We start from the raw sequence: 69790 nt of genomic DNA, 5'->3' as shown, positions 1-69790 counted from the left end.
TCTATATAAGGCCTGGATTAAGTATTTTAATTATTTTATAAAGAGAAGGCGTGTAGGGATATATAGATTATTACTATTTAATGGCTATAATAGTTATCTTATTAGAGAAGTACTTAAATATATAAAGAATAATAATATTATTCTATTCTATTTACTCTCACACTCTTTATATCTATATTAATTATTAAATATAGATATCTTTTAATTATTTAAATATTAATATATCGAGGTAATTAATATTATAATACGCTAAGCTAGCGGTAATTATTTAAAACTCGATTTTTTAGCTAATTTTCAAGTAATTTATAATCGAACCTTTATTAGATTAACTATTATATCTAAATAACGAGAAATAGACCTTTTTCTCTATAATTCTACTATTATTTTAAATTATTTAACTAAATTTTAATAAAGAAACTCTTCGCTAAGGGATGAGACTTTAGAGTAAGAGATATCTAATCTTAAAAACTAATTAATACTATATACTTATTATCAAATTATATAATATAAAAAGGAACTATAAGATATATATTTAATTAATTAATCGCTTAATAGATATATTCGTGAGATAGAAGCGAAGATACTTTTAAATCTTCTCGCTAAGCGAGAATTAAATATTATTTAATAGACTATAATAGCTTAAGTAGCTCGTAAAGTAGAGCTTAATACGATGGTTTAGAAGGGAGGTATTATCTACTCTTATCAGGCTCGATTTAAAATTATTATATATAAGAAAACTAAGATAAAAAAGGCTTTAAAGGCTTTAGAGTAAGTAAATATTAAAGAGTCTCGAGTATATAATATACTTAGAAATAAGAAGATTAAGTAATTTAAGGCTACTATAATAAGAACTAGATAATTAATTAAGATTAAAAGAATTAGAGAGGCTAAAATAGATAATAATAGTTTATAGTATATATATATATAAGTGAATAGATAAAAAAGTTGAAAAAATTCGTATTGAAGTGGTCTTAGCGTTGAGATAGCCTATACTAAGTATAGTATATTCCCATACGATTAGAGGGTTACTCGAGGGGTTTCTTAAAGATTAACTCGAGAAATTAATCGAAAAAAAAATAAAAATAAAAAAATCGCGGGAAAATCCGCGGAAAGTCCTGTAATTTTTTAATTTTTTTTTTTTTACGAAGAATTTTATAAAATATTTAATCGTAGTATTAGTTATTATCCGTTATAAGTACTTAAAAGAGTACCCGAGAGAGTACCCGAGAGAGTACCTCGGAGAGTATTCGAAAGAATATTCGAAAGAATACCTCGAAGAGTATTCGTAAGAGTACTTCGGAGAGTAACCTCTAAAGAGTATCTTAAAAGATATCTCTCGAAGAGTTAAGAATATTCTAAAAAGAATATTTTAAAGAGAGTTACTACGGTATTTCATTTAAGATGAAATCTTTTTTTTTTTTTTTTATACTACGAGTAAAGGTCTATAAATTAAATTCATAATTATTTCTTTTAATTAGAGCTGTCGAGAGAACTTTAATAAGCGATATTTAAATTCTTTATCTCTAAATATTTATAGAACTTAATTTAATAATTCTTTTTTTATCTAAAAGCCTAGATTTCGTTCTATAATTTAAAAAAAAAATCTTAAAAATTTAATAGAAAATAAAAAAGTTATTCTATATATTAATAATATATATCTATTATTTTTTAATTAGAGCTATCTGGCTATCGAGCGAACTTTAATAAGCGATATTTAAATTTCTTACGCTTTAATAATTATAAGACTAAATTTAAAATGCCTTTTTTTCTCTAAAAGCTCAGATTTCGTTCTATAATTAAAAAAAAAATCTTAAAAATTTAATAGAAAATAAAAAAGTTATTTTATATATTAGGGGCTATTAAAGTTACTTCTACTATTACGAATAGTAACTATCTGATATTATAAGTAGTTACTAGTTTCTTAATAGCACCTTACTATTAGATAGTAACTATTTAAATCTGATTCGTAATTATAAATATCTATTAACCGTTTTGATGCATAGGGCCTTATATGGGGCCTTGACGACGGAGAAATCTTCTCCGCATAAATGCTATAAAAAAGCCTGATCCCGGGGGTAACACCCCTATTTGGACCTAAATAGGGCCCCCGTAGGGCCCCCGTAGGGACGTCGCAGGGCCCCCGTGGGGGCTGCTGCTAACACATGCGCATGCCTATATCTATGCACTATAGCCACTGCCTCTTCCCATAGTCATTATTGCTGTCGCTATTTCTCATCATCGTTATTATATCTACCCTAAAGACGTCTCGCAAGAAAGCTCTTTCTGGCCATGTCGATAGAGAGAAAGGACTTAACAGAAGGAAGGACTTGACGATAGCGCGATATATGTATATGACTACGTTAGAGCGTATTTTATAAGACTTAATAGTAACTATTAAGTGAAGTAGCAGATTCGAATCTACTACTATAAAATTATTTGCTATCTACTATTCGTAGAGCTAACGAGTAATAAATAGAATTAAATAGTTATAGTAGTTACTATTTATAATAATAGAAGTAACTTTAATAGCCTCTATTAATAACGTATATCTATTATTTTTTAATAGTTACGAATACTAATTTATTTACTCGCGATAACTTAGTCGATCTAATTAAAAAGCGTAGATCTATTAAATTTATAATTAACTATATATATAAATTTAAGATTTTTAAGCTTAGCTCTATCTTATTCTTTTATATATATTAATTAAAATTTAAATTTAAATATAATTATTATAACTACTATAGCTATTACTATTATTTATTTTAATAGTCTATTACTATAATCTATTTTAATAATTAATTCTATAGTATTATAATAGTCGTCTATAGATCTAATATAGTAGATATCTCTATTAAAGACTTATATATAATCTATTTTTATTCTAACGAGATATATATCTAAATAGTATATAATATTTTATTTAAACTATATAATTACTAGTCGAAAAGATATAATATATTCTATAAAATATTTTATATTAAGTAATATTATATCGTACTCGAATATAATATAAATAGAGTTAAATATTATATTATTTTTCTAATATAAATTCGATATCTTAATAATATATACTACGATATAATATATCTATAGTATTATATTATAATATAATATATATATAAATTATTTCAATTAGAATTTCTATATTTAGAAGTATAAGTAGCTATTCTAGTTATTATTCTAGTTAACGACTATATTTATTCGATAAATTCGATATAATAGCTATTACTATTATAACTATTACTATTATAACTATTTATTATAGCTACTTCTATTATAGTTACTTTTATTATAGTCGTCTCTATTATAACTATCTCTATTATAGCTATTACTATTATAATTACTATTATTATAACTATTACTATTATAGCTACTATATAATAGTAAACTATTTTAATAATATAATAGCTATAATAGTAATAGTTATAGTTATTAATAATATCTAAGTATATAATTACTACTATAATAAGACTTATTACTAGATATAATATTCTTAATAATATCTAAGAAAGAAGAATTCTATATATAGAAATAGTTTTTATATATTAATAACTAGGCTAAATAAGTACTAGTAGTAAGTAAGTATTAAGTTACTAATATTAGTAAAAACCGCTAGTATTATCTCGCGTAACGTCTTATAAAAACTATACGTATAAATAAGTTTTAAATAATAATTAGCTGAGTTTTAAGATTTAGTCGTATGTAGATAGCGGTTTACTATATAATTTAGCTTTAGAAAAACTCTCTTTATATAAGATAGAAGATCTAAAATCTAAGTATAAGAAAACGCTAAAAAATAAGATATAGATAAGTAGGAAAAGTCTAAAAAACCTCTTCTTATAATGAGAGGAATAAGAATAAAGAGTAAGAAATAAAGGGGATATCGTTTATTTAAGACTCTTCTAATATAGTAATCTCGGCTATTCTATTATAAGTATATATTATATCTCTCTTACTAGTCGAAAAGATATAATATGATATAGAATATTGACCTACCATATTATACTCTGATATAATATGAGTTATTAAGATTTATATGATTTCATATCTGATATAATATAGAATCTTAATGGGATATACCACGGTATAATATATCTGTAATATCATATCATGATATAGTATATGTATAGGATATCCCGGTTGGGATTTCTATATTTAGAAGTATAAAGTAGCTATTCTAATCATCATTCTAATCAACGGCTACCCTCATTCGATAAATTCGATAAATCCGACACAATGACTGGCACTACTATGGCTGGCACTACCATGGCTGGCACTACTATGGCTGGCACTACCATGGCTGGCACTACCATGGCTGGCACTACCATGGCTGGCACTACCATGGCTGGCACTATCATGGCTAGTACTACCATGGCTGGCACTACCATAACTGACACTATCATGACTGACACTATCATAGCTACCATATGATAGTAGGCTATTTGAATAATAAATAGTGATAGCCATAATAGTGGTAGCTGTTAAAATATCAGGTATATGATGAGAACGGACGAATTGATTCTTCAAAACCTCTTCGGGGCCAGGTTCTAAATACAGTACAAAATTAGGTAACTAAAGAATACGGTGGCTGGAATACGTGGGGGTTACATTTCGACAGTAGCTATAATAGTAATAGTTATAATAGTAAGTAATAGTTATAATAGTAATAGTTATAATAGTATCAGCTATAGTAGTATTAGCTATTATATTATATTTATTAAATAAAAGTAGCCGTTGATCAGAATGATGATTAGAATAGCTACTTTATACTTCTAAATATAGAAATCTTAACGGGATATCTTATATATATATTATTTCATAATATAATATCACAGATATATTATACCGTAGTATATCCCGTTAAGATCTCGAACTCATATTAGAAAAATGGAATAATATCCGACTCTATTTATACTATATTCGGGTACGATATAATATCACTTAATATAAAATATCTTATAGAATATATTATATCTTTTCGATTAATAATCTCTCTCTTATTAATTTTTAATTAAGCTATAGCGACTAGTGCTATCTCGCGTAATATTCTATAAAAACTATATATATAAATAAATTCTAAATAATAATTAGCTAGATTTTAAGATCTAGTTATATATAGATAGTAATTTATTATATAGCTTAGCCTTAGAAAAACTCTTAAAATAGATTTATATCTAATAAGAATCTATTAGCTCTAAGCTAAATAAGAATACTAAAAACGATATAATACGGCGAGAATATAGATCGAATATATTTTAATATATAAGCGATATAAGTTAGACTTCTAACGGCTAAGTAGTTAAATCTTATTATCGATTAAATCGATATTTCTCGCGAAGATAGTAATTTCTTTATAAAAAGAGTATTCTAAGTAGTAACTCGGGTAATTAAGTATATATAGAGTGCTATATAATATAGTAATAACGTATTATCTTATAAAGGCTTTACTCGAATTAAATAGCGATAATAACTTATTAATAGAGAAGCGAGTAAATAAGTTTCATAGCGAATAAATAGAATAGGCGTTATTATTTACAGCGGTAATAAATAGCGTAATCCCTCTTCTAAATAAATTCGTCTTCGAGAATAATAGCGATAGCTTTATATAGTAACTATATAGCGTAATTAAATATCTTATTATATACTATTATTCGAAGTCGCTATCTTCGAATTCGTATTTAGCGAAATAATATTAACGAAGATTTCGTTAATATAGCTAATAATAGAATATAATAAACTATATACGTTATATATATATAGATAATAATAGCCTTAAAGAATTATATAATTTATTATAATTAAATTAATTATAGTAGAATAATTAAGAGTTTTAAGTATTTTAATAAGAAGATATAAAAGTAATATTATAATATATCTAGGATAAAGTCTAACTTAGACGTAAATTATATAATAAGTAAGCTTCTAATTAAGTCGACGAAGATCGCTATCTTAGAACTCGATTTTCTAAGTAATTATCGAATATTTACTATATATAGATATCGTCTTAATAAAGCTAAATTCTACTATAAACGAAGATCTTATAAAAATAATATATCGATTAAAAGGTATAAATAGTTAATAGGTTAGAAATATAGTAGCGATAGTTTAATAAGACTTCTTAAAGAGGTAAAATAACTATTTTATAGATAAAGAAATATATAATTTAATTATAGACCTCGAAGTATTAAAGTAGCTTCTTAAGTTTCTTAATTTTCTTATTATCGCTAGCGAGGCGGTTAATAAAGCTATTAAATAGCTTATTAAGATATTTAATATCGAATATCTTATAGTAGATTTATTTAATATACTTTAGATTTATCGCTCTAAAATAAAAAAGAAGAGAAATTATTATAGGATTATTATCTTAATATAAGAAGAAGCGATATAGTACTACTTTCGTCTTAGACGATATTAATATTCTCTATTATAATAAGATTAAAGTTAATTATAAGATCTAAAGAGATATAAGCGATAACTAAGAAGATAAGGCGAATAGAAACGATTAATAGATCGGTGATATAGACTAGTATATAATAGAGGTAATCGATTAGCGATAGTTATAAATCTCGTTAACCTTATTCTATATATATATAAGTTCGTCTTAATTTTAAAGTATACTATTTTCGTCGACTTACTCTTATTCGAGTTTTTAACGAACTAATTATAATTAAGCGATATAGAGATTAAAGATCGAGTTTAATAGAGTAGATAATTTTATTAGAGAATCTAACTAGCGAATAGAAGATATAGCGAGAATAGAAGAAGGTAAGAATCTATTAGAGAGCCCTTCTATAGATTTAATAGGCGGTTTTTATAGAGATAATAATCTAATAATAGTCTAATATATAGCTATGGCCTTTGCTGTAGACTTATAAAAACGCTTAGAGGCTATTAATAGTGGCTGAATAGTAATAATGTAAGTAGAAGAATAATATGTTTTTTAAATGAAAAATTGCTTTTATCTAATATTAGGAAATGGGAAAAGTCTAAAAAATCTCTTCTTATAATGAGAGGAATAAGAATAAAGAGTAAGAAATGAAGGGGACACCGCTTATTTAAGGCTTTTCCAATATAGTAATCTCGGCTATCCTACCATAAGTATGTGCTATACCTCTCCCTCACTAGCCCCCAATCAAGCTGTGGCGAAAAAAGATGAGGCTATTCGCATGCTATCAAAACATTACTTCTTCAAATCCTTCTCCGCAATACTCTCCATAACTGCAATTGTTCCCTTTGCTGCAGTGGGCGTAGATCCGGTCATGCTAGGCGTATTTCTAGTAGCAATAGAAGAGATGTGATTGATCGATATCTTGTCTCCTTGGATCCATGAGATCTCGATAATCTTCCGTCAGAAAGGTCATGCCCTCTCTCATGGCCAAATCCCTGGACAGCTACATCAAGAATGCACCGTTCACTTCATGTATCTATCCTTGGCCTATAGCCTTTCGCTCCTCCGTATCACGAATATAGCCGAGCGGAGAGGCGAGCTAAGAGGCGAGAAAATGAGTATACTGGGAGGCGAAAAGTGGAGCGAGAAAATGAGTATACTGGGAGGCGAAAGGTGGAGCGAGAAAATGAGTATACTAGGAGGCGAAAGATAAATCAAGATTGCTGAGCGAGAAAGTAGGCTCTCTGAGAGTCGATATAATACGCGGATGTGAAATTATAGAGAGTTGGCTCGTATTGATAGGGCTACTATCTTAAATAACTTGGTAGAGTGAGGGTAGTAGGTGTGGGACTCGGTAATCTAGGCCGTAGTTTGTGGTGGGGGGGGGAAGGAGCGTAGTGGTATTCTTAGGCTGTTATTGCTGAATTAATTGTATTGACTGTTGTTGAGGCTGACGTGAAGAGTCGTCGCTTGGGGTGGGGGGAGGGTAAACTAAAGTAGTATCCTCGACAATTGGAGTAGGGGGAGGGTGGACTGGAGTGATATTCTCTAATTGATAAGGCGGTTGCGGGGGGAGAGGAATAGTGTTCTTCGGTCGATAAGGCTGATAAGGCTGCTAAGGAGGGTAATGCTTTGGTGAAGAACGATTCTCGTCGTTTAGTAGTCATAGGATTTCTTCTTAGATCATATTCGCCAATAATTTGGCTATTAAAACCCCTCGTTCTTTCTTAATATAGACTCCATTAGTTTATAGACAATCTTATAAGTTATAGAGATCCTTTTTAGAAAGGGTCTTAAAGTCCTTCTTAGCGAATTGTTAAAATTTCTCAGTAAAGATATCGGAGAGGGACTTTCATTTGTTTTTATTATAGTCTTATATTCTTTAATAAATAAATTATTTAATTCTCTCATCGATATTTATTAATTTAACTCCTTTAGATAGTATATTCTTTAGTTAATATAGAGTTATAGTATTAGATAATTCGACTAAAGAGTTAGATTTCTTATTCTTAAAGTTTATTTTAAGTATATATTATGTGTTAATATAATGTAAAGCTTAATAATATTTAATATTTTCTAGATATTTTCTCTACTAAATAGGAGTCGTAGAAATTATAGAAATTATAATTCTATTTAATTAATAATACTCGAGAGCTAAATCGATTAAGTAACTATAGAATCGTATAAAGCTATCGCGACGATATCGAGGCGAACTTTCTTTAAGAGTATAGTCTTACTAATCTATATACTATTATTAAAGTATATTAATTAGTATTAGTAAATATCTAGATATATAGTTACTACTATAATAAGACTTAATATTAGATATAATATTCTTAATAATATCTAAGAAAGAAGAATTCTATATATAGAAACGATCTTTATATATTAATAACTAGGCCGAATAAATACTAGTAATAAGCGAGTATTAAGTTATCGATACTGGCAAAAATCGAAAAAGATAAGACTATTTACATGCTATCAAAATATTACTTCTTCGAATTCTTCTCCGCAATACTCTCTATAACTGCAATTGCTTTCTTTGCTGCAGTGGGCGTAGATCCGATAATTTTTTTTTTTTTTTTTTTTTTTTTTTTTAGACTTTCACATATCTGACATTTTAATAGCTATTACTACTATTATCGATAACTTAACACTTACTTATTACTAGTACTTATTCGATCTAGTTATTAATTATTAGATCTAATACTATTATAGACCTTAACGCTACTTACGCTAAGGCGCCGATATCGCATATATTACGTTAGGGTTTCTTTTAGAGTTTAATTTTAATAATATACTTTATATATTTAAAAGCTTAGCGAATATAGATTTACTTTATATATCTCGAAGTTTTAATATTTTTTAGAGATTAATTCTATTATTAAATATATTATTAAACTTTATAACGACTTTATATTTTTTATAGCTTATATTTACTAGCTAATCGTTAATAGACTACGCCTTTATAATTCTAATCTCTCTATCTTTTAAAGAAAAAAATTTATTATTATTATAATATCGAGTTTATCTCTAAATTATATAATAAATAATAAAGATAATATCGATAGTCGCTATAGCGTCGATAATTAATTTAAAAGTTTTTTATTAATAAAAAATCTTATTATAAAATAACGTCTTATAATTATTAGAGTTAAAAACTATTATCTAAAATAAGAATAAGAGTTAACTACGTTAGAGATCTATAATTATAAGCTTTATAATATTAGCTTATCGTCTATAGCTAGCGAAAGTTTATTTATATTAATTACTATTACGTCTTTAATAAATATATTAATTAAAATAAAAATACTTTATTTTAAAAGAATATATTTTTATAAGAATATTAGTAAGAGAAAGTATCTACGCTAATTCCGCGAAGTTAAAATTAAGTTTTTTATAAATTCTAAATATTTTATTATTAATTAAGTTAAAATTATTTATTATATATAATTCTTAAAAGACGATCTTAATATCTAATAATATAAATACTATTAAATCTATAATTTAGAGAGTATAATTTTTAAATTCTTTAAGTAATTTTTATTTAATTTAATTACGAACCTAGTAAATTGTTATCTTCTTATTTATAAAAAATAAAAAAAGATTAAATATCGCTTTAATTAGAAAATATCTATTTTTAAAACCTATCTAAAGAAGCTAGAGATCTATTTATCTTTATTTTCTAAGAAGTATTAAATTAATTTCTTCTTAGTTAAACTTAAATTAAAGTTTAAGAATAAGATTTTAAATATTAATAATATACTAAGATAACGAAAAAAAAATCTTATCTAGACTATTATATAGAAAAGATTTTAGAACATATACGCTTTAGCGACGATTTCTATTTAAAGTCTTTAGAGGGGTTTACTAAGAATAAGCTCTTAAAAAAATAAATTTCGAAGTTTAAATTAACTTCGAATAGCGATATTAAAGTAATATATATTTAAGAGAATAATATAAAATATAAAGTCGAATCCTTTAATTTTAATTATAAGAAGAATAATTATTTTTATTATAATAAATAGAGTTATTAAATATCTAAATATCTAGATCTCGATAAATCGCTTATTACTAATATTAATATAGTATTAATAAAAAAAGATTAAATCTTATAATCGCCTTAGAAGCGAGATAAAAATAATAATTAATAGAGATAATTTCTTCTATTTTTATAAAGGAATAGATAAAGCTTTAGAGTAAATAGAGATAACTCGTTACTCTACTTAATACTAAGGCGTATATTAATTTAATTTTATAAAAGTTCGTAATTTAATAAGACTTGAAATTTTATAACGCTATTTTATTATAATTAAAAGCGCTAAGCGATTAAAATATATACTATTATAAAGTATATTAATTAAATTACTAATTAATAGATAGCTAAAATTAAAATAAAGAGTATAATATACTCTTCTATATTATTAATTAAAAAGGCTTTAATATTGTATTAGATATATCTAGACTAAATTAATTATAAGTATTATTAAATCTAATAGTAGAGTAATAGCAATTTAAGATTAATACTAATAAATTATAGATTAAAAAACTAATTAAATTTATTTAAACTATCGAAGAGAAGCTAAATATATTCGCGATTATATATATTATAATAGCGCGAAATAAATTAAAAAATAGACGTAATCTAAAGCTTTCTTAGAAGTTATTAAAATTTAATAATATTTTTTCTAATAAAAAAGTAGAGATCTTATCTACGCTTAAATAGAGAGATTATATTATTAAAATTAAGAGTAATAAAAAATCGCTATATAGTCTCTTATATAATCTATCTTAAATAAAATTAACGAAATTATAGCGCTATCTAAAAAACTTCCTTTAGAAAAGCTAGATTTATTATTTAACTTTCTTAATCGAAGTATTAATTCTTTTTATTCTTAAAAAGAATAGAAGACTTCGTTTTTATATTAATTATTAAGGCTTAAATATAATAACTATTAAAAATCGATACTCGCTATCTCTAATTATTAAGACTCTAAATTACTTATATAAATTTAAAATCTTTATAAAGCTAGATCTTAAAAATACTTATTATTAAATTCGAATTAAAGAAGGCGATAAGTAGAAAATAGCGTTCCGTAGTTATTATAATTACTTCAAATATTTAGTTATATCTTTTAAACTCGCTAATACTCTAATAACTTTTTAAGTATATATTAATAAAATTCTTATAAGTCTAATAGATATAACGTATATAGTATATTTAAATAATATTCTAATTTATAGTATTAATCTAGCGGAGTATTAACGATATATTAAGTAAGTGCTTAAGCGTTTATACTAGTTTTAACTATACGCTAATCTTAAGAAGTATTAATTCTATATTAAATAGATTAAGTTTCTAAAGTTTATTATATTTATTAAAGATATCGCGATAGATTAAAAATATATCGTTATTATTAAAAAGTTATTAAAATATATAAGTCTTTTTAAGCTTTACTAATTTCTATTAGCGATTTATTTATAGCTATTTTAATATAATAATATTACTTATTAACTTACTTAAAGAAAGTAAGAATAATAAGAAATCTAAATCGCTAGAATAAATAGATAGCGCTAAGCTAGCGTTTTAGTAGCTTCGAAGCACTTTTATAATTACGCTATTTCTATATTACTACGATTTAAATTTAAAGCTATATTTTAAAATTAATACTTTTAACTTTAATATAAGAATTATATTTTTATAATTAAATAAGAATAACTATTAACGATTAGTAATATTCTAATTTAGAAAAATAATTTTTATAGAGTAAAACTATAAGATTTATAATTAAGAGCTACTCGTTATTATAATATTTATAAAATAATAATATTATTATCTAGAAGATAATACGTTTTATATTAAGATTCTAATAAATTATAATAATCTTAAAAGCTTTATAAAGTAGAAGAAATTAAACTTTAGATAAGCTCGTTAGGTACTAAAGTTAGCTATTTATAACTTTAAGATTTTTTATTAGATAGATAAATTAAATTTTATTAACTCGTTATTATAGCGCTTTAATTATAAAAAAACTTCGCTATTAAATATTAAACTACTACTAATACTATAGAATAAATTTATACTTTAAATTAATAATAAGTAATTATAAAGAAATAAGAAGATTATAGCGGCGATAGCGTCTATATTTCGTATTATTAATATATAGATAATTATTTCTAAAAGAAAGTCTAAGATCGTATAAGAGATTATTTATAACGTATTTTAAAGACTAATAAAAATATTAATTCGAGATTTATAAGTTTATAATAATTAGATAAACTCTTTTTAAATTAATATTAATAAATTAATAATTAAGCGTTATATACGTAATTAAATATAGATCTTAGATTTTAAAAGACTATTAAAATATAATAATTATCTTTATATTTCTAAAAATAAGATCTTAAGAAAAGAGCTTATTAGTAAATATTATAATAATTTATTATTTAGATACTTTAACGCTACGAAGACGTATAAACTACTTATTTATAAATATTATTAAAATGAAAGCTTAAAGTAAATTATCGACTATATTAAGATATATAATATTTATTAACGAATTAAAACTTCGCGATATTATTTCTATAGCGAATTAAGTTCGCTTCCCATCGTTATTAAGCTATAAAAGAAAATTTCTATAAACTTTATTATCGACTTATTAGCGAGTAAATATAAGAGTATTATTTACGATACTATTCTAATTATAGTAAATCGATTTATAAAAATAATAAGATATATTTCTATATCTATTATAATCGATATCGCTTAGCTAATAAAAGTATTTTATTTCGAAATAATATATCGCTATAGTATATTAAACGATATTATTAATAATAGAGACTCTATATTTATTAATAGCTTTTAATTTATTATTTACTTTTATTTCAAAATTAAGTAATATCTAAATATCGTCTTTTATTTATAAATTAATAAATAGACTAAGTATTAAAATTAGATATTAGAATACTTTTTACGCGTATTTATTAATAATAAATAAAATATTTAGATAAAATAATTATTAATAATAGAGTTCGCTTATATAAATAGTTAATATTTCTTTATTAAAACGATATCGTTTTTTCTAATATATAGATATTATTCTAAAATTCGTTAAAAGATTAAAAACGACTTCGTTAAGAGAGAGATATTCGCTATAAATAATAGAGTAAAGAAGTTATAAGTATTAAGAAATAAGATAATAGAGCGTCTTCGTAGCGTAGTTATAACTGAATTTAAGTATTATAATAAAATATATTAACTTTAAAGCTATAAGATAGATGATTTAATAATATTAGCGATTAAGAATTTAAAGTAAAAACGTTTAAATAAGAAGTTATCTTATAAATTTATAAAATTATTTTAAATTATAAATAAAGTAGAGATATAGATATATTATTTACTTTTACTCTCGATATATAAAATCTATAATATCTTTTATATATCGTTATTTAAGTTTTATTATCTTCGCGATTACGATAATATAGCGAAAGCCTTTATATAAACTCTTAATCTTATTAATAATAATAAACTTTAAAAGATTAAAGAAATTATTAATAAAGTTAAATATAAGAAAGATATCTAGTATAAAATTAAATAAATTAATTAAGATAAAGAGTATAATTAATAATTATTAGATAATAAACTTATTAATACTAGCGAGCTAATTTAAGTTTATAAATAGATAAATAATAAGTAAAAGTATTAAGTAATAAATAATAAGTCTCTTATTATTAAAAAGCTTAATTAATTATATAAATTAATAATAAATAAGCGAAGATAATGAAATAAGATATAATTATTAATTAGATTAGATATATTTCTAGATAATACTTATACTACGCGCGTACTTCTTTATACTTACTATTATTAAGATATAAATTAATAAAATAATTATATTATTTAACTATCTACTAAGCTCTACTATAAAGAAATTTTATTATATTAAAATATATACTATTAATATAGATATATTTTTATCTAGAGTAGTTATTAAAGAATTATTTAAGAACTTTATATTAGCGCTATTATTAAAAAAAGATTATTATTTAAATATTCTTTATTATCTTAGCGTTAGATCTTAAATTAAATTTATTAATTTAATTCTCTAATAAGAAGATAATTAAAGTATAATCTTCGAGTTAATATTTATTAACGTTTATTATATATTAATAAAGGCTCTTAAACTTCTTTTTTAATAACTTATTTATTTTCTCTAACTTCGCTATACGCTTATTTATTATTATAAATTAATCTTAAAAATCTATAATTATAATAGAGATAGTCGAAGTTATCGCTATTATATATTTCTATAATTTATATTATTAAATAATCTTCTTATTAAGCTTAATCTATCGATAAGATAATTTTTAAGATTATTTAACGCGGCGATAACGCCGTATTAATTTCCTTATCTATATTTAAAGATATAGAGAGATTTTAATATAGTAACTAATATCGCGTCTTTTAATCTTATAATTATTATAAAAAAGAGATTTATTTTAAATATATAAATCGTTATTTTAATAAAAGTAAGTTCTATATAATAAATTAGATATTAGAATATATTAATAAATATATATATAAAGCGATAATAATAGAAATAGTTAAGAGTTAGTAGTCGCGTCTATAAGACGACTATATACTTACTATTAAAGTTATTATTATTATTAAAAAAGAGTATTATAAAATTATTAGTTTATATATTAATATAATTAATAATAATAAGATATTTACGATAAAGAGAAGTAGATTATTAATATAATAAGATATATTATACTTATATTAATATTAATATTAACGTTATAGCATTAGAGTAAGTACTTATAAAAGAAATATTAGAAGTTATAAAGAATAAAAATAAATAATTTAAAAGAAGTTTTTATATTCTTTATTATAGCGCTATTATTAGTAGATAATACTTAATAATATAGATAATAGCGATATAATAATATTTCGCTATTATCTATAAAGCCGTATTATCTAATTATTATTATTATTTTTATTATTATTATTAATTAATAATTAAAAGCGTTATCGCGAATACGTCGCTCTATTAATTACTCTCTTTAAATTCTTATAATAAAGGTTATTACTATATTGCTTCGCTATAGACGTAATATATTATAAAAACGACGTTATCTATAGAAAAACTCTTCTCTCTCTATTTACTTACTAAGTTTTTAAGATTTTATTATAAGTTCTTAAATTTAATATTATTCGCTATAAAAACTATTAACTAACGCTATAAAAATATTAATATTAAATATATTAACTTACTATAGATTATTATTAATTAATATTATAAAAGCGATATTATTCTTAAAAATAGTATTAATATTATTATATAATATATTAATAACGCGTCTACGACGCGTAATAATTAATTCTATCGTCTTATTAAAACGATATCGTAATAGATTAACTCTTTTCTCTTATTTTCCTATTAAAGTTTAAAGGTTTTTTAATAAGTGTTTTATTTTTATTTAGACGTCTAGAGATTAGAGTCTAGAAGAGAAGATAATTATTAAATCTAATATTATTATAAACCTTAACGTTACTTATATTAAAGCGTCGATATTATATATATTATATTAAAGCTCCTTTTAGAGTTTAATTTTAATAGTATATCTCGTATATTTAGAGATTTAACGAATATAGATTTACTTCGTATATCTCGAAGTTTTAGTATTTCTTAGAGATTAGTTCTACTATCAAATATACTATTAAACCCTATAACGATTCTACGTCTTTGATAGTCTATATCCGCTAGCTAACCGCTAGTAAACTATATTCTTACATTAATATATAAAGATTATTTCTATATATAGAATTCTTCTTTCTTAAATATTATTAAGAATATTATATCTAGTAATAAGTAAGTATTAAGTTATCGATAATAGTAGTAATAGCTATTAAAATGTTAGATATATAATATATAGATCGAACGAATCAATTTTCTAAAACCTCTTCGAGGCTAGATTCTAAATATAGTATAAAATTAGACGACTAAAAAATACGGTGGCTAAGATACGCGAGAGTTATATTTCGATAGTAGTTATAATAGTAGTAGATATAATAGTAATAGATATAATAGTAATAGTTATAATAGTAATAGCTATAATAGTAATAGTTATAATAGTAATAGCTATAATAGTAATAGTTATAATAGTAGTAGCTATTATATCGAATTTATCGAGTCGTTAATTAGAATAATAACGAGAATACTTCTAAATATAGAAATCTCAATCGAGATATTTCATATATATATTATTTTATAATATAATATTATAGATATATTATATCGTAGTATATCTCGCTAAGATCTCGAATTTATATTAGAAAAATGAAATAATATCTAACTCTATTTATATTATACCCGAATACGATATAATATTACTTAATATGAAATATTTCATAGAATATATTATATCTTTTCGGCTAGTACTTTTTATTAAGTATATCGATAATATATATAATAAGCCTATTATTAAATAATATTTAAATTCTTATTATCTATCTTTTTACTAAATCTTATAAATCGATAAGAAGATAAAATAGAGAATAGATTCTTAATAATAAGAGTATAAAAGATATAGGATAAATTTATAATAAAGCTCTTAGATTAGATTATTATAAAGATGTTAAAGATAAATACATATATTAGATTTTCTTTAATTCTATCGAAGGATTATAATAAGAAGACTAAATAAGAGACTAGAGAAGAATTTAAAGAATCTTACTAGCACGTAGATAAGATATAACTATATCTCTAGAATCTTTATAATAGATAGAGTATAGTTAAGATTATTTAATATCTATTACTATATCTCGATAAATCGTCTCCGATCGAGACCTATACGGATTATAGATGTTTAAAGATATAGAATAAGTAATAAATATATATCTTCGATTTATTAGTTATAGAGGCTATAACTATTAAAGAGAGAAAAGTACTATTATAAGCGTATTCTTAATATATTACTTAGCTCTATAGCTAGCGAACCTTAATAGAAAGTATCTTCTATTATATTATATCTTCTTTTTACATATATAATTCGATAGTCTTATTATTCTTAATCTATCTTACTTATATTAATATCGTATCTATACTAGTTCTTATATAGTTAATAAAGATAAAAAACTCTTTTCTACTTCGCTATATAAAGACTTCTTTAAATATATATTCTATAAAAAAAATTAGATTATAATTATATAAGAGTTATTAAAAATTTATTAAATAGATATAGATTATAAATATAATAAATTTATAAACTATATAACTTTCTACTTAATAAATATTATATTAAAGTAAGTAATATTTATTAAATATTAGTTATTAATATAGTTTTAATTAATAGTCGAAAAGATATAATATTTAATATAAGATTTAAGTAATTTTCGAGATTTTATCTTAAAAGATATAGAATATTTCTAATTTTATTCGATTTTTTATATATAAATTATCGTATTTTAAAATCTTTATATATAAAATAAACTAGTCTCGATATATAACTTTAAGAATTATAAGATTCTATAAATAGATTCTAGAGATATAAATTTTTAAAGAAAAGAGGTAAAAACTTAAAAATTCTAAGTTTAAAATATCTCATATCTTTTCGATCAGTAGTTTTAATATTTTTTTAAGAAACTATAATAAATTACTATAGATCTTTTGTTAAGGAATCATTATGGTTTGACTCATATATGTGTGTGTGGTGTAAAAGATGTTGATTATTCTATGTGCCTGCAGGGCAGATATGTGCGGTGCCAAGCCTACGCTAGTGGCCCTATGAGTATCCCTGAGGCATCTCATGACAATTGCCCACAAAAAACAGAGAAATGCCATGTCCTCATGGCAAGAAGTATGCATGCATGGCTCTTTTCGAAAAACCGGAAAGAATTGGAGACACCCGGCTAATTAGTGGTGTGCATCCCACGAGTTCTCCTGCCGCAGTGAAACCTTTAAATAATGAAATGGATGTTGAAGCAAGACATCAGACGGTTTCAATTCGTCCAAATATGCATCGTCCGATCTTCCTCCTGAAGAGACCCTTGCCTGCAGAGGTCCAATTGCCATAGCCATAGTGATTTGGCTGTGACCGTCGTAGTAGGTCCTTCTCTTCTATGCTCAACTCAGTGATTGTGTGCCACAATGATGTAGTGGGGATGATAGGCCAAGCTGCAGTGGTGTTCTCCGCTTGCTGAGTGATGGTTTGGTGTGGAACCGTGGAGAGCATATGACGTGGGATCTTGGAGAGCTGAGCCGTGTTCTTGGTGCTGGGGGCCTTGCTGTCGCTTGATTTCTCCGCAGTGCTCTCCGCATTTGCCTGTAGTGGATCCTCCTCTTTCTGAGTATCGGGCTGGTGTGAGATCGTGGAGAGCAGGTCTGTTGTATCACTGCTGCTGCTGACTGTCTCCGCACTTTTCTCCGCAATATCCTCCTCTTGTGAAGTATCAGACTGAGCGACTGAGGGAGTGGCTTGCTGAGTGACTTGGTGAGCTGGCTGAGTGGCTGGCTGAGTAGGCCTAGATCGAGCTTCCAATGCTTCCAGTCTTGTACTCATGATTCTTATCATTTCCATCATTTGTGTCATTTGTTCCTGAAGCGAGGCGAGTGGGGTAGGGTGAGGCATGATGATATCGATAGGCCTATCGAAAGGATCGATTTGGACGGGGTGTCAAAAGGTACTCGATGACGCGAGTGTATTGGAGGTCCGGCTTGGAGCGTTGCACTATTAGGTGTTTGATGCAGGCTTTGCGTAAACGTGTGGTGTAGACGTGGCTCGTAGAGACGTCTACTACATCATAGGATCAAGTGGAATTAGATCTTAAGGTGTTGCTACCAATTGTTAAGGAATCATTATGGTTTGACTCATATATGTGTGTGGTTGTAAAAGATGTTGATTATTCTATGTGCCTGCAGGGCAGATATGTGCGGTGCCAAGCCTACGCTAGTGGCCCTATGAGTATCCCTGAGGCATCTCATGACATCTTTAATATTATATCGTCTTAACGAAATCTATTCGAATACTATTTTATATAAATTCTATATTCTAAGCTATAAGCATATTAATGTTCTAGTATAACGTATTTCCAAGTAGTACTATATCCACACTACATTTTAAAACCTCGGCTTTTTACTAAGGTATGTCTTAAGATATCTTAAAGCTATCTATAGAGCTATTAGCGTAGATATTACTTATAATATATTCGCTTATACGCGTAAATAATAGAAATATTTACTTATTTAAAAATTGAAAAGTTAATGAAAAAATTTAATAACTAAGAAGTTTACTTTAGCTAACGTTCTTATTAGATAAACTTAAGTATCTCATTAATATAAATAGATCGCTTCGTAAAGATATTACTCGTATTCACTAGGATTTATAATCTACTAGAAGTTTAAAATTTATAATCTTTAAAATCTAATTATTATAATCTATTATTTTATAATAACATAATTTAAAATTAGAAAAAAAATTAAAAGAATATAAAATATAATTATTATAATTTTAATTTGTTTATAATTAAGCTTAGATTAATAAAGTTATATAGTAATATATTAAGATATAATTATCGAAGTTTATTACGCTATTATATAAATTAATTATTATTATTTCGATCTTAAAAAACTCTATAAATATTAAAATTGCATTTTCTATTCTCTTAGATTTTTTTTCGATTTTTTATTATAACGTTGTGGAATGATAAATTATAAAAGTTAAGTTTTAGAGATTGCAAGTCCTAGTAGATTGCAAATCCTAGTGAATACGAGTATCCTCGAAGAGAATAATTCGTCGGGTTGTCTCAGCTGACAAGGTGGAGAGACTGCTTGGCGTGGGGGGATATTCCTGTCAGTGCTGCCCTGCGGGCACATGGAATTATCAGTGTAGGCTTTACACCGTATTAGGTTTATGGGTTACACTATATCGATTTTGTGATAAGCGGAGCTGAGATGTAAGATAAGATGATGCTGAATAGTAAGCGTCTGGTAGTAAAGGGATTTAATAGCAATAGCGGGACTGGGTGGACATTGCAAGGTATCTAGAGTGGACTAAGAATGGAACGGTAGAGGCTTAGTACGTGGAATTTATCTGCTGCATACGATGTGACAGTGAAGTCCGTCGATCGTTTATTCTTGCGTATTTTGGAATGAAACATTCATCGTATTATTTGATATGTCATGCAGCTGCACATCTTTGATCCATCCATCTATCTAAACGCTTAAAGAGGGGATATATATAGCTCTAACATGGACGGTCGTGGGATGAATGAGTGCAGAGATTTCAGAAATCGATCGCTGGAACAGAAAACCCCGGCCTGCAACTTTGTGTCGTCTGAATGGTGTCTGATCTGCTCCAACAGTTATAAATTCCTAGGGGCGCGCTCTGAAGGAAGTAAGTCTCGTTGTCAGAGACACCGTCATGACACAGAAAGGTAGTCCCATTCATCATGCACACCTTCAATTGCTGAGTCAAAAGGAAGGACGGGGCTGGTTCACCCCTCGGTTAACAACAGATTAACAGCCACGCCACACTTCCCACCCTCCTCCGTCCAGGATTCCGCTCCGTCAACGGTCTCGAGGAACACGTCGAAGCTATCCTGCCACTCTTCTCTGATCACCATACTCTTATCCGCATCGTCGTCAGGCTTGCAATCAAAGGTGGCCGTGATGCCAAAGATGCGATCTTTGTCGCCTTTGTAGCCAGAGACCCCAATCACAGAGCTGAAGAAAGTATCTATGGTCGTGCAGGAACGCAATCGGTGTATCGCAGATTGTTGTGGGTACGGAACAAGTGCGATACGTAGCGTGGTGTGGGCTTGTTTGTAAGGCGAAAGTGTGTGCGCATCGAGAGTAGGAGACTTGTGTTTTGAGACTTGAGGGACATTTTTCGGATTGGCTGAATTGGTGGAGAAAGTGCGCTGGGAAATGGCCTTCGTAGGCTTCGCTCGCTTATGGGGGACAGAGTGTTCGCTATCGCTGGAGAAAACCGCCTTGTGCTTCCCACGCTTGCTCCCTTCCAACTCCGTAGTCACTCCTTGGCCACCAACGCTCCTGCGCTTTATCTGTTTGGGTCGCTGGAAGACATCTTGCTCTTTCGGTAGCCGAAGACTTTTCTTGACTGCGTTGATGAGCTTGCTGGGTGGCTGTGTAATGGCTACGCTGGAGTCCAGCGGCTTACGACCAGTCGGATCAGGCGCTGCATTGTCTCCTTCGATCGACGATCTTTGCGAGTGGAGTTGTTCTGCCATCTGGTAAGGGTCCTCGTCGAGTTCTTCCTCATCGTCGTTTAACCCGAAGTTAGGACGACGGCGACGCCGCACTGGGCCAGATTTACGGCGACTAGCTGGGCTGTAGTCGTCGTCTCTCTCGTCATCCTCCTTCAACGCCCAGCCTTTGGGAAGAGAGGGGCGTTTTCCTGGGGTAGCTGTCACGCTTTTCGGGCCCCGAGAGACCTGCTTGGAGAACGCAAGCGGCGTTTCGGAGAATCCTGTTTGCGGGCCCATCCAGGGACGATAGGGAGTAGCACCGCCTCTGAAAACTTTGACAATGAATCTTTCACCATTTATGTCAATACTGGCGAAGGTATGGGCAGCATCCCATAATCGATACACCACTTCGACCTTTTCAGCGTACTGTTGACCTTCGATTAACGGTAGTTCTACCATTCTCCGAACACCAAGTTTTTGCTTTGTGACAAAGGGCGGTAGCGTCCCTTGGTAGAAATCTTTGGCTTCTGCTAGCCATTCGATAGTATGATCATCTGGTAAGCTGGTCGTCATCGTGACGTGATCTGGGTCATCCATGACTGGACTCTGTGCTTCGTCAACCGCCTCTTCTGCTTTGCGTCCAGCACTCGTGGGCAGATGTGTTGCATCGTCGTCAGAAGAAGACGAGCTCTGCTCGTCGGTCACAAATGGCTCCTGATTTTGCACTGGCTTGGTGTTACTTTCGTGCAGTCCGACCGAGCGTTCTTTGGGAGAACCTTTCGTAAGCTTTGCTGGTGTATCTCTCGGTCCAAAAGTTCTCTTGATTGAGCCCTGTCTGGATTCACTCGCCGTGGTAGCATTAGACTGTTCCTCGTTCGTGATTAGATTGGTGTTCGGGGGCGCAATGTTGAAAGCCTGATAAATCTTGCTTGCATCCGGCACAGGATTAGGCTTTTGTGACTGTGCGCGTCTTACCTCTGTCGACATTCCCGCTTGATGAACTGCTCTCGGAGTTTGGGTACCGGCCCTTGAGTTTGCGATAAATGTGGTGTTGCGACCGTTAGACCCCAGGTCGTGCCTCTTGCCTTCGACACGCCGTTCATGCGTAGGTTCATCAGGCGAGATGGTCGTAAACGGAGTCGATGGACCGGTCTCGTTTACGGTTGAATAACTTACTGATCCAATTTCTCGTTGCTTCGATGACCGTGACTCCGCTTCTGGGGCGGGAAGATCCCCGCTCAGTGTCAGGCTGTGCACCACTGGCGGCCTGTCGAGGTTATGTTTCGGCGGCTCTGTATACTGTTTCTTCGCTCTTATGGGCGCCCCATTTGAGAACTGGATGGGCAAACGTGTGAGGCCCGGATGCGGTCTCTTTGCAGTGGGGTTGGTTCCAGCACTCGTAGGCTCACTATTTATGGGACTCCACTGAGCTTTCTCCATCACCGGTGCTAATTATCGCAAATGATTTTGACAGGGAATGACTTCACGAGGTCAGAAGGGTAAGCCAGTCTTCCCAGCGAACAAACCAACGTTCAGAAAAAGTCTTGAACGAGTATTGAAGGCCAGATGTCAGGTAAGAAAGTGATAGATCGGCCTTGCGCGTTTCCGGCTTGGCGCCCTAAGCGCGCCCAAAATAGAAGGTGCTAGGACTGAAGTTCCCACAGCAACAGCAACAATAGCAGAGACCTATTCTACTCCTACCATTGGGTGACGGGGCTTTGAATATAAGATGAAGAGCTCGTTGCAATTGCAGGAAAGATGAAGGCGTCGGGCTCATCGTACATGTTAAGCTTCAAATACTCTAAGCTTATCAGATAAGTGTCACATTCCGAAGACCTGAACCTCATCACCCTGCCGTTGGAGTACATACAGACCCTCATCAAATACTTGGCGAGGATCTCTTTCCTGGCCTTATGCTTCTTACCTAGTATGAAGATATACATTGCTGAACCATCTCCTATGTAGCCTTCACTCGCCCATTCGTGGCTAACATCTAGACTCCAACCCTTCACCACCCTCCTGAGACGTCTCGAATACTATATCAGCAACGACTACCTGGGCCATCATTTCCGTCTACACTACATTCACCCTCACCCTCGATGTCCGCTCCTCTACCTCTCCCCACTTTCCTACGCCGACATCTTTCGTCTCCCTCGAGTCATCTCCTGCCTACTTCAGACCTGTCTTTCTACATCTAAGCTGCCCACGCCGCCGTCCCTGGGTCCATACTATGCCGTCTTGCATAAGCGATGAAAGAGCCGATGATTAAGACAGCATTGCTTGAGGTATTGGCGGCGGGGTAAATGGATACGGAGGTTGTGGCGAGACAGGGCAAAGAAAGGAGATGTATGCGTGCATGCACCTGCTACGGCTGTCATTAATCCGTATCGATCTTGTCTCATGTTAGCGCATGGGTATGAGCGAGGAAACAGGGATGGCTAGTGGGAAGATAGGATATGGACATCGAAGCTCTGGCGGACTACGCTACGGCACGGAGAAGGTTTGATGTGTCACACGGAACAAGACATGACCAGCCGATTGGTCAGTGTACACTCAAGCGAGTCCAGCGGGGAGTCACTCTCTCGTCGAGGGGTCGTCAAGGCCAAGCGCTTCTGCTCTTGCTCAACCCCACGACATCGGTTTTTTTGTTTTGCGCTGCATCTATGCTACTTACTCGACAGCGGTATCAATGACAATAGCACCTTATTGTGAGCATCTAACTAGAACCCGAACGTTACACAAAGCATAGCAGTCTCTGCACAGGGTCCCATTGCCTCTAACCACTACCCCGGGAGCGAATCTGTACCTATTCAATTCCCAGTGGATGTAAAGGCGAAAGCCGTGCTTCTAAATGGGAGTGAGAGCTGCTGACATTTTGAGGCACAATTTATTAACGTATGTCATATCACCAATGTGATAAGCAGACGCAGTAGTGAATTAGGTCGCTCAAACCCGCAGATTGAAATGTTCTCTTAATTCCATCAAAGAGGTTTGTCAAAATTCTTCTTAAGCGCGGCCGTTAATCATTCACGGAATGAGATGACATGCAACGGCTTTGCCGATTATGCCACCGCCACTTCGGTGATACCAACAGCCCAGGCTTGATTTCTTGCCTGCCGACAATTAATGCTTCTTCGGTCATGACAGAGGATTCTTTTGAGCATCGTCAAAAAACCTTCGACATGAATACCAATCATGTTGTCAGACGTCCGCCAAGTGCGGAGCAGTAGCTACAGTACCAGACAGCGAACGGATTGGCCCTTGAGGTCGGTGCCGACGGAGGGCTGTACCGACGTTGGCCGCTCCGAAACTACTTCACCACCTGGATCCATCCACCTGTCGAGATTGGCCCTTGCACAGTGGCGCTAGGTCCGTGTTTCGGCTGCCCAATGGCTGCTTTAACCAGGACGTCCTGACCCTGATATCCAGCTCGACACTCTACCCGCCAGATCGTTACCCTGAAATACTGGCTTTGCACCGTCTGTTTTAGAGTAACAATCATTTGACCTGGGGTTTTGCTTTCGGATCGACCATGGCGAGGAACAAGGTGGCCATAATCCCGGATTGAGCTCTGGGGGAAAGAAGGCGCTGCCGATCGCAATGGAACATTTAAAACCTTAGCCGGTGAGGGATGTCGGGTGGTGACCCCCGGGTACGGAGATCCAAAGGGACGAGCCAGGATGTTATGGATCCCTATGGAAATATCAGACGGATACCTTGACAGCGCAATATTGATGCTTTGGCCAGACTACCGTCGTAGATGATAATCTGGCGCTGGATCCTGGCATCGATCAAGTCAGCATATGCTCTTTACGCGTGACAACAAAAACAACAATAACAACAACCGAACGAGTTATAGTTCATTATCGCAGTGGTCTCAAAATCCACTCAAAGCCACCGTATACTTTGAGGCAAATCGACCGCCACGTACCTTATCTACCTCATCAATACTCCATCACATCGACTCCAACATTCTCGATTTATCCAGCAAGTGGAGAAACATGAGATATCGTTCGCTGTAGTAGCGGATTAGAATGTTCAATGCGATTTTCAAGCCCTTTGGCAGCAAGAACGAACGACCGTTAACGAAAAGATTTCACTCTTCTTCTGGCGCTGATCTAGGGGTATATACCGCACCGCAGGAGCAATGAGTTCACAAGTCAATGCATTACGCCTAAAGACGTCGGTCACAAGTTGGGAATATGCAACTCAATAATACCCTTGTACAATAAGTAATCCACACGGCCTCACCCTACTGTGAAAATGCATCATTACCTCCTCCGATCACCTTCCCGTTCCCACCCCACTATCCGACCAACGATTCAACCCTTCGCTCTTCCTTCCAACCTACGACATTGTACGCAATGCCCCTCTCTTCCAGCCTCGTGATGCGGAGTTCCGTATCTGTTTCCGAAACCGCCGTAGCCATGCCGCCAAACTCTGCCTCGCCTTCCGCACGTATCCGGTTCCTCAAAACAGTCCCGAGTGTTCGGTACTCTACTATACTCGGTCACTTGACAAGCTACGACCGATCTCACGCGACGGACGCGGATGTTCGATCCCCGGCTCTGGCGTTTGGTCGGATGGTCCTTCGAGATCTCTGGCTACCTGGTGCAGGCCTGTGTTGTACGTACGGACGGACGGACGGCAAGCAAGCACTCGCGAGCGCCCCGCCCTGCTTTTCTACACACACACACAGACACAATATCTACTACTATACCTACCATACGACCTCCCTCTCCATCTCCATCTCATCCATCCATCCATCCATACAACCATCCCTCTCGAGTCATCATCCCCGTAGCACCAATCCCATCACAGAGTCATGTCCGTGCCTGCCCACGTACATAATACCAAAAACCGCGCCATCCTGCCGGCTCAACGGCCGCACTCCGGCATCGATACTTGAGTCCGAGGCGTAGGGGCGTAGGTAGGTAGGTAGGTTTATTCAAAAAAGCGCTGGGTTGGTGTAGGGGGTTAGTTGTACGGAGGCACGGTTTCGGGAATTCGTACGCCCCGGCTACGTGGGGAGATCGCATGGTTTGGGTGTCGAGGTGGGCTTCTGAGGGCTGTGGTCGCTGCTGTTGTGGCTGTGCTTTTTGCTGTGCTTTTGTTTTGTTTTGTTTTGTTTTGTTCGTTTGGTAGGGTGTGTATGCGGGTGGGGTTGGGGGAGGGCGGTGGTTTGGGGGGGGGTTTGATGTGGTGGTGGTGGTGGTGGTGGTGGTGTTTGGTAGCGGGGAGGTTTGCGATAGGGTGGGAGTTGTACGAATAAGATTGAACAGAATAGGAATAGAGATAGGGATAGGAAAAATGACTGATAGTCTGTGCGTCTCGTTGACAAGGTTAAGAGCTCATTGGTAGAATTTACGGGTATGATTTGCAGAGGTGTATCTACCTACCTACCTGTCTTCCTTCGCACTCCAAACGGACAACGACATTCTGGGTCACTATGACCTTGACTGCCTGCTTCGCGCTCTACTCCATGCATGCCGTTCGATTCGATCGTAAAATGTTTCCGTTTCAGAGACGGATTGGATGTTACTTACCCACTAACATCTCTCCCAATGTATTCTTCATCTGATCTTTTCGGGCTTCGTGCATACGATCTTCGATACCGTCTGTACGTATATGCGAAGAAGATGCATGGCAATGATATGGAAAGGGTTCGTGCTCTGCGTACTACAGACGGACCGATTCGAGTGTTTCATGAATGTGAAATGGTTAGCGACTCAAACGTCTCAAATTTCGCTATCTAGACCCTTTGGGCCTCGTGCGTAAGATTTTGAATGCGCCTGTTGACATGTCACCCACGGCCGTACGGAATCAATGGATGCGCGAAGAATACAGCCTGGTCACTCTTATCAACCTCCACCTTTCCACATCCCCATCCCCACCCCCACCCTCACCCAGTCTGCTCCACCCAAATGCACCTACGGCACAATGCAAACGGGCAGCACATCCAACACGACCCCCACACACCCGCTCGCCACCACCGGCCCAATGAACAAATCGTCCGTCACCGCAAAGCCGGGACACAGCTGCAGGACCGAATTCACCCCGTCGGAGCACGTGAGGGCGCCGGTCGCTACGCTGCAGACGACTGGGGTGTCGCTGGCTTCGACTTCGGCGGGGGGGTCGAAGAGGAGGAGTTGGAGGCCCGTTCTGGTGAGTGGGACGGGGTGGGTTAGTCGGTGGGGGTTGTGAGGAAGGAGAGGGAGGGGAGGGGAGGAGGTTTTGGGGAGATGGGGGCTTGGAATGAGTATGGGCGGGAGGATTTCAGTTTGGGACTGAGGATGGGAGTCTTACTGGCCTGGAATGCGGAATGCGATTTGACCGACCGAGTCGATCATTAGGAAGCCGGTTGATGTGAGAGAGAGGACACCGGCGGCGGAAGGGTCGGTGAGGCCGTTGAAGCCCACTAGCTCGCCGTCTCCGTCGTCGATCTGATCGTAAGTGCCTTCGAGCTGGGCACCGTTCAGAACCACCGGGCTCGCTAGTTTCAAGATGAACTTGAGGGTTTCGGAGTCAGCACGTCGCTTCTTGGACGCAGGTTGGAATCTTGAAACAAAAAAAGATAACTCACAGTCGGCAGCGCATTCGCGCACTCCGTGACGGTAGACGAAGCAGTAACAGTGACCGTGGAAATAGTAGTAGTGACGGTGGATGCGGTAATGGTAGTTTTGACAATGATTGTAGGGGCTGGACCTACGACTGTGGAGGTTGTTTTGACCGTTGTGGTAGAAGGGCTGATGGAGAGGCAAGAACAGGCAGAGGAAATCTCGGACGAGGCGAAGGCGGACACGTAGGAGGGAATGGGCTGGTTGTTAATGTTGCGTTCAGCGAGTTTTGGGGAGATAGCACGTTTGGCGGGAGCGGAGGTGATGCTGTAGATGACTGTTGGGGTGGTGGTGGTGGTAGCTGTAACGGAGCTGCGCGATGGTGTGTGAGTTTAGCAATTCGGATTTTCAGGGACGCACGGTGAGGAAATATAACGTACACCTTCGGCGTGACTGTAATGGTGGATGTCACCGTAGAAGGCTTCGGCGTTGACGTCGTGGTCTGTAAGAATCAGCAATGTTTCCCCAGGGTCTTTGCTGGCTAGAAGCAAGTCACGTGCTGTAGCTGAAGTAACGGTCTTCACTGGTATTGAGATGAAGGAGCTGCAGAACGATGTTGCAGAAGCTTTGTACTGGCTGAGAACACTGATAATGACGGTGACGGCCTTGCACTCGTCCACGTTCCTGATCTTGAGGTCATTCTCTGGGGCTGGAGCACTGAACGCGGAACCGCTCAATGCCAAGAGAAGGCTTAGGGCGGTGAAGGGTCGCATGATTGGGATGGAAGACGACTCGGAAAGAGAACAGTATGTAGAGTATAGGGATGGCTCCCAAAGATACGAAAGAGCCTTGTTGACTTAAGAGAGGGAGACACCAATTTTCAAGTGCAGTCAGCGAAAGCTGCAGACCGGAAAGCAGATTTGAGGGTGAGCAAAACCTTGGTTCTTATGCTTGAAGAGGCTGGTCTGGGAAGAGAACCCATCCAGTAGTTGTCGACCAAAGAGACGGATGTCCGAGCTGGAAATGCACTTGCTTGGGTGCAGGCACAGGTGCGCGCGGGGCTGACCAACAAATGCCGTCTTCATAAGCCCAAGATGGACAGAGTGAGCTAGTGATTACGCCACGAATCATACCTACAAACGTCTGCAGGCATGGAGGTGTGAGACTTACTCGGTTCATTGCACGTGGAGGAGGTGACTGAGGTTCATTACCTGCCTCTTTAGTCCTGGTACGACATCTCGCCGTCGGCATGAAGGATTGCGCACGCCACTGATACTGTAGACTTCTGGAATCAGCCACAGTAGGATACTTGACATAGAATCAACCGAAGAGCTAGTGTAACGGTCGCTGACTGCTCAAAGCCTCATTGGTTGCATGTCCCTTGACCCGTGTCTGGCTAACGAAACTATAGATCCCGTGAATTAGTGCTTTCGGCAGCGGACCCTGAAGCACGCTCTCGTCTAAATGAACCAGATTCGGAGAAGTTCTTTTCAGTTGAGAAAAACTGTCGTTGTGAAAGCACGGCAAAGGCTACAACCACTGGAGAGACGCGAAGCAGAAGAAGGGTAAGCTGGTTTCGAAAGCAGCCTGCTGCTGTTGAAAGACAAACATGAATGAATGAGATAGCGTTGTGCAGAGTAGTAAATTAGTTGATACTCAGATCTGTGCGAAGCAAATTAGCTGAGATGAGGTGAACGCAGATGTATGGTGCGACAGGTGTTCTGAATTGCATCATGAGCTATGGCAGACGTAGGTACAACCTCTGCATGTGTGAAATGCGTTGGCTTAAGCAGGGAGATCGAGCCAGCTTTAGTCCTACATGAACAAGGAAGACTCAATCTTTGAGCTTTTCGAATAACATTGTGGGGGGCCGATGGTTTTATGTGGACGGTATCGATTGAGAATAACACGGTGGACCACCTTGACCGCTGCAGTGCTCCGGCACTTCGAGGTTCCTTGCAGTGCGTGCGGGGCCTCACTGAGGAGTATTAGCTTCACATCTGAATGGCCCTAGACTAAGCGCGGATGCGCAAGAACCTTTGGGTCCTCCATTCATAAGAAGTGCCGCTAGGACAAGGGCAAAGAAGGCAATAAGAGCTTCATCACTTCCAAGAAATCTAAGCGCATAAAGCCCCTGTGACAAAAGAGTCCGGCAACCTCTGGCTTGAATTAAGTCTTGCTCTAGCTTCGAGGAAGTTTGCATTTCTGTCTACTGTTTTAGCCCTCGAGGGAGCCGTAACGGCTTTCGGAAAGGGAACGGATCGAGAAAAGGGAACCGTTAACGTTGATGGAGAGCTCGAGGAGGGGTTGAATTGAATCGCGTAGATACCGAAGCGAGCAAGGGGAGTATCGAGTAGATCTGCTTCACAGCCTAAGTAGAGAGTGGGATACTCGTGAGCATTCCAGAATGACTGGATCAGATTGTTGATGCCCTCGTATCGATCGGGATCGGGAATGGCGAGTGGATTTGGGCGACCGCGTGGGAATTACCAGAAGCTGAATGCTGAATTAGAGCGAGAGCAACAATGCCCGATGTCGAAGCGAGAGGCATTTCTTCCACCTCAATCGCTCAGTGAATGTGTCAAGCAGAAATTCCTGCAGTGCACCTAACCAGCAGTGACATCAATGCTGTGTATTACACAGTACTCCCGCATTTTCTTTGCACTCTATGGCATTCGGACATCACCGTCGAGCTCACTACCCAAATTCAACCCTCTGAGAGTCGAACCAGATTGATGACGTGGCCCAGGCGTGGTCTTCCCCATTGCTCGTTGTATGCCCAGCTCTTTTTCGAATACGTCACTGCGTTGTTCATTTGCCAGAGGCATTGAAACTCCCAGGATATTGGGAAGGTCCTTGAACGCGGGGAAGTCGGAGACTGATGCTGTTACCACATGGATGTCAGCCAAAGAGCGCGATGGTGCGTAAAAGGAGTATGAGAGGAGAAGGAAGGGTACACACCAGTTGGACCTCATCCTGAAGTGCTGGTTGCGATGCGCAATGCAATAGGACGCCTTAGCTAGAGGAAGAATGACCATGGCATGTCCTGATCGAGTATCGCAGAGCCACGTCGAGCCTCCAATGATGGATGTTGCCGGAGTCCACCATCCCAACCACCAGACATCAAACCTCCCCCCTGGGACTTGAATTTAGGCTTGCACCACTCCTCATCATGGCCGCGACGATGCGAATACTTTGGCGATGTTTGTTATGCCCAGATAGTGTATAGCAGCATCACTGTTTGCCGCAGAGAGTGACAGGCACAGAGAGCGCCATGGGAAAGAAGGATGAGTGAGGCTGAGGAGTTCAGGCGAGACGGCGCCAAGACTCGTAGGGCGGAGTTTGGATCCTTTACCTAAATTTAAACTCCTCAACATCTCAGTGTTCAGGATGTCAGCTCAACTCAAGTCTATTGATCCTTCCAACAATATCAGTATCGCATACATCATATCATTGGATCGACTCAAGGAAGCTAAAGGACATGACAGGATAGGTACGTCTTGACTTGCCTAAGCTACGGCACAGCCTGCTTGCTATCTACGCGCCCCTGAAAAGAAAGCGCATGTCTTCTGCATAACTGCATCAAGCGTCGAAGCTCAGCCTCAAAATAATGGCCAGATCTTCAAGCACGGACCAAGGCGTGATTGAAGAACCTTTGACATCTTCTCCTTCATATTTTCATCATCAGGCTTTCTCATACCTAATGCCTAATCTTCTTCCCTCTCTTCTTCGCCGTTTTCCCCCTTCTTTTCTTTACCGACGAGCTTGACCAGACCATCAAGCTCCATAGAAAGTGGACCCAAACTGCGCAATGTTTTAGACTCGAGTTTCACGTTGCGATTCTTTTCATTCAGACCGCAGAGATAGCACTCCTTTTGGTCGCTCTTCCGAAGCACGATGGCGTGGATTTCCGACCTCACCAACTCTACCCTGCACAGTACCCTGCAGGTGACTCTATCTACCTTTAGCTTTCAGGATGCCCTCAAATTCTCTGGCAGCCATATGCCCACCTCGTCCTCAAATCCACCATTTCTATTCCACAATGGTTGTCTGCAGGACGACGGAACTCAGAATTGTACAGCTTCTTGCCAGGACCAAAATCAAATATTTGGTAGTCTGGACACCTTGCATAATTGCATGGTGTATCCGACCGTAGCTGATCTGTACGCGAGGAGCAATCTGAGTAACGCTAGCATGGCCGAGTACTACAACATACAGAAAAGCAAGAGGGGATCAAATCTGTACAACAATATCACTACTACAATAAAACAATGTCTGATCGATTATTGCACTATAACCCTGGACGGGTCTGGCTGTACAGAGGGTCTAAAAGAATTTGATGCGGACTTTTTGAGGAATTCGCCGTCCAACTTAACAAGTACCTTCTACATTTACGACAACGATGAAAGTGAAAATGAGTTTGATTTTTGCGAATACGTCCCCAATTCCTTCAATCCAGATATCGGTGGTATAGGGGTATGATCATTTCAGTGGGGCTCTATGAGATCTGCCTGCTAAGATCTGGATAGGTGTACGTATCATATTGGATCCAAACAGGGCTTGCTCTTCTCAGTTTCGTTTTGGTGGTCTGGTGGAATTGGGGCGTTTATTACATGTGCCTAGGAGCTCTTCTCTTACCACGCGGATACAGCAACGCCAAAAAGATTGCCCAACGAGTAGGAAACAACTCCAGAAACAAACACCTTCCCAGCCTGACGGGGGCGCTGGCCGAGTTTCAGAAAGCGCAATGCTTTTTCATGCTAGCAATCAACATTGCAGCTCTTGTCAACAGGAAAGGCGGAGGATTTCAGCCAAACAGCTTGCAGCAGTTGTATAACACATACATCCTCATCAAGAGCATCTCCATCAGCGGGTATCTTCCCGTCACCTTCACTCTCTTCACACTGCACCTAGTGGACGTGGTGTCATGGTACCTCTTGGTATTGTCGATCGTCACTGTCCTAATATCAATCGCGACTCTCTTCGTCATTGGGAACTTTAGTCCTAGTCAGGGTGACCTGAATTACTTGAGCCAGCAGGCATTAAGCGGCGGGCCTGACTCCTGCGGGACGAGGAACCTTGGCGTGTACTGTTATAATCCAGTTGGTGGAGCGGAGGACTACGGCTCAGTTAATCCTGCCAGTGGAGCGTACTCCATGTTGGCGTTCTGCCTCGTTGTTCTCATCCTCCTTGTTGCGCATCAGTACCATGCGTTCAAGGATCCGTCGACAGGACAACCCAAGCCATGGCTCTCAAGGGCTCTTGGTGCTTTCTTTCGGAAGTATGACTTCAGTCTTCGAATCATCCAATTTGGACTTGCACTGATCTCTATCGGTCTGAATAGCTACGGTGCGTCCACATCTTTCTCGTCATCCGATTATGTTCAATACTAACGCTCAATCGTGCAGTTACTGATTCGTATGCCTATGGTATCGGAGGCGAGCTCAGTGCTAATAGATACTATGATGAGGACGGGAGCTTCCTGTCGGCAGGCGCACCTGAGTTCGTCATCTTTGCCTCCTGTTGGTCTCTTTTATTCGTTCTTTACCTGTTCCTTACCTCAACTACCGCCTATACACGCACCCAGAAGCCAATGGGCAGATACTTCAACCAAAAGATTGCTTTTGCTGTGGACTCGTTGTCTGCAATATTTTGGTTCGCTGGCTTCATTGCCCTTGCACTGTTCTATCAAGTCCTTGGTCCTTGTGAGTATGAAGGGTCAGGTGCCTGTGGACCCGTAATCACAAGTGTCTTCGTGGGAGTCTGTGCTTGGTATGGAAGTTGCTCTCGCTTTACTTAAGAAATGTTTGTTGACAAATGGGCAGTATCACCTTCGTCGCAACAACAGTGTTGGCTGCGCGTCACATGCTTCGTACCCGTAATGAACGTTCCGAGAAGCATACTCGTGGGAAGCAGTACTCGATCCTACAACACTTCAACAACCACCGCCTGAAACGGCAGCTATCCGAGAAGGTCCCCTCGTGGAAACGCCTTACAAGAAAGGTACCGTCATGGAAGCAAATATCACGCAAACTGCCCTCATGGACCAAACACCCATTGATAATCGACACATACACAAGGCTCCAGCAAAACACCATCCCCACCATGAAGGTCCATACCCGCCGTGCCTACCAAGACGTGAAGACCCACGCATCTACGTTGGACTTGCCTTCGACAATTACATCCGCCGCGTTGTTTTCAATGTACCTCATTTTCTTCGGCCTGTACATCCATTGGTTCAAGATATTCATCCAAGATCTCGAGTGGTTCGGCTACAATGGCGTGGATGTGAATTCTTGGAGTTTCGGGCAGGTCGTTGCGATCACGGTCTGGGCGGAGCCGCTGTGCGAGTATTTCCATTTGGAGTTGCGTGAGTTTCCCGACATGCTCGACTCTCCTCTCAACCGCAGGATCAAGATTGGAGCTTGAGGTTCATGGTGAGACAACCGGCTAATGAGGCACGACAGGCGGCATGAAACGCGGTTTCGAACATCGCCTCTGGGGCTACAAAGTCGTGAAGATAAAGCAGCCGGATGCGGAACGAGGCCTCGTGTCCACCTCCTCGTCTTCCGTTCGTTCACCTTCACCAACCGCCTCACTCGATGACCACGAGATCGGCGAATATGGCAAGTTGGGCATTGTCGCATCCCCCAACGAGGGCGATCCGGCCCAGGACGGCGAGGATCTCGATCAACAGGGAGGCGGCTGTAGCAAGTCTGGGAACCTGGAATCAACGATAAGGCCGGTGCCGGAGTCGAGGGAAAGGAGTGAGGAGATAGAGGAGTGCGGACGAGTAGGAGGAGAGTGGCAGATTCCGGAAACGGTCATTCTGACGAGCGAGTCCATATCGCCGTTTTAGTGTTTGTATGTTTTGATACACTGTTCTTGTACTGTTTATAGATATAACGTATAACGCCTGAACCGCGTGTGCATCTGAAGATGAGACGAAAGATCACAAAGCGAGATCACATTCTAGCGGCTGGATCCCACGTTCGCTCGCTCTTTGGTTGAATACTCATAGGGAAGGGACGCGTCTGCTGTGATGTCGGTACGGTACAGATTAACCACCACCATCAGCAGATAGACTGGTGCTCCCTCGAAGAGGAGAGAATATGTGCAAAGACTTTGTTTTCGACGAGAGAGGAACCGGAGCACTCTTCCGACCAGCGACAATCGTACGCCAAGAGACTCGAACGGTCTTTGGTTGGAAATGATGTCGATATCAAGTTCAGCATCCTTACCTGCCTCCCTCGCTGCTTGTTAGGCAAGCATCGTCGGGCTCTCAAAACCCGCGATTACACCAATAAAGAATATATATGCTCGACTGAATTTGTCTATCTCTCTGTCTAGCCCATCGAGCTCACACAACCACCCCCCCCACCACCACCAACACTACGCTCCCAACTTCTTAAACCTCAACAGATGGACGTCCTTACCCCCGCCAATACACAAAAGGGGTCCCACACCACACCACATCACACCAATCCATCCCGTCCCCTCCCATACCGCAACACCCCCCATCATCGGCATCCCATCCCCCTCCCCTCTATACCCCACATACATACATACGCCTCCAGCACCGGCTCGTCCCCGCCTTGCCCGCCTTGCCCTTCCTCCCGCAACCACGCCACATGCGCATCGGTATCGTCGCCGATGACGAGCGCAGGATGCGACATCGACTCCGTGCACGCGCGGCGCGGAGAGGGATGTCGACGCCGACCGCGTGCAGTGTCTCTAGCACCGTTTGGCTGACTGAGGTGGGAGTGTTGGGATGAGGTTGATTTCCGCGTCGTTGTGGGTGGGTGGGTGGGGTCTTGGATGTGGAGGTCGGTGGGGGGTGCGGAGGAGCGGGGAGAGGGCGATGGAAGGGAAGAGTCGGTGTGGTTTCCGTTATCGAGAGGGAAGTGTGCGGGTCGGGTCCTGCGGCGTTGGAATGTGCCGAGGTCGGGGCTCTGGTGGAGGAGTTGTTCGAGTTGCTTGGCCCGTTTGGGGGCTTGTTAGTAGAGGAGATGGGTTTGGAGTTTTGGGTGTTTATGCGTGGGAGGCTGGAGAGGGTTGGAGAGGGTTGAGGTTATGGCTTGAGTGCGAGGTGCGGGAGGGGATGAGGGATTGATGGTGAGCGCGATGGGAGTTTGAGGATGTGTGGTTGCTTGTAGGTTTGAGTTTGAGCTGAGGCAGTGGGGGAATGATTTGTGATGTTGACTGTGCTGTAGACGAAGTGTGGCTGCGAGCTGGAGACAATGGAGGAATGGTTTGTGAAGTTCCCTGTGTGGTCGACAAAACCCATTTTCGTGTTATTGGGCTCTCTTTGCATTAAAAACTTTCATGTGCTGTGCGTAAGTTTTCTCAATTTATCATTGTGTGAACACCATTTGCTCTAGCACAACCTCTGCCATTTCACGATCAGTTCTCGTTGGTGGTGGCAATCACCTGCTTATAGCGGCACAGCCTGCATACTTTGCCTGCTTTTGCGTCTGCGAGTGGATGTATTGGCATGGGTCACTAGATTCAAAGCATGGTAGAGACAGAAAAGTCAGGTGGTCTTGAGAAAATTACGATATCATGGACCGTTCTAATCTCTAGAGCTTCCGTCGGTGGAGAGGCATCCAGCCTTCTTATTGAGGCCGTGGGAATCAACTCCTGCAGAGCGCTCTGTTGCTCCTTTTGTTTGGACCCGTCACTGTGACGCACTTTTTCGCAGCTGATGTCCCGGAAGAGCGGCACTGGAAGTTGATAGGATACTGCCTGCCTGATCAATCACTAATGGGAATTGAGCCTCGTAGTACCCAAGACGTACGACCTGATATCAAGAAAAAGACCAGCAGTATCTAGCGCCGGTGCCTAGAGTCGAATTCAAGGACCAACGGTACCTAGCATGAGTGCCCCAACGTACATCAAAAAACTTTCAAGGCCGTTGCCCGACCATACGCGAAGATCAAAGAGTCCGTACTCTACCATCTCCATGAAAGCATCACCAGCGGCGGAGGCGCCATGACCAGAGAGAAATTCAACGTATTGTCGGTCGTAGGTAGCGATATTAATATAAGCGTAATAGCCATCCATAGACACCATCCATTTTTGGAGCCTGTTCAATGACCTGTAAGACTGAACCTTCTGACATGATACTGAAGCTCACCGTTCCTGGTTTCCGCCATCTTTGTCTTTGGTTCTGTTTTCCCTAGCCTTAGATTCTGCTTCCATTCCCTTCCCTTTGCGGGCCTTCTCGGTCTCTTTCTCGGTCTCTTTCTGAGCGAGAACGACGTTCGCAATAGTGGGACTGTGGGTTAGTGGGTCTATTATGAGGCTATAGCGTTGGTGGCTGTTTGATTAGCCGTTTTATTATTATGTGATTATGCGATATGTGATAGTAGGGAGATAAATAGGTATAGCGAGTATTATTTGTATAGTCATTATATTAGAAGTAAGCTTTTTATTTAAATTATTCTCTTTAAAGCTATATTATTATTCTTCTTTTTTTTATAGTTAAATTTATATATATTAGTCTTTATTTAATTATTATAAGTATATTCTATACTCTTATATATTTTATAATAGCTTTTGCTATAATTATTAAGTCTAAAAAAGTAGTTATATAAATTATACTCGTTTTTAAGATTATTAAAAAGATCTTTAACGTTATTAATAAGGTCTTTAAAGCTTCTAAGACTAAAAAGATTATTAAGATTAAAATATCTTCTCTTCGCGATGAGATCTTTATATCTAAAATGCTATTAAAAATTATTATTTTAAATGAGATTGATAAAAACGCTTTCGTCTATTAAGGAGTTTAAAGTAAATCTTATAAAATTAATAGTCTAACTATTTAAGATCTAAGAGAAGCGAAATTATTATTATTATTATAAGGGTTAAGTTTATTATAAGAACTAAGTTTATAAGTTATATTACTATTATTATCGCTATAGCTATAGCTATAGCTATTATTATTATTATTTAAATATATTAAATTCGAATTTATTTAACTCTAAGTCGGATTAAGAGGAAAGAAGAGGGATTTTATTTTATTATTTAAAAGGTAAGAAGCTCTTTTTTAGTATTGCTAAAAGATTTTAAAGTATAAATATTAAGTACTTTAAGTAAATCTTCTTTAATCTCTTTAAGATTAAAAATTTCGCTAAATTAGTTTATATATATATTATCTTAATTAAAGAGAATAAAAATGTTAATAGCTATAATTATATAATATACTACTTTCTTATATACTTAATAGTCGTTAGTCGCTTTATCTATATAAGCGTGAAGGAAGATTTAAATAAGGTTCTTTATATATATGCTATTCGTCTATTACAACTATCTCTTATCTATAAATTTAACTTTATTCTTATTTACTATCTCGTCTTTATTATTATATATATTTAGAGTAATTAAAATAATCTTAAGATTTAAAAAGTAGGTAATTAGAGCTATAGAGATCTTCTTATATTCAGAGGGATTTATATAAGTAATAATAAGTTAAATATTAATACGTTTAACTCTAATAAATCTATTATAATTAGAGAATCTAGAATTTATAGAAGTTTTAATAGAGGTAGCTATTTTCGCGAGCGCTATCTCTACTTATATATCTATTTAATCTATTAATAAAATTACTCGTTAGATAAATATTTTAAAATCTATAACTTAGTAATAAATATCTTTAATTAATTATTATTAGATAATTATATTATTAGATTAGAATAACTTTTAGAATATTTATAAATACTATAATCGCTATAGTATATATTTAAGAGATTTTTATACGCGCTATATAATCTATTAAACTCGAATTTACTTTATTAAAAATCGTTAATAATTAATAGTTAATTTAAATAGTTAAATAATTACTCGAATCTAATATTTATTAAAATTATTTCGACTATTCTTCGAAAGAGCGTTAAGATAGATTTTTGAGGCTCTATCTTAGTTTATCGTAATTAAAATTATCTATTAATATATTAAGTATTTTAAATACTATCGATAAATCTTTAAAAATAGCTTTAGTAGTATTATCTAACCGAGATTAATTCTTAAAACGAGTTTTAATATATCTATTCGCTACTCGATTTAATATTAAAATACGATAAAGATTAAAGATAAGTTTATAATCTCTTATTCTTATATAATTATTTAGTTAATAATAATATTTAGATAGAGTAGAGCGTATTAGAATATACTATATACGATAACGTAGTAATAATATTATTATAAAAAGACTTAAAAGCCTAATTTATTAAAAGATATTTTAAAGATATTTTTAGATATATATCTATCGCTATATTAAATTAATAGCTACTTGATTTTAACTACGATAAACGCTATTAAAAAGAATAATATTTATTATTCGAATTATATATATTATTATTTCTATTTAATCTCTTTATAAAGACTTTTATTTAGATTTTAATTATTATTCTTTTATAAAAAGTAGTACTTTACTACTTAAACGATTTCTTTATAATTCTTTTATTAAATAATAATATAATTATATACGCTTAGTAATTCGACTAGCTATATAGCAAATTAGACTTTTAAATTAATTATATAAAGGATATTATAGATTTTATAGTTGAATTTTTAAGAATTAAATTCGATAGTATTTATATATAGACGAGACTTTCCTCGAATAAGCTGATTAAAGCGAGAATTACGATTAAAAATCTTCTAAAAAAAAAAAAAATTTATATTAAGAGCTCGAGTTAGCAATCGACTTTTTTTCTTTCGCTATTAAAGTTATAATTTTAGAAAGAGTATTCTTAAGACGATTTTTTAATATTCTTTAAAGATTTATAGTAATTATATAGATTATAGATAATATAAGAGTAGATTTACTATAGTGAGATATCTTTCTAAAGTACTAAAATAGCGTTATCTTAATATATTATATTAATAGTCGAGTTATATAATATATATAGATCGATATATCTAAGAAATTTAATATAGAAGACTATATTCTCAATTATCTTAATTATATTTAATTAGTTTAACTTAAAAATATTTTTAATATTAAAATAATTATATATTATTATTTTAAAGATATATAATTTAAAAAAATAAAGATTATTTATTACGCGATAAAGCTATAACTATATTAGTTATAAGAATCTCGCTTAATTCTCTATTACGATAACGATATATATATTAATAGATTATATAAATTCTTTATATATAAATTAGCTATAATTCTATTACGCGATATAGCTATATTAGTAGTTACTTATAATATTATAATAGTACTTACTTAAATATCTACGAAGGCTAATTAGCTAACTAATAATTTGTTATATTTTCGATATTAAAAAATCGCTAACACATATTTATAGTTAAGAGGTCTTATATCTTCGCTAAAATAAGATAAGATCTATTAAAATATTAATATAATTAGATTATATTATCTCGAGAGATTATATAACTTCTCTAATAGAGGCTTATCATTAAAATTAGGAAGATATATATAATTTTAATAAGATTCTATACGATTTATTATATACTTATAGAGATTTAACCTCCCTTTTTAATAATTATAAATATTCTTATAGACTAAATTATTAATCTAAATACTCGCCGCGTTAAGTTAAAATCTATAAAGATATATCTTATTAATTTTAGATTAATTTATATAAATATAAAGTTCGATAATTTCTTAGTATTTTATTATTTTTAATTATAACGTATTATTATAAATAGTTAACGTCTTTATAGTGAAGCTAATATAAAGAAAAGGCGTTTAATTACTAAGAATTTATTACTTTAAATTTTATTTTATTTTAATAAGTTAATCTATGTTGAGACGACTCTATATGTCTTTTTTTATCTTATCTTCGCGGTATTTCTACGCGTAGGTAAGTTTATTTATAATAAACGAGATTTTTAATAAAAGAACTTCGGCGAATAATTTCTTATACGTCGCTTAATAAGGTTATTTAATGATTATTTGAAACTTACGCTTTTAGTATCTAAAACGAACTTATTTTATTATGAAATTATATTTACGATAATTATATTAGGCGATAATATATGCGTAGTTAAAGTCTTACGATATCTCTTTAAATAGAAAGCTTTATTTAATATATTGCTATTTTAGCTAAGAAGCTTCTTCTTTATTAGAAAGATCGTTATTAATAATCTTCGCGAGATGCTAATGTTATTTAATATTAAGGGTTATTATTTAGATTATTTTTTTCGTAGAGAGGTTATAATATTAGTATATAATATTAGTTTTAGTAATAATAAGATTTAATTATTAGATCATTAAAAGTTAGATTTCTATCGCTTATATATCGTTACTTATTTAATTTATATACTTAGAGTATTATTATAATATTAGTATCTTTTAGCCCGTTCGCGCTAATATTATTAGTCTCTACTATTTACTATAATAAATATCGTTAAAAATTCTTCTCGAGATCTTTACTCTTTTAAATAACGTCTTAAGTTTAAGAGTTTTTCTAGCGCTAAGGAATCTTTTTTAAGATTATCTACTTAGTCTAGATATTTAAAAAGCTCTTAGTTACTCTAGTATTAAATATATCTAATTATATATCTATATATCTACTTATATATATATTATTTCTATATAATCTTATTATTTACGAGTATTAATCGTAATAGTAGAATTATAGATTAATAAGTTTATTATAAGATTATAGCGTTAATAGCTATTTAATTAGCCGTTTCATTATTATGCGATTATGCGATATGCGATAGTAGAGAGATAGATAAGTATGGCGAGTACTATTTGTATGGTTACTATATTAGAAGTAAGCTCTTTATTCGAATTATTCTCTTTAGAGTTATATTATTATTCTTTTTTTCACCTATATCTATATATAGCTTTATTTTACTTTAAAGTATATCGCTTAGATATGAGAGTTTTTCTAGTGCTAAGGGGCTTTTTTCGAGGTTATCTACTTAATCTAGATGTTTAAAAAGCTCTTAGTTACCCCAGTATTGGATATGCCTAATTATATATCTATATATCTACTTGTGCATACGTGATTTCTATATGGCCTCACTATTTGCGAGTACTAACTTGCTCATAGATAAATGCAGCCATTTGCGCTGCTATTTGTCTTCTCACAGAAGGGTTTCCACCGCGAAAATCCCGCTTGACCTCCATAAAACCGTTACACTTGTCAACATCGAGGTGCATAATCAGACCGTCCACGCACGCCGAGTAGAGATAGGTCTCAGCGTCTTTGGAGATACTGAATCTTGCTCGGTCGTGATGAACACGGCCCGTGCGGCCGAGTAACCATGACAATACCATTATCAATGCCACCAAGGCAGCGTTGACTGTCTGCTCATCTCCCGGTGTGAAGTCGGAGCGCTCAAAGTCGTACCTGGCTCTCCGAAGGTCCGAGCCAGCTTCGGAAACGATGTCTTCCGGAGACTCCAGGTTCAGGCTGCTAAAGTCGTCACTGAAGTCGCTGAGTGGAGGCTCGCGATATGGTTCTCGAGACTTTGGGGTAGGCGTCGAAGGGACCGTATTTGAAAGTATTCGCTCGCGATAGTGTGCACTCGACTGAGTCATGCTCCGCGTTTTGAGGGGGCTTATAACGATCTTGAGGTCGGTTACGTCTTCGCTGTCGTCCATTTGGCGGTTCTCTCGTTTCGAGATGAGATGCAAGTGCTCCAATGCAACGGCAAACATGCCAGACTTCCTTGCATTTCCCACGCTCCAGCAGGTTTCGATGTTTCTCTTATCTTGTAAGAAAGTCCTCAAAAAGGCCGCATCAGTGTCCTTGTCAAGAATTTGCTTCATTTCCTCAAGCCGTTCCTTAGGGAACCCGCGACTTGTAGTCAACTCTTCAGGGTCTCGTTCGTCAATGTACAGGACGCGTAGACGAAGGTAATGTCCAAACTTGAATTTGCTGCCACTAACCAAAGGGGGACCAGCAGTCAGTGATTGAGTGTGATGGATATTATTGCGTGTGGCTGCTTGTCTCCAATCCCGTTTATTTCTTGGAAGCTCATCTGGCATCTTGATTTGCGTAAAGAAGAGCTGATACCGAGGCGATAGAGAGATGGAAAATCTGGCGATTGGACTCGCAAGAGTGGTAAAGCCAGAAGGTTTCACTTGGCTTAAGGGACGGAGTAGTGAATTGGATGAGAATGACCGTTTTCGGTGTTATTTATGTATATATCAGAACAAAGGTGTCATTCTGAGTGTTAGAAGAAGCATAGGTAGGATTCACCTCAGCCACTCAGGGCAACCTTAGGAGATAGACAGCACTGGTAGCACTAAGCCTCTTCCGGGCTGGCCGCCATCACTATCAGTAGGTAGAAATAAGTAGCAGCCAATGAAAGGCTGAGATACTGGGACAACATAGGTCAACACGCCCCTTAACCACAGTGACAAAGATCAAAGGCATGCTACCGGACTGAGAGTAAAGAATAAAGAACAAAGTGCCAAGGAAAACGCGTCAACAAAACTTGGGGCTCCTGATTAGTCATCTGTTGCCAACAACAACCACCAACAAACAATCCCCTCTTCCCTTCCTCCACCACTTCTTACATTAATTCCTGTCTTCTGACAACTCATGAAATCAGCCATCACCTATTCATTGTCTGTATTCTGCCATGTCCGTTGTAGCCGACGACGCCTGTTCAAAAATTCTCTCAGGCTTCAAACCCATCCACAGAGAAGTCTGCAAACTCGTGCCAAACCCCGCCAACGACCTCCCCTACAATGGGGGAGCCAGCCTCAGTCCATCGGATCTCGCAGCCATGAATATCGCATTTGATTCCAACGCGAATACCGCTTTCTGGGAACCCTGTGATGCCAACACGACATGCGCTCTGGAGGAAACTTTTCGTGACATTGAGGCCTCACTGCAAAAAGTTGAAACAGACATGTGCAAGAAAAATCTCGTCGAATGCAATTGTCCAAGTATTGAAGATGCATACAAATCAAGTGACCACTACCGCAGAATTCTTCAGCGGTCCATTTCTGATGGCTTGCTTTACAACGATGCTTTGGTCGATTCGTCTGGCGATGACCTTTTTCAGAATCTTCGGTACGTTACTTCCGCACCACCTCCTTTCTATGTTGTTAAGCTTACATAGATACAAAGAATCGCCTTTTACCGGACCCACATAGATATGCAGACCCACAAGGGATTTAGCTCGCCCGGCCGTCCACATATCACCATCCTTTCCATTCAGCCTCATCGAGCACAATCGCAAAAGGACCTTTTGTGCACAGAATTTTGGATGATGTATTACTGGGCTAACAAGCTTGCACGACGCGCGCTCCATACGACTGATCATTGCTTGCCGGTAAGTGTCCATTGTTTACTTCCTGACTCGTGGTCGGTGGATGACTGATAAAACGCGTCTGAAGATACGCATGGTCTCCCTCTGCGGTTACGAAGCTCGTGTGGTATCAGCCGTTTTCAGTCTTGGTTATCCGCGCTCCGTTGTAAGGGGGAAGGGACCTGACCCATATCAAAGCGCGAAATGCCAGATACACATTGCTGAGTACAGAGATCTTAGCAATCAACAGCACTTCCAGGATCTGATGGAGGAGTTGGCAGCTACGCCTTGCGGCAACGCCGAGGTGCAGCAGAAGTCGCCTAGAAAGAAGAACATCTGAAGGGCGTCTTGTCAGTTAACGGGCAGCTACGAGTTTGACTAGGGATATTCCCCGTCCGCTAACTTTTGGCATACGGTCTCGTCACTCTCAAGGAGTATGCTTAGGAGACAAATGCTGTGAAGTCAAGTCGCGCAACAAGGTCTCCCTACCACTTTCACCAAAAGTGATTCCACATTCTCAGTGGACGAGGACGGCCCCATCTTCAAAGTACGCGGTGCTTTTCTTCGACTTTAGGCCTGGATGGGTATCTCAACAACAAACAGTGGTCATCTTTAGGCAATGAAAAGCTATCACAGAATTGGCAAGGCACTAGCAGTAGTGCGGGCTAAGCACTGCCCATGTTCTTCGATGGTCTACATAGTTGCAATGCAGGCAGTGCACTGTCAACGTATCCTTGACAAAGGTGCGTTCTTTGTTGAACACCTCAGCTTGGTCTAGAACATGCTCTTCTCTCAATAGTTTGAGAATTAATCGACACACCAAAGCACAGTCTTTCTGTCACTTTCAACTCTGAACTGCCGACTCCAAGCTTTTCATTATTTAACCATTCAAAGTGGCAATGACGAGCTCCATAGGCCGAGCTATCTTTCCGAAATGACATTACCATTCTACAGGGAAAAACCGCCTCAACGTGACGGGAGTGCTTGTATGATGACAGACTATGGGGGCGACACAGGGAACCGCTCTGGTAATCCATCGACGTCTACGACTGGCGATTCGCTCACAATGACAGGCTAGCACCCCGTTGTCTTTTCACCCCCCTCAAGTCTTGCGATATAACAGTGCCCTCTCATTTCAAAACCCCTTTAACCTCGATATACTTTAGCTTGATAAGGCAATTCAAAGGGACAGATTATATTACAGACGGCTCAGAACCACCGGCTCACATCGTAGATGCCAAAGTAGGTGCTAGACACAGATGCTCGTCATCAGGACCCTCCATTCACACAATCAGTCAAATCCTCGCGCTCCCACTGGGGATCCGTTTGATGATCTACCGTCTGTCTGTCGTCGCGGGAGGTCTCGCGATCCTTATCGCTTGCAAACTGATCCAAAAAGAAGTCGCTCGGCGCCAAGAACTATCGTACGCCAGAAGCCCGGCAATCAAACTCACTTTCTTCAAATGAACAGTTCAAGTGGGACCACGCCTCGCCACAAACTTGCCCTCGACCACTCCCTTCAACTCCCTGACCATCTTCCCAAGCCCGGACTTACGCCCGAAGGGCCTTCCCTCGCATTGCAGCAAAACGAGTGAGAGCCCCAAGCATCTCACGTTTTCAAGCCGCTCCAACAGATCCAGAACGCCAGCCTCCAACACCAGCTCCGTCGCCCGCTCGTTGGCGACGCTCATTTTCCGCTCCTCCTCCTCATCCTGCCTCTCAGCGCCCTCGTCGCTTCCTTCCTCCCCGTCAGCCTCATCGTCGTCGATGTCGAAGGCCGGTTCCACTTTGACGCTGAGGGATGCGTCGAGCTGGCTGATGTAGGGGACTGGCAAGAGGGCGTCGACGAGGTGTTGGAGGATGTTGGAGACGGGTGGACGGTTTGAGCCGGGCCCTAACAGGAGTGAGGCAAAGGTGGCTTCGTCCTCGCGGCTCGTATGGTAGTTGTCGTCGACTCGAGATGGTGGGCCAGAGGCGGGCTTCGTCCTCGTCGACGAAGTTGAGATCGGCGTTGTAGGAGATCCGTTCGGATTTTGCGAAGGTTTGAGGATCCATGGTTCCACGGAGGTCGGACTCTCCAAATTCCAGTCTCTCGGTGGAAATCCGGATGTCTAACTGCGCGGGACAGGAACGCCAGACGCTGTCGCCGAGTGAGACGATGCCGTCCCACGTATCCGAGAACATGACGTCGCCCGGCCCGACTTCGATAACGAGATTCGAGTCGAGGAGAGCCGAAGCCTCGTTTTAGATCTGGCGGTTGGTTCGTAGGATGGCCGGATAACGTGGGACTTTGAGTTCGTCGTCGAATCGGCGCTTACGCTCGGCGATACGGTCTTAGTCCTGCGAGACACCAGCACTCTGGAAGGATTCCTCCTCGTCTATAGCAGGGGATGAAGGTGTCTCCCAGTGTGGATTGGATTGATTGGGGGCTAGATGGTTGTACATCACCGACCCTTGGCCTTCCGGATCGTAGGATTCGATCAAGTCGTTTTCTTCTAAGTATTGATCCAACAAGGCATCCAAGGTGCTCCGTTGCTGGATTCGATCCGTCGTCGCGTCGAACGCTTTCTCGGGATAGCTTGGGTCGAGGGAGGCTCGTGGAGGATCGAGCAATAGGCATCGGTAGATGTTGAGGCGGATCTCTGCTGGAACGCGCAGGAAGTGACAGGTCGTGTCCACAGCCAGTTTAGAGTCCGTGACGGCTGAGCGGTAAGTATTGCTAGTCCACTTGGACTATGTTAGAGTTGTCTGAGTGGGGAGAAGTGGGTGTTTCGGTGGTGGGATATTGGAGGTTGTTTGGGGAGTGGACTTTATATTCTGGTGGAGGTTCTTGAACGAAATAGTGTCGACGGGTACGCGTATATGGGAAACACTGGTCCTGTTATGTGTTTCATGAATGGGGTAGTTTCGTAGAATAAATTGACGAGCGGCATAACACAATCAGTAGACGCGTTGAAGCACAGGATGGCTTCCCTGCGACTACATCTTGTCTCAGAAACAAGCAGGCCTTGAAAACTGGAACTAGACAACAAGCTCTGTGTGCTAAGGCGTGATGGTGAACTAGCTGAGTGGTAGTCATGATTCATACAGAGTCCATCCAACATTCTTCAAATCCCAACGTGTGATCTATCTGACATTGACAGCCATATATGCCTCGAAACAAACGCCCGTATACAAGTTCCCGCTCAATCCTATCTCGAACTCACATTCTTACTCATAGTCTCGCCCTCGCAGCCTTCGCCCGCCCCTCGATATCCTCCTCCAACCTCTTCTTCCTCGCTTTCATCTCCATCGCCTCCATCAACGGCATCGTCCTCTCATGTACAGGAGGCAGCCTCCTAGACCGCCGGTACCGCCTGTGAGAAGGACGGTTTTGAACGAGTAGAATTCAGGGGCACTGGAAAGCCCTTCTGAAGCCATAGTGAATAGCAAGGAAGAACCAATTTTTAATTGGTAGCAAAGAATGGATCAGCTTCCGAGGACCATTGGTTGGAAGGGGGAATGGGATGCATATATGGACTGCTTGCTGACGGGTCTAGAATTGCAGGAGTTCACTTGCCTCTCGAAGACATCCCTTGAGGCTCAAAGGCCCACATGGCTCCGCGGTACTCGGTATCAGTGTTTGTATTAGGTTTCACGATTTGTGAAGGGTTCGACGAGATATTACCTCGCTTAGCGGTTCTACTCATCGACCACCATCCAGATCCCGGTGACTTTTGTGACCCACTGGTGGACACTCCCTGTATTCATGCAGGGCTCCCGACGGTCCGCCTCCAATTTCTAGACTAGTTGTCTCGAATGATTCAATTCGCGATTATTTCGAAGCGATTAGAAGGTTTCGTAGATAATCCTGGACTGACCTAAAACGTGCGAACTAGTCGACTCAACCTTGTCTGAATCAGCCCAGAGGATGACAGTATTACAGACTAGCGCGTGAATGGCTCCCAACCAACAGTCCGGACCGTTGGGAGCTTTGGTTCGATGGACGATCCAGGTGGGTCGAGTACAAGACGATGCAGGTCCAGAACCCTTAAGCCTTGACCACCACCACGTGCTAGCAACCTTAACACGGGAGACACGTATTCTCGGAACCTGGTTATATTAATCTAACGACTTTCTGATACCTAGCAGAAGCAATAAAACGACAAGCAGTAGAAGCTACAAACCAACAGTCGCGCTACAGTGGAGAGGGATTGCACTTGGCATATGGACTCACTGCCCATTGCGAGGGTATATCTCCCCCGAGCACAACGATCCACTTCTTCTGTTCCCCATAACATAAACTTCGGTCGGCTAATAGGTCCTCAGTTGTTGAGATTTGCTGCAGCACCTGTGTTGAAGCTACCCCGCATGGTGGCAAATACGGGTATAAGTAGCCCACTCAGCACTCTCATAGCTACCTAATCAATCAATCCTTCATACATTTCCAACATCAGTAGTGGTGGAACTTTCCCGCAAACATCCTTAACAGTCAAACCCAGGGTCCTGGTATTTCCTACTCTGGCGATTGCCAGATCTCTAGAGGACCCAGATCGCATACTAGGGACGGGTCGACGGATGTCGTCAGACCCCAAGCTCTGGCCAACCATAATAAGGTAAAAGCTCGGTCAGATGGGGCGCACCTTCCGCTGCGAGCTGCCGACAGAAAGGGCAAGCCATTCATCGCGGTAGCATCAAACATTCTATCACCACTGCACACTCCTCGAGATGAACAACGTCGACCCATGGTATGAGTTGTTCCCCAAGCCTGACAGTGGAAAGCCCCGAGCCAGATTCCCTGCGTGGACACGATAGACTTTCGGCACATGGTGCGTTTCACTTTGAGTCTGTTTTAGGTTCGGCGACAGGTATCGGGATATCGAGTTCGTGTACTTGTGCGCTCGAAAAGGCTAATATCTTGACCCACCGACGTGGATCTACCCACTAATCAAAAATGCACCGAAGTCTCCACAGTCGGCATTAAACGATGGGTGTTCCTCGTGGCAAAGAGATACATCTTTCCGCCGGACGAGTAGGTAAACTTTTCGGAATGCTGAAGTTCGGAACGGTGACTGGTGACCATGATGTAGAGATGCTCGAAGAATAGCCGTGTCGAGCCCGTGTTGAGAGTACGCCTTTGCGAGAATTGTCCGCCTTCATGATTGCGTCGGTAAGGCCTGTGCCAGAATTGCTCGCGTTGTACAAACATCTCTTGGTATATCTGCCCGCGGGTCTCAGCCGCAATGTCCGTGAATGTGCCATCTTGGGCAGCGCCTTGTACAAGGCACTACGTTGCTTCATGTTGGAGGTAGCGTATCTGAGAAGTGCGAGGGTAAGGAGGATATCTTGTGGTCGAGTTTGAACACAATGGATGATAAGTAGATGCCAGGTAGGACGTAGGGCTCTGGTAATGAGGTGTAATTGGTGGTCTGAATTAGTAAGGAGGAAAGGATAGAACTTGAACCTGGATCGACGAATTATCTGTTAGTATGTTGTAACCATCCTTCACAACCGTGTCGAATAGCAGAAGGAAAGAATTGAGCAATAATGACAGTAGTTGTGTTCGGTTATTGTCTCAAAGATCATGGGTTTAAGGGAAAGAAATACAGATGGAAGAATGGTAGAGCTTGGGGTAAATTACAAATTCATACCCCAAAACCTTGGATCCTTACAAATTCATACCCCTAATTACATTTTTATACCCCATTGGGGTATGAAAATGTAATTTGTTATTCCTTGGGATATGAATTTATAATTTGCTATAGTGCGCTGGAATTACTATCTACTTACTATCTAAGACTAATAATAATCTATTTACGAATTTTAACTAGATGTGAGTAGGGATATCAAATTACGAAGAAGAGAGTCCGCGATCTAGCCTGTTTGACTATAGAAATAAAGAACTTTCTTCGACTATATTCGATAAGAATTCTATTAGTTTTAAAATATTAGATGAAAGTCGAGTAGATGAAATTTCGACTTCTTAAAGATTAAATGTAACTATTATATTATTTAAGATCTCTATCTATCTCTCTTTAATATATTATTAATTAAATTAATAGAAGTCTATTATCTTTAATTACTCTTACGTTCTCTAGAAGTAATACTTCTATCTTTATTATTATCTCGATCTCTTTTACCCTCGCGTATAATAGATATAATACTTAATTCGCTACGCTCTAATTTATTATGCTTTAATTTCTCGATATCGATTTTTTTATTTAAGAGAATATTTAGTGGAGTGCGTGCTTTATTTATTCGTAAGCGATATAAGAGAACTTCGATATCGCTTTCTCGTTATATAGACGAAATAACTTTATTTAATAATACGATAGGTGATAAAGAAGGAGAATTAAGTAATTTATAAGCGGTTATTTAAAATACTAGCTACTCACTTATTAATTAATGACTAATCGACGATATAGAATTTTCGAATCTTGATAAAGTAGATATTATAGTTTATTTACCCCTTAAACGAATAATAAGAGAAATCTCGAGGTTTAACGCTATATACTTTATTGAAGTACTCGATCTTTAATTATATAGATTATTCGTTATTCTTTTCTTCGAATCGTATTTTCTCTAATATTTGATTATCTTATTGATTATATAAAAAAGGAGATTAATAGTATTATTATCTTCTAAATTATATCTCGCCTAGTTCTTAAGATAATTTATTATTAAATGTGATCTTAGATCTTCTAAACGTCTTATAAAGCGACTTAATCTACTTATTTCAATATATGAATAAGAGAGAAGCTTTGAAATATCGTCTTAATTTATAGTATTAAATTATTACTCTCTTATTATATATCGATTATTAAAGTCTAAACTTTTTATAAAGCTTCGTTTAATATCTTTATATACCTCTACTATTCTCTTAAGATTTCTTTCTTATTAATTAAGACGTTATTTAATATTATATTCGATATACTCTTATTCATCTTAATACTTTTTTATATTAAGATATACTTATATTATCGTAAGCTTCGAATTACTAATTAAAGTCTATTAAGTTATTAGTTCGCTATCGTCTTTACTCTAATTACTTTCTAGATCTTTTTTATCGAAGTCGTTATTATTAGAGCTATTTTATAAGTTATAACGATTGCTATTACTATTCGCCTTATTAAAAGTCGCTAATAGATATTAAGTTCGCTTATTAAGTGTTATTCTAGTATCGAAAGATAAAGATATAGCGATTAATTCGTTTTCACCTATATATAAAGTTAGAAACCTTTTTTTTTAAAATTGTTGAAATATATTTCTTAGCTTTCTTCTAATCGTTTTATTAAGATAGTTATTTAATTAGTATAGTATATAAGAGATACTTTAAAGAAGTATTAAGAGAATAATATATACTTTATAATCTGAAATTTGAAAGAATAATAATTTACATATCGTTTTACTTATAGTCTTTATAGAGTTAATTATAGAATTAAGCCTAGACTTAATATTATTATTATTACTTAAAAAGCTCTTTTATAGAGTCTCGCTATTGTTAATAATATTAAAATTAATATTATTATTACTTGCGAAGTTAAAAGAATAAGACTTTATTTTATTATAAGTCTTTTTATTATATTCTATTTAATTATAAATATTATAATGAAAACCCCTCTTTAGCTTATTATAAAGCCTCTTACTAAGTCGAATATATCGCTTTTATAATCGTTCTATATGAAGTATAATTTAAAGGGTAGTATAGTCTTTAATAGTTTTAAGATTAGTTACTCGAATCGGCTTTATTATAAAGACTTAATTATATATATTTCAATACGTTAATATAAAGTATTTCTTATTAATATAATTCTCGACTTTGAGATAATAGTAATAATATACTATTATAGCGTATTTATAGAGTAATTAATTATCTTAATAGTTAATATAGATATACTCTCGAGTAAGAAGTTTAATTATATACTTAGTATTGCTAGAAGATTAAATTATTATATAGTATTAATTAGAGAATATCGTCTTATACGTTCGATTATCTATTTACGTATTATCGAGATAATTATATACGTAATTAATAAGTCGCTTATTCTTAAACTCTTTATATTATTATATAAATATTCTTATTATTATAGTATTTTAGATATCGGCTATAAGATAGATTATTAGATAATCTCTTATATCTAGTTAATAAGTATTCTAACTTTTATAAATATTAGATGTAAATTAATTATAGCGAGAACGATTGAAGGCGTAAATACTATATTAATTTAAAGAAATCTCGCAAATATAATTATTATATTCGTCGTCTATCTCTCGAAGTTTTAGAATTATATCTTTAAAGAAAGTTCTATTCTTCGTATAGATATACTCTTAAAAGAGCTTTACGTATTTCTTATCGAACTTCTTTTCTATATTTCTTTTAATATAATAGATATAGAAAGCGTACTTTATATATGAAAAGTTTTTATATACGATGGGAATTAAACTCTTAGCTCGATTACTTATAATAGTAAAGTTATTCTTATTTATACCCGATAGATAAGAATAATATATCTTTAGAAATTAAGCTTAGTACTTCTCGAACTCGGTGAAAATTAGATCTTATACTATTAATAAGATCTTATTATTATTATTAAGAGCGGTGATAGTAAGTAATATTATTTAATACTATATAGTATAATGTGTTTCGTTTATCGCGAAGAAGTTTCGAATATATTTAGAAGTATAAGCCGTGGCGATTAGAAAGACTATATATCTAATAAATCTTTTTTTTATATTAATATTCATTTTGATTTATGCTATACGTCGACTACTATTTATATTATCTCTTATTTTTATAAGTAGAGTAGATATCTTCTAAAAGAACTTCACCTTATCGCTTTAAAATATTTATCGGATTCTTATTTTAACTCGATAGGCTTATATATAATTTAGATTTACTTTATATTTTAATCTCTTATTAATTCTAATATGCTTTATTATTATAGTCGGATCTTCTATAATAATTATAATAGTTCGTAAATTTAAAGTAATTAGCTTTATCGAATACTTAAGTTTTTAATTCTTATAAGTGAATATCGAGTATATATATAACTTATTAATAATAAGCTTTTATAGCTTGATCGTATTTTTTTGAAGAAACTTGATTCGAAAGAGATATCTAAGGTGACGCCTGTATTGTATAATCTAATACTTATTCTTAGTCGTTTTATAATACTCTTATAATTGCTCTTTGCGAGAGATCTCGCGAATACTAGCTATTTAAGCCTCTTCTAATAAAGAATAAGCGATTTTAAAAGAAATATTTATTATTATTAAGTGAAGGATATATTAAAAGAAAAAAGAAGAATAGCGAAATATGTGAAAAAAGATTTAAAGTGAGATAAAGAGGATTAATTAATTTATATATAGCTAACTTAATTAAATTAATAAATAGCTTAGTAAAACCTCGAATATTATATTTTTAATCGAATTAAAATCGTTTAAAGTTCTTCGAATACGCTAAGATCTTACTTTTTAATATTTAGAAAATTAATTTCTCGAATTAATATATTTTAATAACTACTTTATATGAGTCTAACTAAGTATACCTTCTTTATTAATATACTTATAGATATTATTTAAAGCTATAATTCGTTATCGATAGATCTCGCGATCGTCGTTGGTGGCCTCGATTGATATTAATTATTTAATATCTTATAAAGAAAATTATTTAATATTGATTTAAGATTTAGTATTTGCGACTTAAAAGCGATTTAAAAGAACTCGACTAATTAGATCGCATTATTTCGCTATTTATTCTTTCATAAATTTTATAAAATATTAAGTTTAAAGTAATTATTTTATAATAAAAACACTCTTTGATTATTATCTTTTTATTTCTTTATTAATTTTTTTTATATTTAAGCTCCTTAATGCTTCGATAGTATATTTATAAGAAGGATTTTAGCGTACTCGAAAAGTATAGTATCGTCGTCGTCGTCGCTAATATAAGAATATCTTCTCTATTTCGTATTTAAAATACGAAATTATTAAATTACTTTATAATTATATAATTAATCTTATAACGAATTTTAAGACGCTCTAAAGAGTAGCTTTCGAAGTATTTATAGTATTTATAACATCTTAAATAATTAAGAGACGAGTCTATTAGATTTTTATAAAGAAATTACTCTATTTACTTACTTGCTTATAGTGCTTATTTACTTACTTACTTACGTTACTACAGCGATATTCTAGTTTATAGCCTTTCTAGTCTCTGGCCTTTCTAGTCCCTAGCCTAGCTTAATATCGAGCTACTACTTTCTTTAAGGCCCATAGTTTAAATTCAGCTATAGATAAAAAAAAAAAAAAAAAAAAAAAATAGGCCTCGAAGGGAAGGACTATATTAATTAAATGATATGCTTTATTAAATGATTTTTTTGGATTGCGTGAGCTAATTTCTTCGAGACCGTTTTTATATAGTACTTAATAGTATATATATTATAAAAAGAAATATATATGCTTCGATAGTGCCGAGCTTTTTTATAAACTAGTAATTATATTTTTTACTAAGCTATAAAATCTGAAAACTTTTATACTTTATCGAATACTATTTAACTATTTAAGTTATTAATAGAAATCTAGCCTTCTAATTAGCTTATACTTTACTTTATTAAATTATACTTTTATAAATATAATATAGATATCTAGCTATAGCTATAAGTTAATATTATAATAAATTATATTTTTATACTCTAAGTAATATAGATTATACTTTTATAGATATAACGTAGACGTCTAGCTATAGCTATAAGTTAATATTATAATAAATTATATTTTTATACTCTAAGTAATATAGATTATACTTTTATAGATATAATATAGACGTCTAGCTACAGCTATAAGTTGATACTATGGCAAATTATATTTTTATACCCTAAGTAATAGTAAATTATATTTTTATACCCTAAGATTTAGTGGAGGGGTATGAAAATGTAATTAGGGGTATGAATTTGTAAGGATCCAAGGTTTTGGGGTATGAATTTGTAATTTGCCCGCTTGCTTGGCATGACTTTCAGTGAAGCCACCGTACCTGTAAAGAACGGAAACGCTCACGTGCTCTCCAACGTATCTGCTACCAGTTGCCGAAAAACGTTAGAGGCTTCATCGTTTGAGAACCGTAAAACTTAATTCTCGCAACGTCAAGACGCAATCAATTAAATGCTTGTATACCGAGCATTCGGCCAGGTCTCAGGACTGCTATTGGTAGTCATTCGTTGTTCCCCCTTCACTCCTCCAAGGCGTTCCCGCAGTCCCGATTTCCAAAAGGTGGAGATTGCTATTCGATCGATGAGAGATACATAGCGCTGGCCGGAGAAAACCAACATGTAGCTTCATGTGCATTGTGTTGTAAGGGTCATTCCGTGTTGTAAGGGTTATTCCATGTCGAAACCTCTGCGTATCAGGAACAGCATAGGTGCGATACCAGTATGGGTGAGGTAGATAGGATAATAAGGCTACCGAACTATGTATGGGGGAAGGAGGCATGATATAATAGGGGATGCCTCCGCTAAGGCACTAGGCTATAGGGCTGAGTGGTGTTTTAAGGGTACGCTCGTAACAGTACTCTTCCCTTTTAAAGAGTTATGGCCCCTATAGTGTTGAAATTCAAATCACGTGACTCTTGGCGTCTTGGCGGTTACGTAACTACATCACGTAACACGCCTTAGCGCGCCCGTATCAAGTCGCTCTTTTCTTTTATAGAACTTCATAGTTAATATAACTAAGTATCTTATCTTATATTTTTATAGATTATAAGCCCGAGCTCTACTCGATAATTATTATATTATAACTACTATTCGCCTTTATAATTACGACTACCCTTAAGCTTTTAGTATCTATTTTATAATATTTAAAGCCTATTATATAAAGGTAACAACAGCTATAAAGATATTCTTTTAATCTTCTTAATAGAGATATTTTCTTCTCTTAAAATAATTATAAGTCTAAGTAAATATAATTCGCTAATAATATAAGGAACTAAGAGTTACTTTCGCCTCTATTTTAAGCGAGCTAAAATATACTATCTTTAATTAAAATATTAAACTCGCTAAATATATTAAGTATATAATTATATCGCTATATAATTAAGTTATATTACTAAGATCTTTAAATTTTATTAGTTTTCGCTAAATTAGAATACTTAACTCTATTAAAAATAAAGTTATTTTATATTAATATTAAGTTTAAAATTATATATTAATTATTAAATTAATAGCTATTAATTAAAAGTAGCTAGATATTAATATTAATAATCTAATTATAATTTAAAGTATTTTAAAGCTAATATTACTATCTCTTAATACGCTTATAAGCTTACTAAGATTAAAATAATAAGAATATCTTATTAATATTAACTTTTAGACTTTTGAAAGCCTCTTAAAAAAAAAAGCTAAAGCTCTATTATTAAATTCTTTTTTCGTGATTATCTATATTCTATTATCGTGATTATAAAGCTAGAATAATCTTCGAAGTCTTATAATAGTAGCTAGCGATATAAATATTCTAGATTTAAATTTCTAAACGAGTAATATAAGAAAGATATTAATCTCTCTTTAAGAAGAAGGTTTATATATTTATAATAATTATATTTTATATAATCCTATTAGAAACTAGCCTATATTTATAAATTATTTTTATTATTAAGTATTTTTTATTTTAATTAGATTGTCTATATCTATCGTAGCTCTATATATAAATACTTCTTATTTTTTATATAAGAATTTAAAGCTTAAAGGCGATAGTTAACTAATATTAATAAGATCTTTAAAAACTCTAATAACGATTAAAGTATTTATTCTACTCTCGCTATTTTATTAAATAATAGCTTTATTAACTCTAAATTCGAAGCTAATAAAGATATCTTTAGCTTTATAAGCGATATTAAGCTATTTAGCCTTTATATTAAAGAGTTTATTTTATTTATTTTAAAATTATTCTTAAAGTCTTTCTCTAACTCTATTATCTTATTTAAAATAGTAACTAAATTATTATTATTATCGTCGCTATTACCTTCTCTATTAATATTCTATATATTATTATTTAGACTATTCTCTAATAATAATAAATTTAAATAATTAATTATAGCGCGCTATAACTAATATCTTTAATTAATTCTAATTTAATAAGAGTAGTTTCCCTCTAATCTTTATCGCTATTCTAAAATCTAGCGTAGAATATATTAGATAAAAATAAGATATTAAAGACTAATTAATACTTAATAATCTTTTACTCTTTATTAAAATTACTAAGCTTAAGACTTATATAATTATTTTTTAATATCTTAAATATAATAATCGCTAGCTTATTAAGATTAATTATAATAATAAGAATTCTTAAATAATATTAAATACTATTATTAAATATTATAAATCTAAAGGCTTTAAGCTCTATATAAAGCTAATTCGCTAATTACTTAATATTATTCTTATTTTTAAAAGAGATATTTATTAATATAAAAAGGACTTTTATAAGATTACTATTAAAATCGCTAATCTATATAAATCGCTTATTTTATTAAAGCCCTTTTTAATTTAACTCTTTTTTATAAGATTTAAGAACTCTTTTAATATCTTTATAATAATTTATACTTAGATTCATAAGCTATATAATAATAAGGTTATTAAATTTAATAAAATTATTTATATCGTAGTAAATAAAGAGATCTATCTACTATTATCTAAAGATAATAATATTATTATATACGCTATTTATAATAATAGTAATAAGAGTAAAGATAAGTAGTTTACTAGATATTATAAAGCTAACGACTTAGAAATTAATCGCGAAACTTATTTTCTATATAAGATTATTAAATATAAATTTAAATATTCCTCAACTAAATATTAGATTAAATTCTTTTATCTAAAATTTAAAAAATTTATATTAAATAAAAAAAAGAAGAAGAAGGCTTAAATTATTATAATTAACTTTAATAATATAGAGGAGGGTCTTAGTATTAAGCGTAAGCGTATTAAAGAGATATTTTTTAATACTTCTATTTTAGAGGAGAATAAGTATCTTAATATTAATTATATCTTTTTAAAAGAATTAGATTTAACTATATACTATATAAATTCTAGCTCTAACGATTTTAATATTTTTAATATAATTAATAATAAGAAAGTTATCAACTTAATAGTTATTAATTTTAATTTAAAGTATAACTTAATAATAGCTAACTTCGTCGATCTATATTTTTATATAATAATAAACTCTAACTACTCTTACTATTTCTTTATTAATTATTTAATATTTATTATTTATAAAAAGATCTACTCTCGCTTTATTCGCGATATTAAAGATAATTAAATTTAATCTCTTAATCGTAATATTATTAGCTTAAATTACTCTATTTAAGATAAATATATAAATATTATTCTATTTAACGTCTTATATATACTTAATATAAGTATTAATCTTCTTTTTATCGATAAACTCTTAGATATTGATATCGTAGTTAACTTTTATAAGATTAATTATACTCTAATTAAAGATAATCTAAAGCTTATAAATATTTATAATTAAGATTTATTCTTTCTTAATCTCTAAGATAGTTTAAATAATACTTTAACGATATATAGTATTTCTTTAAATTTGATTTATTAACTCTAATATATTTATATAAGTTATTTAAATTAGTAGAATTTAAATAAGCTCTTCGCTATAGCGATAGATATAGATTTTATTAAGAATATCGCGAATAAGTATATTTATAAGTATTATATTATAAGGCGCTAGAAGGCTATTTCTTATATTAGTCTTACTACGCTCGATATATAATTAAGTAAATTTATTTATAGCGATTTTATAGAGTTTTTATTTCTTATAGATTTTAATAGCTATAGATACTTTATAATATTTAAAAATAATTTTATCTTTTATTTTAAAGTCTACTATATTCGCTATAAAAATAAGATCTTCGCTATATTTTTATAATTTAAGATCTATCTTAAGTTATATAATTATAAAATCTCTTATATTCGTCTTAATAATAGAGGTAAATATATATTTAAAGTCTTTCTTAACTATCTCGCTTTATCGAATATTAAATAAAAACTTAGCGTATTTAATAATTCTTAGATAAATAATATAATCGAGTGTTTTAAATAGATCTTATTATATAAAATATATCTTATTCTTTTAAACTTTAATCTTAATAAATCTTTTTAATTTAAAATTATTATTATCGTTAACTATTTAATAATATAATTATTTAATATTAAAATTATTATAACTTCTTTTAAAGTCTTCTATTAACGAAAATCTATTCTTTTTTATTTACGTATAATTAATTCTATCGCTTATACGATAAAACGAATTTAAAAGAAGCTTATAAATTAAAGCGAAAAGTGTATATTACTAAAATATAAGAGAGAGTATATCTTTTAACTATATAATCTTATTAAGAAAATAATTATTCGCGCTAATAGCGCGTACTTTATAAAAAAATAACTTTTAATTGTAGATCTAAAAGAAGAAATTAAGGTTTATAAGCCTTCGAATAAGCGGTAATATCTAATAATACTAGTATTCGCTATAGAGAAGATATTAAATAGATAGTATATTATTAATATTTTAGAAGACGTTAAATCTAAAGAAGTATTAGAAGACGTTATATTTATAACTAGAATAATTACTAAATCTTCGATAGCTTCGAGATCTTTAGTATCTATAAAATTAAGATTAAATTTTCTCTAGCTAACTAATAAGCTAGCGCCTTTATAAAGATTTATATAAAAATCTCTAATATAATATATTTAATTAATTACGCGAGAGTTTTTAGCTTAAGCGTCTTTAATATAGATTATTTAATTAAATATTATATTTATATTATTATCAATAATTCGATCTACGCTATCTATATAAGAAATTTCTTTAAGCTTAAATTTATTATTTATTATTATCGAAGTTATTATTAAAATTCGGGTTACGTAACTCTTAGCGATTACGTAACATAATTACGTGATACGTCTTAGCGTATTTATATCTAGTCGCTCTTTTCTTTATAATAACTTTATAGTTAATAACTAAGTATCTTATCTTATATTTCTATAGATTATAAGCTTAAGCTCTACTCGGTAACTATTATATTATAACTACTATTCGCCTCTATAACTACGACTATTTTTAGACTTTTAGCATCTATCTTATAATATCTAAAGTCTATTATATAAAGATAGTAGCAGCTATAGAGATATTCTTTTAACCTTCTCGATAAGGATATTTCCCTCTCTTAAAATAGTTATAAGTCTAAGCGAATATAATTCGCTAATAATATAAGAGATTAAGAGTTACTTTCGTCTCTATCTTAAGCGAGTCGAGATATATCGCCTTTAGTCGAAGTATCGAACTCGCTAAATATATTAAGTATATAATTATATCGCTATATAATCGAGTTATATTATTAAGACTTCTAAATCTTACTAACTTTCACTAAATTAGAATACTTAACTTTATTAAAAGTAAAGTTATTTTATATTAATATTAAGTTTAAAATTATATATTAACTATTTAATTAATAATTATTAATTAAAAGTAATTAAATATTAGTATTAATAGTCTAATCGTAGTTTAGAGTATTCTAGAGCTAGTATTATTATCTCTTAATGCGCTTATAAGTCTATTAAGATTAAAATAATAAGAATATCTTATTAATATTAGCTTTTAGATCTTTAAAAGCCTCTTAAAGAAAGAGATTAGAACTCTATTATCGAATTCTTTCGTAATTATTTATATTCTACTATTATAATTATAAAGCTAGAATAATTTTTAAAGTCTTATAATAGTAGTTAGCGATATAAATATTCTAGGTCTAAGTCTTTAAATAAGTAGTATAAGAAGGATATTAATCTCTCTTTAAGAAGAAGATTCGTATATCTATAATAACTATATTTCGTATAATTTTATTAGAAATTAGTCTATATTTATAAGTTATTCTTATTATTAAATATCTTTTATTTTAATTAGATTACTTATATCTATTATAGCTCTATATATAAATACTTTCTATTTTTTATATAAGAATTTAAAGCTTAAAAATAATAGTTAATTAATATTAATAAGATCTTTAAAAACTCTAACGATAATTAGAGTATCTATTCTACTCTCGCTACTTTATTAAATAATAATTTTATTAATTCTAAATTCGAAGCTAGCGAAGATATTCTTAGCTCTATAAGCGATATTAAGCTATTTAGCCTTTATACTAAAAAGTCTATTTTACTTACTTCGAAGTTACTCTTAGAGTCTTTCTTTAATTCTACTATCTTATCTAAAATAGTAGTTAAATTATTATTATTATTACCGCTATCGCTCTCTCTATTAATATCTTATATATTATTATCTAGACTATTCTCTAATAATAATAGATTTAAATAATTAGTTATAGCGCGCTATAGTTAATACTTTTAATTAATTCTAGTTTAATAAAAGTAGTTTCTCTTTAATCTTTATCGCTATTCTAGAATTTAGCGTAGAATATATTAGATAAAGATAAGATATTAAGAGCTAATTAATACTTAATAATCTTTTACTCTTTATTAAAATTATTAAGTTTAAAGCTTATATAACTATTTTTTAACGTTTTAAGTATAATAATTATTAGCTTATTAAAATCGATTATAATAATAAGAATTCTTAGATAATATTAAACGCTATCGCTAAATATTATAAGTCTAAAGACTTTAAACTCTATATAAAGCTAATTCGTTAATTACTCGATATTATTCTTACTTTTAAGAGAGATATTCGCTAATATAAAAAGGATTTTTATAAGATTATTATTAAAATCGCTAGCCTATATAAATCGCTTACTTTATTAAAGTCTTTTCTAATTTAGCTCTTTCTTATAGAACTCGAGAACTCTTTTAATATCTTTATAATAATTTATATCTAAATTTATAAGCTATATAACGATAAGACTATTAAATTTAATAAGATTATCTATATCGCGATAAATAAAGAGATTTATCTACTATTATCTAAAGACGATAATATCGCTATATATACTATTTATAATAATAGTAATAAGAGTAAAGATAAGTAGTTCGCTAGATATTATAAAGCTGGCGGCTTAGAAATTAATCGCGAAACTTACTTTTTATATAAGATCGCTGAATGTAAATTTAGATATCTCTCGATTAAATGCTAAACTAAGTTTTTTTATCTAAAGCTCGAAAAGTTTATATCAAATAAGGAAAAGAAGAAAAAGACTTAAATTATTATAATTAACTTTAATAATATAGAGAAGGGCCTTAGTATTAAGCGTAAGCGTATCGAAAAAACACTCTTTAACGCTTTTATTTTAGAGAAGAATAAATATCTTAATATTAATTATATCTTTCTAGAAGAATTAAATTCGACTATATATTATATAGATTCTAGTTTTAACGATTTTAATATTCTTAATATAACTAATAATAAGAAAGTTATTAATTTAATAATTATCGATTCTAATTTAGAGTATAACTTAATAATAGCTAACTTCGTTAATCTATACTCTTATATAATAATAAACTCTAGCTACTCTTACTATTCCTTTATTAATTATTCGATATTTATTATCTATAAAAAGATCTACTCTCGCTTTATTCGCGATATTAGAGATAGTTAAATTTAGTCTCTTAATTGTAATATTATTAGTTTAAATTGCTCTATTTAAGATAAATATATAAGTATTATTCTACTTAACATCTTATATATACTTAATATAGATATTAATCTTCTTTTTATTGGTAAACTCTTAGATATTAATATCGTAGTTAACTTTTATAAGACTAGCTACGCTCTAATTAAAGATGATCTAAAGCTTATAAATACTCGTAATCGAGATCTATTCTTTCTCGACCTCTGAAATAGTTTAAATAATACTTTAGCGATATATAGTATTTCTTTAAACTTAATTTATTAACTTTAATATACTTATATAGATTATTTAAGTTAGTAGAATTTAAATAAACTTCTCGCTATAGCGATAGATATAGATTTTACTAAGAATATCGCGAATGAGTATATTTGCGAGTGCTGTATTATAAGGCGCTAGAAGGCTATTCTCTATATTAGTCTTACTACGCTCGATATATAATTAGATAAATTTATTTATAGCGATCTTATAGAGTCTCTATTCTCTATAAGTTTTAATAGCTATAAATACTTTATAATATTTAAAAATAATTTTATCTTCTACTCTAAAGTCTACTATATTCGCTATAAGAGTAAGATCTTCGCTATATTTTTACGATTTAAGGTTCGTCTTAAATTATATAGCTATAAAATCTCTTATATTCGCCTTAATAATAAGAGTAAGTATATATTTAAAGTCTTTCTTAATTATCTCGCTCTATTAAGTATTAAATAGAAATCTACTATATCTAATAATTCTTAGATAAATAATATAGCCGAGCGTTTTAGATAGATCTTATTATATAAAATATATCTTATTCTTTTAAGCTTTAATCTTAATAAATCTTTTTAATCTAAAATTATTATTATTACTAATTATCTAACGATATAATTATCTAATATTAGAATTATTATAATCTCTTTTAAGGCCTTCTATTAACGAAAGTCTATTCTTTCTTATTTATATATAATCGATTTTATCGTTTACGCGATAAAACGAATCTAGAAGAAGCTTATAAATTAAAGTAAAAAGTGTATATTGCTAAGATATAAGAGGGAGTATATCTTTCGACTATATAATCTTATTAAGAAGATAATTATTCGCGCTAATAGCGCGTACTTTATAAAAAAATAATTCTTAATTATAGACTCGAAAGAAGAAATTAAGATTTATAAGCTTTTAAATAAATAATAACATTTAATAGTATTAGTATTCGCTATAGAAAAGGTATTAAATAGATAGCATATTATTAATATTTCGAAAGATGTTAAATCTAAAGAAGTATTAGAAGACGTTATATTTATAATTAAAATAGTTATTAAATCTTTAACGGCTTTAAGATCTTTAATATTTATAAGATTAAGATTAAATTTCTTCTAGCTAGTTAATAAGCTAGCGTTTTCGTAAAGATCTATATAAAAGTCTTTAATACGATATATTTAATTAATTACGCGAGAGCTCTTAGCTTAAATATTCTTAATATAAACTACTTAATTAAATATTATATCTATATTACTATCGATAATTCGATTTATACTATTTATATAGAAAATTTTCTTAGGCTTAGATTTATTATTTACTATTATCGAAGTTATATAAGCTATTCGCGAAGATTATAAGTTAAATACTATTTAAAGAATACTATATAATTATTTAAATCTTATAATTTTAAATCTATAAGATCTATCCTCTAATTCTCTTTTAAGAGTCTTTATGATATTCGCTCTACTTATAAATTATATTAATAAGTTAAATATTTTTAAATTTATTATTTATAAGTAAACTATATTTAATTAGCTATCTCGAATAAATTAAAAACTTTTTATAAAGAATAAGTATAAATCTCTTATAGATAATAATACTTAATATCTTATTTAGATATCTTTTAAAACTTATATTCTAAGAGATAGATAGATCTATATCTTAAAATAAGATCTTAATAAAAAAATCACCCGCTATAAGGTACGCTAAATTATCTAAGAATTCGAATAGTAAAAGGGCTATAACTATTATAATACTTTCGCGTCGATAATAAAGTCTATAAATTATAAAGCGATCTTCGCACTTATAATCGCTTTAAATTAAGATCTAAAGTAAATAAATATTAAAACTACCTTTCTATATAATAATGTAAAAAAAGAGATTTATATACGCTAATTCGATAGCTTTAATAAAGATAATATTAAGATCTATAAGCTAAATAAGATACTTTATAATCTAAAGTAGTTTTCTCGAGTCTAGTATTAATATTTCTCGAAGTATATGAAGGAATTAAGTCTTCTCTCTATCGAATCGAATAATAGCGTATTTATAAATTCTAAAAAGAGTATTATTATAGCGCTCTATATCGATAATATCTTAATTATCAATCTAAATAAAACTAAGATTTAGCGAATTAAGAAGGAATTTAACGCGAAGTTTTATATATCGAATTTAAAATTATATATCTACTACTTAAATATAATTATTAAAAGAGATCGCTATAGCGATATTCTTCGCCTAGAATAAGAGGCTTATATTACTTAATTCTTAAATTATTTCAACTATTAAAATCTTATTTTAATATCGATATTTCTCGAAACTAGTTATAAACTAACTTTCGCTAAAGAAGATTATATCGCTTTAAGAAAATTATAAAAAAACTATTAATTCGCGATAGGATCTCTTATATATACTATACTCGATATCTATCTTAATATCGCCTACGCGATATTATTAATAAGTCGCTATTTAGTCAACTCGACTTTAGCGTATTAAAATACGATTATTTAAATCTTTCGATATTTAAGAGATATAGTATATTATAAACTTATATATAAAGGCTTTCTTTAAGAACTTATCGATTATATCGATTTTAATTAAGTTAGTAATATAATTTAAAGATCTATATTTAATTATCTCTTTAATATAAAGAGTAGCGTAATTAATTAATTATCTAAGCGTTAAGTTACTATAATATTATTTACTTATAAGATAGAGTATATTAATTAAACGTAGGCTATTAAAGAAGCGATCTAGCTAAAGAATCTACTTAATTAACTTCTTCGCCTTAATAATATAAACTTTAAAGTTATTATTATTTTTAATAATAATTAGAGTATAATTGTCCTCGTAAAGAACGCTTAATTCTATACTTATATCAAGCACATTAATATTATCTATTATTTCATATAAGAAAAGATTAATAATAGTATTATAAATATATAATATATTTTTACTAATAAATAGATGACTAATAAGCTTACTAAGATTCTTTACTTAAATAAATTTATTACTTTTCGAAATACTCTTAAGATAAAAGCTATATCTACTTATCTCTCTAATAGTTATTAATCTTACTACTATCTTAGTATAGTCTTAATTTAATAATATCTAATAGAGAAGCTATTCTATTATATCTATATCTAAATCTAAAGAAATTACTTATTATTAATTACTCTAGAAAAGCTATTTTATTAATCCTTATACTATAGATAATCTATTTAAGTTACTCGCTAAGCCGCTATATTAGACTTAGCACTTAGCGAATTCGCCATTTTATATTAAAATAGCTATTTCTTCAGCGCTATTGCCGCTATCGTTATTAAACTTCTAGAGCTCTTTTAAAGAACTTATATCTATTCGTTATTAATGTCTCGAGTATTATATCTTTAAATTATCGCTATTATAGCCACTATTATTAAGGGCTAGATATCTAAAATAATCTTTATAAGAGATTTAGTAGCCGACGATATATAGCTAGAAGGATTTCTTTTAATTATTTTATTTAGTTATTCTTATATATATCCTTTAGTCTTAAATTAATCGATTTTTAATGTATATTAGATAGCCTAAAAATAAAATTTCCGAAAAACCGCTTTTTAATAAAAAGTGAAATTTAAGTCAAATTTTAATAGGGAACTGGTTTGACATAATCGTTTTCAGATTTCGACTTTTCACCTTACCTACCCTGTTTTAAACATCGCGAACTTTAAATCTCGTATTTTTTAATTTCGTTTATATAAGAGAGGGGTAGAAGTAAAGAAAGTATAAGAGGTATATCTTTACGCTAGCTATCCGGCGCTAACTCACTCTAGCTATTTAACTCGAATTTTACTTTAATTATCTAGCGCTAGTCTTACTTTAATAACTCGACAAAAATCGACTAAGTTATTTTATCTTATCTATCCGATTTTAAACCCTATTAATATTAAGCTTCGTATTTACTAAGTTTCGCCTATAAGAGAATACGTGCGAAGGAAAGTATTAAAATTCAAGTTATATAACTCTTAGCGGTTACGTAATATAGTCACGTAATACGCCTTAGCGTATTCGTATCTAGTCGCTCTTTTCTTTATAGTAACTCCATAGTTAATAACTAAGTATCTTATCTTATATTTTCATAGTTATATAAACTATTCGCGAAGATTATAAGTTAAACGCTATTTAAAGAGTATTATACGATTATTTAAATCTTATAATTTCGAATCTATAAAACCTATCCTCTAACCCTCTTTTAGAAATCTTTATAATATTTATTTTACTTATAAACTATATTAATAAGTCGAATATTTTTAAGCTTATTATTTATAAGTAAACTATATCTAACTAGCTATCTTAAATAAATTAAAAACTTTTTATAAAAAATAAATATAAATCTCTTATAAATAATAATATGTGGAAATATGAGATAAGATACTTAATTATTAATTATAGAGTTACTATAGAGAAAAGAGCGACTAGATATAAATACGCTAAGGCGTATTACGTAACTATATCACATGATCGCCAAGACGCTAAGAGTTACGTGATTCGAATTTCAATACTCCCCTTCGCATATATTCTCTTATAGGCGAAATCGAATAAATACGAAGTTTAATATTAACGATATTAAAACCGAGTAGATAAGGTGAAATAACTTAGTTAATTTTTGTCGAGTTATTAAAGTAAGTTAGCGTCGGGTAATTAAGGTAAAATTTAAGCTAGATAGTTAAGATGAGTTAGTGCCGAATAGCTAGCGTAAAAGTATACCCCCTATACTCTCTATACCCTTACCCCCCTCTATATAAACGAAATTAAAAAATACGAGATTTAAAGTTCGTAACGTTCAAAATGGGGTAGGTAAAGTAAAAAGTCGAAATCTAAAAACGACTATGTTAGACCAGTCCCCCACCAAAATTCGACTCAAATTCCACTTTTTGTCAAAAAGCGGTTTTTTGAAAATTTTATTTTCAGGTCATCTAGTGCATATCAAAAATCGACTAATTCGAGACCGGAGAATATATGTAAGAGTGGCTAAATAAAATAATTAGAAGAAATTCTAGATTGTTCTAGATAACTAGTTCTTAGCAATAGTAGCTGACGACGGTAAATTCGAGGTGTAATATCTAAGGTATTAGTAACGAATAGATATAGGTTTCTCGAAAGAGTTCTAAAAGTTTAATAGCGATAGTAATAATAGCGCTAAAGAAATAGCTATTTCGATATGAATTGGCGAGTTCGCTAAGTGTTAAGTTTAATATAGCGGCTCGACGAATAACTTAAGTAGATTATTCGTAGTGCGAGGACTAATAAAATAGCTTTTCTAAAGTAGTCGATAGTAGGCGGCTTCTCTAAATTCAGATATAGATGTAATAGAATAGCTTCTCTATTAGATATTATTAAACTAAGGCTATATTAAGATAGTAGTAAGATTAATAACTATTAGAGGAGTAAGTAGATATAGCTTCTATCTTAAGGATATTTCGAAAAGTAACAAATTTATCTAAGCAAAAAGCCTTAATAAGCCTATCAGCTATCTATTTATTAGTAAGAATATATCGTATATTCATAGTATTATTATTAATCTTTTCTTATATGAAATAATGGGCAATATTAATATATTTAATATGAGTATAAAACTAAGCGTTTTTTGCGAGGATAATTACGTCTTAATTATCATCGAAAATAATAGTAACTTTAAGATTTATATCGTCGGGGCGAAGAAGTTAACTAAGTAGATTCTTTAGCTAGATTACTTCTTTAATAGCTTACATCTAATTAATATACTCTATTTTATAAATAAATAATACTACGGTAGCTTAACGCTTAGATAATTAATTAATTATATTATTTCTTATATTAAAGAGATAGTTAGATATAGATCTTCGAGTTATATTATTAACTTAATTAGAATTAATATAATTAATAAGTTCTTAAAGAAAGTCTTTATATATAAGTTTATAGTATACTATATCTCTTAGATATTGAAAGATTCGAATAATTATATTTTAATGCGCTAAAGTCGAGTTAGCTAAATAGCGATTTATTAATAATACCGCGTAGATAATATTAAAATAGATATCGAGTATAGTATATATAAGAGATCTTATCGCGGATTAATAGTTCTTTTATAATTTTCTTAAGATAATATAGCTCTCTTTAGCGAAAGCTAGTTTATAGCTGATTTTAAGGGGTATTAATATCGGGATAAGGTTTTAATAATTGAAATAGTTTAAGAACTATATGATATAAGCCTCTTATCTTAGGCGAAGGATATCGCTACGGCGGTCTCTCTTAATAATTATATTTAAGTAGTAGATATATAGTTTCAAGTTCGATATATGAAACTTCGCGTTAAGACCCTTTTTAATCCGCTAAATCTCGGCTTTACTAGAGTTAATAATTAGAATATCATCGATATAGAGCGCTATAATAGTACTCTTTTTAGAATTTATAAATACGCTATTATCTAATTCGATAGAGAGAAAGCTTAATTTTTTTATATACTTTAAGAAATACTAATATTAGACTTAAGAAAA

General features: G+C 33.3%; 9 protein-coding genes across 9 annotated transcripts; 3 read left to right on the top strand and 6 right to left on the bottom strand.

Annotated features, from left to right (window-relative positions):
• Positions 1-18385: 18385 nt before the first annotated feature.
• On the bottom strand, positions 18386-19024 carry HO133_006088 (uncharacterized protein; the record flags this gene model as incomplete). Its single annotated transcript, XM_037296991.1, has 1 exon — positions 18386-19024. The coding sequence occupies one exon, from the start codon at positions 19022-19024 to the stop codon at positions 18386-18388; it is 639 nt and encodes a 212-aa protein (XP_037147565.1).
• A 1864-nt stretch (positions 19025-20888) lies between these two features.
• HO133_006087 (uncharacterized protein) lies at positions 20889-23042 on the bottom strand (the record flags this gene model as incomplete). The annotated part of the gene is made up of 1 exon (XM_037296990.1): positions 20889-23042. One exon carries the CDS (start codon positions 23040-23042, stop codon positions 20889-20891), a length of 2154 nt encoding a protein of 717 aa, XP_037147564.1.
• Positions 23043-27532: 4490 nt separating this feature from the next.
• HO133_006086 (uncharacterized protein) lies at positions 27533-28932 on the bottom strand (the record flags this gene model as incomplete). The annotated part of the gene is made up of 5 exons (XM_037296989.1): positions 27533-27764; positions 27909-28111; positions 28186-28531; positions 28600-28661; positions 28720-28932. 5 exons carry the CDS (start codon positions 28930-28932, stop codon positions 27533-27535), a joined length of 1056 nt encoding a protein of 351 aa, XP_037147563.1.
• A 2617-nt stretch (positions 28933-31549) lies between these two features.
• Positions 31550-31807, top strand: HO133_006085 (uncharacterized protein; the record flags this gene model as incomplete). Its single annotated transcript, XM_037296988.1, has 2 exons — positions 31550-31652; positions 31674-31807. The coding sequence occupies 2 exons, from the start codon at positions 31550-31552 to the stop codon at positions 31805-31807; spliced, it is 237 nt and encodes a 78-aa protein (XP_037147562.1).
• A 354-nt stretch (positions 31808-32161) lies between these two features.
• HO133_006084 (uncharacterized protein) lies at positions 32162-35018 on the top strand (the record flags this gene model as incomplete). Its single annotated transcript, XM_037296987.1, has 5 exons — positions 32162-32204; positions 32783-33508; positions 33568-33877; positions 33985-34529; positions 34627-35018. 5 exons carry the CDS (start codon positions 32162-32164, stop codon positions 35016-35018), a joined length of 2016 nt encoding a protein of 671 aa, XP_037147561.1.
• A 7149-nt stretch (positions 35019-42167) lies between these two features.
• HO133_006083 (uncharacterized protein) lies at positions 42168-43136 on the bottom strand (the record flags this gene model as incomplete). Its single annotated transcript, XM_037296986.1, has 1 exon — positions 42168-43136. One exon carries the CDS (start codon positions 43134-43136, stop codon positions 42168-42170), a length of 969 nt encoding a protein of 322 aa, XP_037147560.1.
• A 746-nt stretch (positions 43137-43882) lies between these two features.
• HO133_006082 (uncharacterized protein) lies at positions 43883-44750 on the top strand (the record flags this gene model as incomplete). Its single annotated transcript, XM_037296985.1, has 3 exons — positions 43883-44172; positions 44230-44434; positions 44499-44750. 3 exons carry the CDS (start codon positions 43883-43885, stop codon positions 44748-44750), a joined length of 747 nt encoding a protein of 248 aa, XP_037147559.1.
• Positions 44751-45882: 1132 nt separating this feature from the next.
• On the bottom strand, positions 45883-46594 carry HO133_006081 (uncharacterized protein; the record flags this gene model as incomplete). Its single annotated transcript, XM_037296984.1, has 3 exons — positions 45883-45960; positions 46024-46521; positions 46550-46594. 3 exons carry the CDS (start codon positions 46592-46594, stop codon positions 45883-45885), a joined length of 621 nt encoding a protein of 206 aa, XP_037147558.1.
• A 150-nt stretch (positions 46595-46744) lies between these two features.
• On the bottom strand, positions 46745-47830 carry HO133_006080 (uncharacterized protein; the record flags this gene model as incomplete). Its single annotated transcript, XM_037296983.1, has 2 exons — positions 46745-47129; positions 47736-47830. The coding sequence occupies 2 exons, from the start codon at positions 47828-47830 to the stop codon at positions 46745-46747; spliced, it is 480 nt and encodes a 159-aa protein (XP_037147557.1).
• Between the last annotated feature and the right edge of the window lie 21960 nt (positions 47831-69790).

Source organism: Letharia lupina (assembly GCF_014066315.1).
Source record: "Letharia lupina isolate WasteWater1 chromosome Unknown contig_23, whole genome shotgun sequence".
NCBI classification, from domain to species: Eukaryota; Fungi; Ascomycota; class Lecanoromycetes; order Lecanorales; family Parmeliaceae; genus Letharia; species Letharia lupina.
Note: the sequence above shows the minus strand (reverse complement) of the source record. Positions and strands in the feature narration are given on the sequence as shown.